The sequence below is a fragment of the Coregonus clupeaformis genome, chromosome 25 (assembly GCF_020615455.1).
Source record: "Coregonus clupeaformis isolate EN_2021a chromosome 25, ASM2061545v1, whole genome shotgun sequence".
NCBI classification, from domain to species: domain Eukaryota; kingdom Metazoa; phylum Chordata; class Actinopteri; order Salmoniformes; family Salmonidae; genus Coregonus; species Coregonus clupeaformis.
In genome coordinates this window covers 10,462,533-10,534,621 of record NC_059216.1, presented here as the reverse complement: position 1 = coordinate 10,534,621, position 72,089 = coordinate 10,462,533, and the positions used below count along the sequence as shown (strand labels likewise).

Here is a 72,089-nt window from a genome sequence, read left to right as displayed (position 1 = left end):
TTAAATAGAACTAGGAGGGAGTCAGTCCCTGAAAAGAGCAATCAGACCCCCCTACAAACAGATAATGTAAAAACAACTGAAAATGAATTCCTGCGAACACAAATGTATTGCTAAAATTGACCGTTGCCAAGAAAATAAATGGCTTGAAGTGGGATCGAGGGTGGGGTGATGGAGGGGAGAGTGGTAAGTTCATGGTGCTGTGCAGGGGAGAGATGAAACCGTTGGCCTCTTGATAGAATCAGACACGTGACAGGTCATTGTTATTGAGAAAATGTCCTGCTATCCTGAGCAGAGGACTGCCTAAACATGCAAGTACAGTACAGAAAGTCTATGGATGAATGTCTGGAAGATGAATATACACTCTTTAAAAAAAAGCAACCACTTGAAGTCATTCTCTGAAAGGGTACATCTAAACTTCTCTCTCTCCACAACAGTGACATGTTCCTTGGCTTCTGGCTTCACCATTGACCGTAATACCATGACGCACTTACAGAGGATTCAGATGATTGCCCTGTCTAACGCCAAGAACACTCCAGTAGACCGACCACTGGCAGCGACTCTGCCATGTTAGTCTGAAAATAAGTTGTTTTTTTAGGTGACTGGATGTGTGTGATGAGGCAATGTACAGTACCTCCCTTTGATATAGGTGTTAACTTCAACCTCACCGAGACAGATCAGAGACATTGAAAGGAGCCTAAATAAAATCTCTTACCTGTTGATGCTGCTTTTCTAATAAGAGCGTTACCTTTGATATGCTGCCATGTTCCGCACAGCTGTGAGGTGTGACAGAGTGTAAGTCATTGTTCCCTCTCTGGATGGGATGTGTACAGGATGACTAGCTGGGACTAACCCAGCTAACAAGAGAGAACGTTTTTGTAATGTTACCCATAATGTTCCCCTAATGTTTGAGTGTCCAGTTTTATGTTAGTTAGGGAACATTCTATCTATGTTAAAAAAAAGTCCTTCAAATAACCTTTTTAGCATGTTTTGGTGTTAAAGTTAGAAGAACATTCCCTTAATGTCAAACAGAACTTATCTAGAACGTGGTTACAATGTTCTCTGAATATACAACATTAATGTTCTAGATGCGTTTTATGGGACATTGCAAGAACATTCATGTGTGCAGTTTTCTGAGGGGTTAGGAAATGTTCCATCAAACATACAGAGGACAGACATGGTTACCATGTTCTCACAATATTAGATATGAATATTCTAGACATGTTTCATGTGAACGTTACAAGAACATTCCTGTGTCCAGTTTTATGATGGTTAGGAGAATATTCCATCAACGTCCCACTAAACATGTTCTCAGAATGTAATATATTAATGTTCTAGACACGTTTTATGGGAACGTTGCAAGAACATTTATTTGTATCAGTTGTCAGGACGTCACCTGCTGATCCCCCCCCCTTGTTACTGTTGCCAAGCCCATCAAGGCCCTGACCCTGAAGAAGGCACAGTGATGCCAGAACGTTGGAATGATTTACATTTTAGTCATTTAGCAGACGCTCTTATCCAGAGCGACTTACAGTTAGTGAATACATTTTTCATTCTGGCCCCCCGTGGGAATCAAACCCACAACCCTGGCATTGCAAACGCCATGCTCTATCAACTGAGCTACATCCCTGCCGGCCATTCCCTCCCCTACCCTGGACGACGCTGAGTCTCCCGGTCGCGGCCGGCTGCGACAGAGCCTGGGTTCGAACCAGGATCTCTAGTGGCACAGTTAGCACTGCGATGCAGTGCCTTAGACCACTGCGCCACTCAGGAGTACATAATGATCAATCTATAATTTTAATGGTAGGTTTATTTGAACAGTGAGAGACAGAATAACAACAACAAAAATCCAGAAAAAGGCATGTCAAAAATGTTATAAATTGATTTGCATTTTAATGAGGAAAATAAGTATTTGACCCCTCTGCAAAACATGACTTAGTACTTGGTGGCAAAACCCTTGTTGGCAATCACAGAGTTCAGACGTTTCTTGTAGTTGGCCACCAGGTTTGCACACATCTCAGGAGGGATTTTGTCCCACTCCTCTTTGCAGATCTTCTCCAAGTCATTAAGGTTTCGAGCCTGACGTTTGGCAACTCGAACCTTCAGCTCCCTCCACAGATTTTCTATGGGATTAAGGTCTGGAGACTGTCTAGGCCACTCCAGGACCTTAATGTGCTTCTTCTTGAGCCACTCCTTTGTTGCCTTGGCCGTGTGCTTTGGGTCATTGTCATGCTGGAATACCCATCCATGACCCATTTTCAATGCCCTGGCTGAGGGAAGGAGGTTCTCACCCAAGATTTGACGGTACATGGCCCCGTCCATCGTCCCTTTGATGCGGTAAAGTTGTCCTGTCCCCTTAGCAGAAAAACACCCCCAAAGCATAATGTTTCCACCTCCATGTTTGACGGTGGGGATGGTGTTCTTGGGGTCATAGGCAGCATTCCTCCTCCTCCAAACACGGCGAGTTGAGTTGATGCCAAAGAGCTCCATTTTGGTCTCATCTGACCACAACACTTTCACCCAGTTCTCCTCTGAATCATTCAGATGTTCATTGGCAAACTTCAGACGGGCATGTATATGTGCTTTCTTGAGCAGGGGGACCTTGCGGGCGCTGCAGGATTTCAGTCCTTCACGGCGTAGTGTGTTACCAATTGTTTTCTTGGTGACTATGGTCCCAGCTGCCTTGAGATCATTGACAAGATCCTCCCGTGTAGTTCTGGGCTGATTCCTCACCGTTCTCATGATCATTGCAACTCCACAAGGAGAGATCTTGCATGTAGCCCCAGGCCGAGGGAGATTGACAGTTATTTTGTGTTTCTTCCATTTGCGAATAATCGCACCAACTGTTGTCACCTCACCAAGCAGCTTGGCGATGGTCTTGTAGCCCATTCCAGCCTTGTGTAGGTCTACAATCTTGTCCCTGACATCCTTGGAGAGCTCTTTGGTCTTGGCCATGGTGGAGAGTTTGGAATCTGATTGATTGATTGCTTCTGTGGACAGGTGTCTTTTATACAGGTAACAAGCTGAGATTAGGAGCACTCCCTTTAAGAGCCAGAAATCTTTCTGATTGAGAGGGGGTCAAATACTTATTTCCCTCATTAAAATACAAAACAATTCATAACATTTTTGACATGCGTTTTTCTGGATTTATTTGTTGATATTCTGTCTCTCACTGTTCAAATAAACCTACCATTAAAATTATAGACTGATCATTTCTTACAGTTTATTCGCCGTTAGTCAGCACCTCTACACTAAATTAATTTATCTGGGTGTGCTACAGCTCACGGTTTTTATTAGGATAATCACACACAATGCTTTTAACATACAGTGTTTCCAACGTACATATTTGACATGCTGTTCATTTATACAGTAATTATTATTCAACATGTCTTCACCTGGGATTTGAACTCACAACCTCTTGATACACAGCATTCAGATCTTCCTGCTACGCCACCATGTCTGTGTCAGTTATCAACTCATTTGACTATTCTCTCATTATTGATTTTATTTACTTATTTCAACAATTTAAGGGCTTTCTGTATAGTTGTCTAATGTTGGTGGGGCATATTAACCTCTTTTAAGTATACTCCTGAATCACTATGATCAATAAAAGTTTTTTCTTGAGTGTACTTTTAACAGAGCTGAGATGTACTTCAATGTGTATTCACCCTATTGCTTACGCCTATCAAGTTTTTTCAGATCTACACAAATGCCTAAGGAGGAGGGGTTAGGGTTTATTCTGGACAGGGCCTAACTATACTGGCCCAATAAGCACATGCCCTAGAGATATCCCTTATTGGGAAAGTTGTTAGGGTGATTGGTGCTGGTGACCTGAGTTTGAGACCCGCTAGGGGAGTCACCCTACTCTCATATTCTTAGCAATATATGTTAATGTCATTATTTGGCAACAGTTACAACACACTTATCTGATTTAATTGAAATTAGTTTCTCATTGAAAGATGGGAATCAGTAGAATTCTAGATAGCTGAGCATCTCAGAGAGAACTCTATCGTCTTTTTGTTATCCACACAACATATACCATGTAGAACAAACATGTCTCTGATAAGGAATCACGTCAGCTCTTGTCATTGCATTTCTATCTGTAACATTCCTAATTTATTGCTGAAACATGGCTTAGATGGTAGTGTTGCAAAAAGTAATCAACTTAAGCTCATTTCGTGCTTTTTTCTCCCAACTTTTTATCCAATGACATTATGACATTTTTTGTTGATTTCACATTGAATTCACGTTAGTTGAAAACTCAAGCAAATGTAAATTAAAACTAGACGTGCTGTAGGTTAACTCATTTCCAATAGGCCATCGTAAAGCTAAACCCGAAAATCAAAGAAAGATGGCAGCTGTGTCATGCTCATATAGGGTACAGGTGCACGTGTCGCCTCAGATCTGTCCTGTAAAAACAAAAGTATGTTTTTGTATTTTTTAGTTTTTAGTTTAGTTTCTTAATAAAAAGAACCACCAGTCAGGAGGATACAAACAGCTCAACAGGTTAGAGCTTAGATCAGACTGGTCTCATAGAATAGATGTAAAAGAGTAAATGTAAACCTGGGACACTCAAATTAGTATATGTTACATTTGGTATGGTTACATAAGACAGAAGGTCACCAGTTAAATGTAACTAAATGTAATACAAAAATGTAATCTACGTAATCCCCCAAAATATGTATTTATCATGAGAGGGCCATAAACAATAACTAGTAATGCTGCATTCTCAAAGAAATGTTAAAATCTCAACTTTCTGGTACAAAAAGTTATACATTGCTGAGGTGTAGTCACATTTGAGGACACAAGCTCAATTACACAATAAAAATGATAAAAATATGAAAAAGTTAGATATTTTATATGATGTTTTTCCTATTCAACAAAACTGTATGAATAAAGCTTGAAATTACTTACACTACTGGTCAAAAGTTTTTGAACACCTACTCATTCAAGGAGTTTTCTTTATTTTTTACTATTTTCTACATTGTAGAATAATAGTGAAGACATCAAAACTATGAAATAACACATTGAATCATGTAGTAACCAAAAAAGTGTTAAGTAAACAAATCAAATTATATTTTATATTTGAGATTCTTCAAATAGCCACCCTTTGCCTTGATGACAGCTTTGCACACTCTTGGCATTCTCTCAACCAGCTTCATGAGATAGTCACCTGGAATTCATTTCAATTAACAGGTGTGCCTTCATAAAAGTTAATTTGTGGAATTTCTTTCATTCTTAATGCGTTTGAGCCAATCAGTTGTGTTGTGACAAGGTAGGGGGTGTAAAAGACCAAGTCCATATTATGGCAAGAACAGCTCAAATAAGCAAAGAGAAACGACAGTCCATCATTACTTTAAGACATGAATGTCAGTCAACTTTGAAAGTTTCTTCAAGTGCAGTCGCAAAAACCATCAAGCGCTATGATGAAACTGGCTCTCATTAGGACCGCCACGGGAATGGAAAACCCAGAGTTACCTCTGCTGTAGAGGATAAGTTCATTAAAGTTACCAGCCTCAGAAATTGCAGCCCAAATAAATGCTTCACAGAGTTCAAGTAACAGACACATCTCAACATCAACTGTTCAGAGGAGTCTGTGTGAATCAGGCCTTCATGGTCGAATTGCTGCAAAGAAAACATTACTAAAGGACAACAATAATAAGAAGAGACATGCTTGTGCCAAGAAACACGAGCAATGGACATTAGACCGGTGGAAATCTGTCCTTTTGGTCTGGTGTCCAAATTGGAGATTTTTGGTTCCAACTGCTGTGTCTTTGTGAGACGCAGTATGGGTGAACGGATGATCTCCGCATGTGTATTTCCCACCGTAAAGCATGGAGGAGTAGGTGTTATGGTGTGGGGGTGCTTTGCTGGTGACACTGTCTGTGATCTTTTAGAATTCAAGGCACACTTAACCAGCATGGCTACAACAGCATTCTGCAGCGATACGCCATCCCATCTGGTTTGGGCTTAGTGGGACTATCATTTGTTTTTCAACAGGACAATGACCCAACACACCTCCAGGCTGTGTAAGGGCTATTTTACCAAGAAGGAGAGTGATGGAGTGCTGCATCAGATGACTTGGCCTCCACAATCCCCGACGTCAACCAAATTGAGATGGTTTGGGATGAGTCGGACCGCAGAGTGAAGGAAAAGAAGTGCTCAGCATATGTGGAAACTCCTTCAAGACTGTTGGAAAAGCATTCCAGGTGAAGGTGGTTGAGAGAATGCCAAGATTGTGCAAAGTGTGGCTATTTGAAGAATCTCAAATATAAAATATATTTTGATTTGTTTAACACTTTTTTGGTTACTACATGATTCCATATGTGTTATTTCATAGTTTTGATGTCTTCACTATTATTCTACAACATAGAAAATAGTAAAAATAAAGAAAAACCCTGCAATGAGTAGGTGTTCTAAAACGTTTGACCGGTAATGCATATGTTTTCTAAATATAGCATAATGAAATTATAAAACGACTAACTATAAGATTTCACCTTCCTTATAATTGTAAAATACATATTTGTATGTTTATTGTTAGAGAAAATGTGGATCTTTTCTAAAGGTCTCTCTTGATCAAAGCGTCGGCCCCCATCGCTGTGAACATCTCACAGAGCTATAGCTTTGCTTCCTGAACTTGTTAGGAACTCGCCTTTCATCTCACATTAATCTTGTCCGTCTATGAGTAACAGAACAGGTTTGCTGTTTAAAATCTACACTACATTACCAAAAGTATGTGGACACCTGCTCGTCAAACATCTCATTCAAAAATCATGGGCATTAATATGGAGTTGGTCCCTCCTTTGCTGCTATAACAGCCTCCACTCTTCTGGGAAGGCTTTCCTCTAGATGTTGGAACATTGCTGCAGGCACTTGCTTCCATTCAGCTACTAGAGCATTAGTGAGGTCAGGCACTGATGTTGGGCGATTAGGCCTGTTTCGCAGTCTGCGTTCCAATTCATCCCAAAGGTGCTCGATGGGGTTGACGTCAGGGCTCTGTGCAGGCCAGTCAAGTTCTTCCACACCGATCTTGACAAACAATTTCTGTATGGACCTCACTTTGTGCATGGGGGCATTGTCATGCTGAAACAGGAAAGGGCCTTCCCCAAACTGTTGCCACAAAGCTGGAAGCACAGAATCGTCTAGAATGTCACTGTATGCTGTAGCGTTAAGATTTCCCTTCACTGGAAATAAGGGGCCTAGCCCGAACCATGAAAAACAGCCCCAGACCATTATTCCTCCTCCACCAAACTTTACAGTTCGCACTATGCATTCGGGCAGGTAGCATTTTCCTGGCATCCAACAAACCCAGATTCATCCATCGGACTGCCAGATGGTGAAGCATGATTCATCACTCCAGAGAACGCGTTTCCACTGCTACAGAATCCAATGGCGGTGAGCTTTACACCACTCCAGCCGACTCTTGGCATTGTGCAAAGTGATCTTAGGGTTGTTTGCGGCTGCTCGGCCATGGAAACCCATTTCATGTAGCTCCCGACGAACAGTTATTGTCCTGACGTTGCTTCCAGAGGCAGTTTGGAATGTGGCAGTGAGTGTTGCAACCGGGGACAGGCGATTTTTACACGCTACGCGGTTCAGCACTCGGCGGTACCGTTCTGTGAACTTGTGTGGCCTACCACTTCGCGGGTGAGCCATTGTTGCTCCTAGATGATTCCACTTCCAAATAACAGCACTTACAGTTGACCGGGGCAGCTCTAGCAGGGCAGAAGTTAGACGAACTGACTTGTTGGAAAGGTGGCATCCTATAACGGTGCCACATTGAAAGTCACTGAGCTCTTCAATAAGGCCATTTACTGCAAATGTTTGTCTATGGAGATTGCATGGCTGTGTGCTCGATTTGTGCACCTGTCAGCAACGGGTGTGGCTGAAATAGCCGAATCCACTAATTTGAATGACTATAAATTGATCTCTGAATGTGCTATCATGATGAAACCACTCTCTCTGGCTGCTTCATCACGATGTAACGATAGCACACCTGATTCTAATAATTAGCTGGTTGATAAGCTGAACCAGGTTAGTTACAACTGGGGTTGGAACGATAACCTACAAGAGGGTAGCTCTCCAGGAACAGGGTAGGAGACCCCTGTTCTACGTGGTCAGATGTAAAACCACCATACAATAAATATGGATATTTTCTATCAATCTTCTAAATTTGTCTGCCTTTATGGATTCACAGAATATATTTATTTAAGCTGTACAGGACACTGTAGCATCAAACAGATGCTAGACATTCAGATATCTGACATTCAAAATCTAAAATTACAGGGGAGTGTACACTATTTATTGCTCATGTAGTATATGAAGAATTATGAGTTTGCTAATGTTTTCAAGTGGAACCTGAGAGGATGTTTATTTAGTGTCAGAGGGAATTGTTTTAGGGTGACGCCCCATAGAAGACAGGGGATTGGACAGTAGAGGGAGCCACCCATATTTTTGTATATCTTATAAGTATAGGCTAGAGACAAAGAACGTTAGAGCAGACATTGTAATTTGGAGGACACTGCTCTCCGGGTGATCATGACATCCGTAAACTTATGCTGAAATCTTGTGATATGAATAAAACTTATGATCAAAGTTCAGTATAAGCGGACTCCTTTGTTTAACAGCAATAATTAGCAACATTGACTCGACACTACACTCACACAAGAGAACTGGGTATTCAACACGAATATTATATGGTAAAAGTAACATACAAAAAAAACATTTTATGAACATTGTAGGACAGTTCAGTGTGTCCGAGTGTGTCTCAGGTGTAGAGACACACAAGTACAGAGAACTGTAGCAACAGATTGTTACACCAGATAATGTGATTTACCCAAAGATTTTTGCCAACATCTTGTCTATTTCAAGTCTTCTCTCATTCATTGAGACCGGTGGATGTCCATCCCAAAGTGCTGTTTGTCAATGAGAGAAGACTTAGACAATATGGCAGCGTACACATTGTTGGATTACTTCATGGAGCGAATAAGTATTTATTTTAATAACGTAGCATTTTCAACTGGACTCAGACATTTTATGAGACTCCTGTTTCCCCGAATCGAGGACAAAGATGGCATCGCTAAGGTTGGCCAAATATGATCTGTGCTAGACCAAACAGTACCTATCCTGTAACTCCCAGTAATGGATACCAAAGATCTTCGGTTAAATCACATTATCTGGTGTAATAATCTGTAGCTAAGAGAACTGGTGGTAATGAAATGTCCATTCACAAAGAAACATACAGTAAGAAAATACAATATGATTAGTGTAGTTAAGTTCAGGGAATACTTGTAAAGCTGTGGAAGGAGTGATGTCATGATTGATCAAACTGCCATTCAGCTCCTCATGAGTCATCTGCCTGAAATCTAACATAATGTCTAATGCGAGAGAGATACAGTTCACGGGATACAGTTCTGCTACAATGACACACACACAGGCAAAGGAATCCACTCCAGGAAGAAGCCCAAGCACCACGGTATTGTCTGTAAGACAAACACATTTAATAAATTATACTCTATTGTAGTTTGAACGACAGTTGAACTGTGCCAGCATAACATCAACATTTGGGTAGACTAGTTGAACATGCATACATGTGCACAGGCACAGAGATTACATTTACAACAATATCTAGCCTTATAGAAACCAATATGGCATAACCCTCAACATTTGCACAGTGACCAGACTGTACAAATGTACCTAGGTAGGTAGGCAGACAGTACATACCTACGGACATGTCTATCAGGCATGCTTAGGCAAATATTTTTTATAGTAAAACCAGCTTAAGTTTTAGAGATTTAGAGACAGTAAATTGTTGTATTATTGTTTCTCCTCACTGTTTGCTAGTAAACATAGCTAGCTAGCCTGCTGGATATACAATACTTGTTATTTACCTCTGTTTGGAATACTATCTTGCGTCTTGCCTATAATTTTGTGAAATTGAAATGCATCCACGGTCATATTCATACCCAATGTCAACCCTAGCTAGCTAGTCAAATTATTTACAGTTGTTGATGTTAAACATGTTTGCTAACAAGTTACAAACGCGAGACATGGTGCATAACAAGTTAGCAGGCGCCAAGCTAACTAGCTAGCCAACTCCAATCATGTGTTAAAGTTTGCTGGTAAACCTAGCTTTAGTTGGCTGGTTGTAATGTTGAAGCTTGCTGTTTAGTAGCCATATCTACGACTAAAAACAGAAGAGGTTTTACAATCGAGATAAAAAAGATCTCAGATTGTAAAACCTCTTCTATTTTTAGTCATAGATATGGCTACCAGTAGTTGTTTAGCTAACATATCTACTTAGCTAGCTACCTAGCTAAGTTAACAAACAGAAAAATGCTTTTATTTCCCCCCACTGTAACACAGTAATATGTTAGCCGGCAATACACAATATGGTTTTCAGTAGATAAACTAATGTTTGCTAGCTAGCTAGGTGGCTTGCAGGAAAAACAACTTACTTAGCTAGGCACCATATTTGTTATCTGCCCTCTTGGTGCTGGCATCGGCTGTAGCTGAGCTTCTAACGTTAGCTAAATCCAAACTCTTTGTTTTGAATCCTCTTCACTTTATTCCGGTTAAAACAAGTACAGTGCATTCGGAAAGTACTCAGACCCCATGACTTTTTCCACATTTTGTTACGTTACAGCCTTATTCTAAAATTGACTAAATTACATTTTTTCCCATCAATCTACACATAATACCCCATAATGCTTCAGAGAAAAATATTGATGCATATACTGATATGGTGACTGAGTTTATCAGGAAGTGTATAGGAGATGTTGTACCCACTGTGACTATTAAAACCTACCCTAACCAGAAACCGTGGATAGATTGCAGCATTCGCGCAAAACTGAAAGCGCGAACCACCGCATTTAACCATGGCAAGGTGACTGGGAATATGGCAGAATACAAACAGTGTAGTTATTCCTTCCGCAAGGCAATCAATCAGGCAAACCGTCAGTAAAGGAAAAAAGTGGAGTCGCAATTCAACGGCTCAGACATGAGACGTATGTGGCAGGGTCTACAGACAATCACAGACTACAAAAGAAAAACCAGCCACGTCGTGGACACTGACGTCTTGCTTCCGGACAAGCTAAACACCTTCTTCTCCCGCTTTGAGGATAATACAGTGCCACCTACGAGGCCCGCTACCAAGGACTGTGGGCTCTCCTTCTCCATGGCCGACGTGAGTAAGACATTTAAGCGTGTTAACCCTCGCAAAGGCTGCCGGCCAAGATGGCATGCCTAGCCGCGTCCTCAGAACATGTGCAGACCAGCTGGCAGGTGTGTTTACGGACATATTCCATTTCTCCCTATCCCAGTCTGCTGTCCCCACATGCTTCAAGATGGCCACCATTGCCCCTGTACCCAAGAAAGCAAAGGTAACTGAACTAAATGACTATCGCCCCGTAGCACTCACTTCTGTCATCATTAAGTGCTTTGAGAGACTAGTCAAGGATCATATCACCTCTACCTTACCTGCCACCCTAGACCCACTTCAATTTGCTTACCGCCCCAATAGATCCACAGACGATGCAATCGCCATCACACTGCACACTGCCCTATACCATCTGGACAAGAGGAATACCTATGTAAGAATGCTGTTCATTGACTATAGCTCAGCATTCAACACCGTTGTACCCTCCAAGCTCATCATTAAGCTCGAGGCCCTGGGTCTGAACCCCGCCCTGTGCAACTGGGTCCTGGACTTCCTGACGGGCCGCCCCCAGGTGGTGAAGGTAGGAAACAACACCTCCACTTCATTGATCCTCAACACTGGGGCCCCACAAGGGTGCGTGCTCAGCCCCCTCCTGTACTCCCTGTTCACCTCTGTTCACCCATGAGTGCGTGGCCGTCAGCAAGCACGCCTCCAACTCAATCATCAAGTTTGCAGACGACACAGCAATAGTAGGCTTGATTACCAACAATGACGAGACAGCCTACAGGGAGGAGGTGAGGGTTCTGGGAGTGTGGTGGCAGGAAAATAACCTCTCACTCAATGTCAACAAAACAAAGAAAATGATTGTGTACTTTAGGAAACAGCAGAGGGAACACCCTCTTATCCACTTCGATGGGACCGCAGTGGAGAAGGTGGAAAACTTCAAATTCCTCGGCGTACACATCACTGACAAACTGAAATGGTCCACCCACACAGAAAGTGTGATGAAGAAGGCGCAACAGAGCCTCTTGAGCCTCAGGAGGCTGAATAAATTTGGCTTAGCACCTAAAACCCTCACAAACTGTTACAGATCCACAATTGAGAGCATCTTGTCGGGGTGCACAGGTCCTAATCCAGGCACTTGTCATCTCCTGTCTGGATTACTGCAACTCGTTGTTGGCTGGGCTCCCTGCCTGTGCCATTAAACCCCTACAACCTATCCAGAACGCTGCAGCCCGTCTGGTGTTCAACCTTCCCAAGTTCTCTCATGTCACCCCGGTCCTCCGCACCCTCCACTGGCTTCCAGTTGAAGCTCGCATCTACTACAAAACCATGGTGCTTGCCTACGGACCTGTGAGGGGAACGGCACCTCCTTACCTTCAGGCTCTGATCAGACCCTACGCCCAAACGAGGGCACTACGTTCATCCAACTCTGCCCTGCTAGCTCCCCTACCTCTACGGAAGCACAGTTTCCGCTCAGCCCAGTCAAAGCTATTTGCTGCTCTGGCACCCCAATGGTGGAACAAGCTCCCCCACGACGCCAGGATAGCGGAGTCACTGATCACCTTACGGAGACACTTGAAACCCTACCTCTTTAAGGAATACCTAGAATAGTATAACAGTAATCCTTCTACCCTCCCCCCACCGCCTGGTACGGCAATTGAACCGCCCGCAACCGCAGGGCTCTCCAGAGGGTGGTGAGGTCTGCCCAACGCATCAACGGGGGCAAATTACCAGCCCTCCAGGACACCTATAGCACCCGATGTCACAGGAAGGTCAAAAAGATAATCAAGGACAACAACCACCCGAGCCACTGCCTGTTCATCCCGTTATCAACCAGAAAGTGAGGTCAGTACAGTTGCATCATTGCTGGGACCGAGAGACTGAAAAACAGCTTCTAGCTCAAGGCCATCAGACTGTTAAATAGCCTTCACTAGCACATTAGAGGCTGCTGTCTATATACATATATTAGAAATCACTGGCCACTTTAATAAATGGAATACTAGTCACTTTAATAATTTTTACATATTTTGCATTACTCATCTCATATGTATTCTATACTATTCTGCTGTATCTTAGTCTATGCCGCTCTGACATTGCTCGTCCATATATTTATTTATATATTCTTAATTAGATTTGTGTGTATTGGGTATATGTTGTGAAATTGTTAGATATTACTTGTTAGATATTACTGCACTGTTGGAGCTAGAAACACAAGCATTTCACTACACACGTGTATGTGACCAATAAAATTTGATTTGATTTTAATGACCAAGCGAAAACAGGTTTTTAGACATTTTTGCTAATGTATATAAAAAAATAACTGAAATACCTTATTTACACAAGTATTCAGACCCTTTGCTATGAGACTCGAAATTGAGCTCAGGTGCATCCTGTTTCCATTTATCATCCTTGAGATGTTTCTACAACTTGATTGGAGTCCACCTGTGGTAAATTCAATTGATTGGACATGACTTGGAAAGGCACACACCTGTCTATATAAGGTCCCACAGTTGACAGTGCAGATGAGATCGAAGGAATTGTCTGTAGCGCTCTGAGGCAGGATTGTTTCGAAGCACAGATCTGGGGAAGGGTACCAAAACATTTCTGCAGCATTGAAGGTCCCCAAGAACACAATGGCCTCCATCATTCTTAAATGGAAGAAGTTTGGAACCACCAAGACTCTTCCTAATGCTGGCCGCCCGGCCAAACTGAGCAATCGGGGGAGAAGGGCCTTGGTCTGGGGGGTGACCAAGAACCCAATGGTCACTCTGACAGAGCTCCAGAGTTCCTCTGTGGAGATGGGAGAACCTTCCAGAAGGACAACCATCTCTACAGCACTCCACCAATCAGGCCTTTATGTTAGAGTGGCCAGACGTGTCACGCCCTGGCTCTGGGGACTCTTTAATGTTGAGCCAGGGTGTGTAGGTTTATTGTTTAGTTTTCTATGTGTTTCATTCTAGATCGTTCATTTGTATGTTGGCCAGGGTGGTTCCCAATCAGAGACAGCTGTAGCTCGTTGTCTCTGATTGGGGACCATACTTAGGCAGCCTTTTGGCATGTATGTTTTGTGGGATCTTGTTCCGTAAGGTTTGTTTTAGTGTATTAACCTAGGACTTCACGTATCGTTTGGTTTGTTGTTTTGTTCGTGTGGTGTACTTAAATAAAGATGTACGCTTACCACGCTGCGCCTTGGTCCGCTTCTATCGACGATCGTGACAGAAGATCCCACCATAAAAGGACCAAGCAGCGTACCCAGGAGGAGAAGCTGGCGATGGCTCAGGTGGGCGAATGGTGGTCATGGGAGGACATATTCGCGGGCAGAGGGCCCTGGGCAAAGGTACAGGCCCTGGCAAGAGAGGAGAAACGTCACCAACCGTGCCGACGACGGACATGCGAGAGGCAACCCCAATAAAAACAATTTGGGGGGCACACGGCATGGACGATGGGGCTGCTGGAGGCAGCTACAGGGCGTATCGGCGATTTAGGAGAGGAGGCCACCAGGTTTGGGGGGCTGGAAGGGTGCTTGGCGGAGCCTAGAGGTAGAGCAGAGCCAACTCCCCATACTCAGGCTAGGCAGCGTGAGACTGGGCAGGTTCCGAGTTATGCGGAGCTACTTACTGTGCCGCGAGTGTTCCGGCACAGTCCTGTACGTCCTGTGCTAGCACCACGCACGTGTCGTGCTAAGGTGGGCATGCAGCCAGGACGGAGTGTGCCGGCTCAACGCTCGTGGCCTCCAGTACCCCTCCTCGGTCCCGGATATCCTGCGCCAGTGCCACGTGCTGTAGTGTCAGTACGAGTGCACAGCCCTGTACGTCCTGTGCTGATGCCTCACACAGAGTTTGTGGAAATAGGCATTCAGCCAGGACGGGTTGTGTCAGCTCTCCGTTCCAGACCTCCAGTCCGTCTCCACAGTCCAGCCCGGCCTGTTCCTGTCCCTCACACCAAGCCTGTGGTGCGCGTCACCAGCCCGTTCCAGCCCGTTCCTGCTCCCCGCACCAAGCCAGTGGTGCGCGTCACCGGCCCGTGCCTGTTCCACCGGTGCCTCGTCCGGCACCGGTCAGCTGCTCCACTCCGGAGCCAGAGCATTCCGCTCCACCGGTGTCCAGTCCAGCTCCGGCCAGCGGGGCCAGACCAGACCAGGGGCGCTACGGGGGGGTGGAAAGAGAGTGGTGGTCACGCCCGGAACCGGAACCGCCGCCGAGGCGGAATGCCCACCCGGCCCCTCCCCTGTTGTATTTGGTTGGCGCGGTTGCAGTCCACGCCTTTGGGGGGGGGGGGGGGTACTGTCACGCCCTGGCTCTGGGGACTCTTTAATGTTGAGCCAGGGTGTGTAGATTTATTGTTTAGTTTTCTATGTGTTTCATTCTAGATCGTTTATTTCTATGTTGGCCAGGGTGGTTCCCAATCAGAGACAGCTGTAGCTCGTTGTCTCTGATTGGGGACCATACTTAGGCAGCCTTTTGGCATGTATGTTTTGTGGGATCTTGTTCCGTAAGGTTTGTTTTGGTGTATTAACCTAGGACTTCACGTATCGTTTGGTTTGTTGTTTTGTTCGTGTGGTGTACTTAAATAAAGATGTACGCTTACCACGCTGCGCCTTGGTCCGCTTCTATCGACGATCGTGACAAGACGGAAGCCACTCCTTAGGGCACATGACAGTCCGCTTGGAGTTTGCAAAAAGGCACCTAAAGGACTCTGACCATGAGAAACAAGATTATCTGGTCTGATGAAACCAAGATTGAAGTCTTTGGCCTGAATACCAAGCGTCACGTCTGGAGGAAACCTGGCACCCGCCATACAGTGAAGCATGGTGGTGGTGGCATCATGTTGTGGGGATGTTTTCAGGGGCAGGGACTGGGAGACTAGTCAGGATCGAGGGAAAGATGAACGGATCAAAGTATAGAAGGATCCTTGATGAAAACCTGCTCCAGAGCGCTCAGGACCTCAGACTGGGGCGAAGGTTCACCTTCCAACAGGACAACAACCCTAAGCACACAGCCAAGACAACGCAGGAGTGGCTTCGGGACAAGTCTCTGAATATCCTTGAGTGGCCCAGCCAGAGCCCGGACTTGAACCCGATCCAACATCTCTGGAGAGACATGAAAATAGCTGTGCAGCGACACTCTCCATCCAACCTGACAGAGCTTGAGAGGATCTGCAGAGAAGAATGGGAGAAACTCCCCAAAAACAGGTGCCAAGCTCGTAGTGTCATACCCAAGAAGACTCAAGGCTGTAATCGCTGCCAAAGGTGCTTCAACTGCACTGTCGGAGCTAGAAGCACAAGCATTTCGCTACACCCATAATAACATCCGCAATAACATCTGCTAAACACGTGTATGTGACAAATACAATTTGATTTGATTTGAACAAAGTACTGAGGAAAGGGTCTGGATAGTTAAGTAAATGTGATATTTCAGTTTTTTTTATTTTTATAAATATGCAATAATTTCTAAAAACCTGTTTTTGCTTTGTCATTATGGGGTATTGTGTGTAGATTGATAAGGGAAAAAAAACAATTTAATCAATTTTAGAATAAGGCTGTAACGTAACAAAATGTGGAAAAAGTCTGTATACTTTCCGAATGCACTGTATGGTTGAACGTCACAATGTAGCCAATAGAACATCAATAAATGCTCCATGGTCGAATTTGTGTTGATTATAGGAATCACTTGAAGCCATTTAATCCGTTCAGTTCTTTCAGTTTTGCCCAAAGGATTGTGTTGTTAGTGTCCGTCTCCTTTTTTTTTTTAAACCCTCCTTGGGGGAGGGATGGGTGCCAGTGCACGAAGCACCGCCCAACACAAGTTGTAGTCTTTCAGAGACTGGAAAAAATGTGTCTGCTTGTATAGCAATGAAAAAATGTGTCTGCTTGGTTAGCAATGACTCTGCCGATAGGAACATCGCTGAAAGACGTCCAATGGCTCTATCGAACAAGGACAACCATATCTAAACCCACAAAAACATACAGTGTGATCAGTATAACATAGAGCCTTCGCAAAATGCCACAAAGCAGGAATACATTTATTTAAAGATTTTGTCCTCCCCATCAATACACCGGAAGCCGTCATAGGGTGTATCTTTCAGCGCACGAAGCCCAGACCTGCCTTCCTCCTGGGCAATTATGTGTGAAACACATTTCACTGTCCTAGAAATGACTCGGACATAATGAAAAGAAACCCGGATTCCCCCAGGGTGAAATTCCCCTTTAAGACAAAAACAAAAGTAGGGTGGTTAGTCAGGGTGGATGGTAGACGTATAACACGAACGTCTAGCAACCCAAAGATTGCGTGTTCGAATCTCATCATGGACAACTTTAGCATTTTAGCTAATTAGCAACTTTGCATTTACTTAGCATCTTAGCTAACGCTTCCCCTAACCCTAACCTTAACCCTTTAACATGACTCCTAACCCTAGCCTTAACCGTAACCTTAACCCCTAACCCTAACCCCTAGCCTAGATAACGTTAGCATTAGCCACCTAGTCACCTAGCTAATGTTAGCCACAACAAATTGGAATTCGTAACATATCATATGTTTAGCAAATGTGGAATATATTGTAAAAATTGCAAAATCGTAACATATTATACGAATTGTAATTTGTAACATGTCATATGAAATAGATGGTGGACATCCACAAATTAATACATACCATACGAAATGTAACATATCACACTAATTGGAGTGTCATTTACATTTACTATGTTACGTCTACCCCTGAGTCCAGGTTGCTTCGATATACAGAAAAATATAAATATTTTTTTTACATAGAATTAAGCATAATGATAATGGCTCTAGATTGCATTATTTCAGGTAATAAAAATGCTAAATTCTCCAACTTCCGGACCACCCCCTAACCATCCTCACGTACTTTGTGCCCCCTCAGATTTTGGGGTGCATGATGCCCCTGGCTGTGTTGTTACCCCGCTTAACCTTTTCCTTGTGGAAATGCTCCCATTATTTTGAGTTAATCGAGGAGAAAGAGAACAACAATTCAGTCAAATCGAGAGCTTGGGACTGACTATAAGGTTCTATATGCATTTTTATCCACATTTTGTTATTGACATAGCCTTATTCTGTTCAATGTTCTCTACCTATATTGTACTCTAAATATCCCAATTCATGTTGTTAAATTCAAAAGAATACCAGATAAAATTACACCATTCAACCCAATGAGGGTTCGGAACTTTAAAGTCAATTATCTCATAATCATCTTTTTCCAGACAGAACCGTATAGTCCCCAAGCTCTCGAAGTGCAAACTCTGCAAAGGCAGTATTGTTCTCTTTGCCCAGAAGCACCACATCAAACATGAAAAAGCATCTAGAACACAAATATCTTATGTTCTGAGAACATGGCAACCATGTTCTTTGTATGTTTGGTGGGACCTTGATGGAATATTCTCCTAACCCACAGAACTGGACACTTGAATGTTCTTATTTAACGTGTCAAGAACATTAATATTGTATATTATAAGAACATGGCAACCATGTTCTGTGTATGTTTGGTGCAGAGGAGGTTGGTGGCACCTTAATTAGGGAGGACAGGCTCTTGGTAATGGCTGGAGCAGAATGGTATCAAATACATTACATTTACATTTTAGTCATTTAGCAGACACTCTTCTCCAGAGCGACTTACAATTAGTGAGCGCATACATTTTTTTTTTCATATTGGCCCCCCGTGGGCAACGAACCCATAACCCTGGCGTTGCAAGCGCCATGCTCTACCAACTGAGCTACACGGGGCACATATTTTCAATGTGTTTGATGCCATTCCATTTGCTCCGTTCTGGCCATTATTATGAGCCGTCCTCCCCTCAGCAACTTCATGTGGTTTGGTGGAACGTTGACGAAATATTATCCTAACCCACAGAAAACTGGACACAAATGCTTTTGCCATGTTCCCATGAAATGTGTCTAGAACACTAACATCTTATGTTCTGAGAACACGGCAACCATGTTCTGTGTATGTTTGGTGGGACGTTGATGGAATATTCTCCTAACCCACAGAAAACTGGACACTAATGTTCTTGCAACATTCTCATTTAATGTGTATAGTACATTCATATCTTAAGTTCTGAGAACATGGCAACCATGTTGTTTGTATGTTTGGTGGGACAATTAGGGAATATTATCCTAACCCATAGAAAACTAGACATATGAATGTTTTTGCAATGTTCCCATGAAACGTGTCAAGGACATTAATAACTTAAGTTGGTAACCATGTTCTGGGTAAGTTCTATTTGACATTAAGGGAATTGGTTCTTTGTCCTTGCACATCACAGGAGCATTCCTATGAAATGTTAGTTAATGACCTAATGAGAGTCTTAAGGGAACGTTCTCTAAAGTCTTGGGAACGTTTGTTGTTAGCTGGGAAGCACCTCTCAATGCTCCTCAGTTGTAGGCCACAATCAATAAGCAGAGCTGTGGATCAGGGCTTTGCGGCCTGGTTTATTAGGACACGCTCAGTTGGGAAAAGTGCATAATGTTAACAAGCTAATGATGTTTTTCCCTTTAATTCCAGGAACATCCTTAATCTGCCTGTATTTATATTGTTGTTATGATTTTCCATGTAAGCCAAGGAGTTCAGCCCATGCTTCTCCCAGACGCAGAGGCTTTACATCACCATAGTAACAGGCTAGTTTGCTCAGTGGGCCTAATTATATGATTAGCTGCCATGCGTGCATCCACGCTAAACAGAGTGTGGCTCTTGCCAAGACCGCATGGCTGGGCAAGGTCTGCCACAGCATGTGCCATCTCCTTTTTTCTCTCTTCCCATAGCACCAAGGGCCGGGCTGGAGGTTTAGGGAGGGTTCAATGTTATGGAGTAGGCTGAGGATAGTTATTTCCAATCCACACATACGGGGTACATTAGGGTACAGTATGTCACATGTTACATAATATTATTCCCAAGCAGCTGTGCTGATGATGAATCTCTTCCTCCATGTGCGACTGTCAGTGTCAAGGGCATCGCAGTATCAGCTATGGACAGATTCAGCTACAGCTCCTAAAAACTAAGCAATAGGCTTCTGTATTCCTTTTAGTTGTGCTTTTGCAGTAAAAGACAACCCTTTCATTCAGTTTGAAGATCTGTGCGGTTGATATCTGAGAAGCTATTGTTTTTTCCCTCTGATATCTTACCCATTCGTGGGATAGCGCACTCTCTTGCGCTTCCAACCTTCTCTTGTTACTTGAAAAAATATACACAGCAATAATACAATTTATTTCCCCATTTCAAAACATAACAGCTCTGTCTGCTTCTCAAAGACAGTTCCATTTCGGGTGCTTAAGAGTGGTGCCAGAGGAGTGTTTTTGTCTGAGCAGTTACGTCCTGAGTCTGCTTGACGCTTCTATATCTGACACTACAGAAGTTTTATAGGCTCCTGGGGCTGCCTGACTGACAGCATGAATTAGCCAGCTCTCCCTCTCCCTGAGAAGTTACATGGGGACACATATCCATCATGACACAACACAGTCTGAAAAACAACAGTCAAAATACTCTGTTCTAAACTTGGCAATACCCTCTTTATTTCCTTCAGTTTACTGAGGTTCATCCCTACTGTACAACCTTTTGAAACTACCATTTATTTCTCAGTAGAGTTCATTTGCACAAGACCATGACAACAGCATGGTCATGCCCATAAAAGAGTCAGTGGTTGGCCATTTGGGTAGTGAGGATCTCGTGTGAATGGTCCCTATGTGGTGTGCTGGCCTAACCTTCACAGCCGCCCACGCCACACGCCACTGTCTGCCTACAGGGAAAATGCACTGGGGAGGGTCTAAGTAGTAAATCCTGACAGAACTTCTGCCTTTTGTATTGACAGACCTCTATGATGTAAAGAATCTCTGCAATAGTCTTGAGGAAGTATTAGAAACCCCAAAGAACTGCAGGACTGAAGGTCCAATGGTTCTGGGGGAAACATTTGAGATACGCACACAGGAGAAGTCTGGATTTCTTTGGCAAATCAGAGACTAGACTGTTACCTCAGCTCTCACTGCTTCACCTAGAAACCCCTGTATGTGTGTATGTGTGTGTGTGTGTGTTACAGGACCGCTACCCTCTCCCCCTGATGAGAACGGCATTCGAGTTGTTGCAGGGAGCCCGGGTCTTCACCAAGCTGGACTTGCCTACAACCTGGTGAGGATTCGGGAGGGGGACGAGTGGAAGACAGCTTTTAACACACCCAGTGGGCATTACGAGTACCAAGTCATGCCGTTCGGTCTAGCCAATGAGCCTGCGGTGTTCCAGGCGGTAAATTACGTGCTCCGGGACCTCCTCGACTACAGTGTCTTCGTGTATTTGGATGACATCCTAATATTTTCAAAGGACATGAGTGAACACCAGCAGCACGTTCGGCAGGTCCTCCAACGCCTTCTCTGTCACCAGCTCTACGTCAAGGCGGAGAAGTGCGTGTTCCACACAGAGACAGTCTCCTTCCTGGCCTTCCCAGCCAAGGTCAGCGTGGTAGAGGATCAACCCAGTGGCCTACCGCCTGCAACTTCCCCCCACCATGCGGGTGCATCCCACGTTCCATGTGTCCCTCCTCAAGCCCGTCGCCACCTGTCCCCTGGCTCCCCCTCCTCGTCCTGTTTCCCGGCTGTGCCACGTTGGAGGGCAGCCGGCTTTTACTGTGGACCGGATCCTAGACTGCCGGCTGGTAGATAGGGGTCTCCAATTTCTGGTGGACTGGGAGGGTTATGGGCCAGAGGAGCGGTCCTGGGTGCCCAGGAGGGACATTCTGGACCCAGGGCTGATGACAACATTCTGTCGCCTCCACCCGGAGGCGCCGAGGTGAACGGCTGGGGCCGTTCGTCGGTGGGGGGGGCACTGTTACAGGAGGGGGTCGTAGTTCCGGAGCGACCCACTAGGTGTCATCCTCCGACAACCTTAGGCAACCCTTCACTCACAGTCTGGACTAATCATTATCTTATTGGTGTCACCTGTGTCTACCTGTTCACCTGTGTATTTATGCCCTCACTTCCCTGTGTTCCCTTGCTCTGTTTTCTCTGCTAGTTCTCGATGCCAAACAGTACTAGTCAGTGTCTGATCGCGAGACGTATGTACAGGTACTTGAGAAGTGTTCTCCCTGTTTCATTGTTGTTTTCAGTCATAGTTAGTATGACTGAAAGTCCGTTATTTTGTATCCTGGTTTTGGGACCACCAGTAAAGATCCTTGTTTCACCATCTCTGCCTACAGCCTACTGTCTATCCTGCACCGCACCTGGGTCACACCTCACACCAACCCTTACGTGTGTGTGTGTTATGTGAAGGAAATGTGGAAATTGGAATTGTCCCCAAAACTACTTATAATTACACAGCAATGACCTAACACATACACATTCACAACATAGGCATAACTGAAGTTATAAACTCCCCTCCCTATTTTAATGGATTAGGTCACTGTTTAATGACAAAGGTCAGGTCACACATAATATGGAATTAATATGTATTTATTTGTATTATTATTGTAGCCCTTTCCACTCACAGCCCCTGTCATCCCATATACTGGTTGAAAATTGTAGGTTTTGTCACTGATAAGTGCCTAAATTGGAACGCAGTGGCTGGTCAGTAACCATATAAGTAGAATGATTTCTATGACAGTAACATGCTATACATGACATCAGAGCTCAGGTTTTACGCTTCACAGCGTTGAATCGGTTTGACTGACAGACGTTATAAACTTGAGCACCGGGTGCGACAAGAAGATGCCACGGTCCCTCCCTCTAATTGGGCTACTTTTGCGCATTTGTTGTTGTCTGAGTGAGGGAAATGCTGTAAATAGAGAGGAGTGATGTGGTCTGAAAGATGAGATGGATTATAATAAATACCACTTTGATGTCATACAAGCAAACCACACACCCGAGTCCAAATGTGTACTTTACATTTCCATATTTGAAAACTCATGTCATTTAAAGTATCAACATTTATAATAGCTATGTTTAATCCACAGTTACAAGGATGACATGCGTCATACCCTGGGTTGTCCTGAATAGAGTGAGAATATGTTAATTGTATTGTGAAGAAAATTTGTCGCGGAACACGTACTTCAACGCAAGCTACTGACTCCATCATGACTCCATCTCATGACTCCATCATCTTACAATCTGTTAGGCTTTCAAAAGGCACTTCAGACAAAAACTGTAAGATCGTATTTTATAATTTAGCTAGCCATGTTGGCAATAGAATAAGCTTTCAAATGATGCCCACCTGACCCAGATTGCGATTTTTATTTTGGATTGCGTAAACAAGAGCAGTAATTGTGTGATGGTGGAGATGCAGGGCTGTGTTCCAAAGAAAAAACCACAAGTGTGCTTGCTTCAGTTCATCAATGGCAAAGCTAGGAGAGCTCAAAAGAGCACTTTATAGTTGAAGGCTCTTTCCTTGAGTCATAAAAGTGCATTGAAATGACTTAGGAACTGTGCACAGTTTGGAGAGGTGTGTGGTCACTTGGAGAGACCAGTTAGACCTCTTACTCACACCCTTGTAATATTTTATTATTATCTTGCACCTATTCCAAAATGCCAATGAATATTCTTATTATGTTACTAAATGTATCCGGAGTATTTTCAGATTTCATTGTTGACAAATGCTCTGAAAAGTACAGTAAATGTAAAATGCACATACAATCAACAGTGTAATGTTTGGATTCAGTCTTGAGTAAGGTGAACTGTTGTGTTCTCACTTTTGGCCTGATAATTTCCCCATAATCTCCAAATTGTTCTCTTTCATTATTGCTACCATGGTCATGCATATGGTTTTTATATTTCTTCTGTTAGAAACATTTCAATTAGCCAATTTCCACGAGTGTAAGAGGTTAACCTTTATTTTAACAGGGAAATCCCACTGAGACCAAGGCCTCTTTTGCAAGGGAGCCCTGCATGTACACAATGTTTAAAAAATCTAGTTGTTTCAACTAAATATTATTCAGTAACTGGTTCCACAGCATTTTTTTTGTTTAACATAACATTTTTAGTTGGATCAAAATTTGCTCCAACGTGAGAAAAACTAGGCAAAAATTCAGTCAACTTAAAATCATGTGTTCGCTCAAATTGACTCATACAGTTCATTCAATACAAATTATTATTTGGGCATCTTACCTTTAAAAAAAAGGCTGTGGACATAGATACACACACACACACACACACACACACAGTGCTTTTAACATACAGCATTTCAATTTGCTGTACATATTTGACACACGTTGACATACATGATTACATTGTGCATGTTCATTTATACAGTTATATACACTGCTCAAAAAAATAAAGGGAACACTAAAATAACACATCCTAGTTCTGAATGAATGAAATAATCTTATTAAATACTTTTTTCTTTACATAGTTGAATGTGCTGACAACAAAATCACACAAAAATTATCAATGGAAATCAAATGTATCAACCCATGGAGGTCTGGATTTGGAGTCACCCTCAATATTAAAGTGGAAAACCACACTACAGGCTGATCCAACTTTGATGTAATGTCCTTAAAACAAGTCAAAATGAGGCTCAGTAGTGTGTGTGGCCTCCACGTGCCTGTATGACCTCCCTACAACGTCTGGGCATGCTCCTGATGAGGTGGCGGATGGGATCTCCTCCTAGACCTGGACTAAAGCATCCGCCAACTCCTGGACAGTCTGTGGTGCAACGTGGCGTTGGTGGATGGAGCGAGACATGATGTCCCAGATGTGCTCAATTGGATTCAGGTCTGGGGAACGGGCGGACCAGTCCATAGCATCAATGCCTTCCTCTTGCAGGAACTGCTGACACACTCCAGCCACATGAGGTCTAGCATTGTCTTGCATTAGAAGGAACCCAGGGCCAACCGCACCAGCATATGGTCTCACAAGGGGTCTGAGGATCTCATCTCGGTACCTAATGGCAGTCAGGCTACCTCTGGCGAGCACATGGAGGGCTGTGCGGCCCCCCAAAGAAATGCCACCCCACACCATGACTGACCCACCGCCAAACCGGTCATGCTGGAGGATGTTGCAGGCAGCAGAACGTTCTCCACGGCGTCTCCAGACTCTGTCACGTCTGTCACATGTGCTCAGTGTGAACCTGCTTTCATCTGTGAAGAGCACAGGGCGCCAGTGGCGAATTTGCCAATCTTGGTGTTCTCTGGCAAATGCCAAACGTCCTGCACGGTGTTGGGCTGTAAGCACAGCCCTCATACCACCCTCATGGAGTCTGTTTCTGACCGTTTGAGCAGACACATGCACATTTGTGGCCTGCTGGAGGTCATTTTGCAGGGCTCTGGCAGTGCTCCTCCTGCTCCTCCTTGCACAAAGGTGGACGTAGCAGTCCTGCTGCTGGGTTGTTGCCCTCCTACGGCCTCCTCAACGTCTCCTGATGTACTGGCCTGTCTCCTGGTAGCGCCTCCATGATCTGGACACTACGCTGACAGACACAGCAAACCTTCTTGCCACAGCTCGCATTGATGTGCCATCCTGGATGAGCTGCACTACCTGAGCCACTTGTGTGGGTTGTAGACTCGGTGAAAGCACCGCCAGCATTCAAAAGTGACCAAAACATCAGCCAGGAAGCATAGGAACTGAGAATTGGTCTGTGGTCACCACCTGCAAAACCAGTCCTTTATTGGGGGTGTCTTCTAATTGCCTATAATTTCCACCTGTTGTCTATTCCATTTGCACAACAGCATGTGACATGTATTGTCAATCAGTGTTGCTTCCTAAGTGGACAGTTTGATTTCACAGAAGTGTGATTGACTTGGATTTACATTGTGTTGTTTAAGTGTTCCCTTTATTTTTTTGAGCAGTGTATATTCAGTGCACAAATTATACAACATTTACATTTACAAATACAACGTAATAAAAACATACAATATTTAGAAGCAATTTAAGAAAAGCAATCACATTCCTCAACAAGGAGGTCCTCCATCAACAACCTGAACTGCCCTAGATGTAACAGAACATCAATGTGCAGAGAGCTCCCCACTTGGCACAAACTGGTTAAATCAACGTTGTTTCAACGTTGTTTCAATGTTATTTGTCTTGTGATGTGAAATCTACGTGGAAAAAAACATTGGATTTGAAAAAAAGGCATCTATTGTTTTGAGGGTGAAATTTCAACCACAGGATTAGGTCATCATGGTAACCAATTTTCAACATAGACAAACCTTGTATAAAATATGTTTAATATGCACCTTTGAAACAACGTCAGATCTTCAACGTAAAAAAAACAATGGGCTGTGCAGCACCTCCTATTGGAGAGTTGATCTATCCCCTTGGTCTCCCACCCAGGGTTTTAACCAAGCACAGCCCTGATTAGCTTTGATATTTGTCACTGACTACTACCAATGTGCTATCATGAAAATGATTGTTAAGAAATCTCCCATTAATAGATAGACTGTTGCTATTAAAGTCATTCCAAATGATAGGTTTAACAGAGCAAATAAAATGTAGCCTAACAATACTTTATCAACCATACAGTGGGGAAAAAAAGTATTTAGTCAATCAATCAATCAATTTTATTTTATATAGCCCTTCTTACATCAGCTAATATCTCGAAGTGCTGTACAGAAACCCAGCCTAAAACCCCAAACAGCTAGTAATGCAGGTGTAGAAGCACGGTGGCTAGGAAAAACTCCCTAGAAAGGCGAAAGCCTAGGAAGAAACCTAGAGAGGAACCAGGCTATGAGGGGTGGCCAGTCCTCTTCTGGCTGTGCCGGGTGGAGATTATAACAGAACCATGCCAAGATGTTCAAAAATGTTCATAAGTGACAAGCATGGTCAAATAATAATCAGGAATAAATCTCAGTTGGCTTTTCATAGCCGATCATTAAGAGTTGAAAACAGCAGGTCTGGGACAGGTAGGGGGTTCCATAACCGCAGGCAGAACAGTTGAAACTGGAATAGCAGCAAGGCCAGGCGGACTGGGGACAGCAAGGAGTCACCACGGCCGGTAGTCCCGACGTATGGTCCTAGGGCTCAGGTCTCTCAGTTGGCTTTTCATAGCCGATCATTAAAGAGTTGAAAACAGCAGGTCTGGGACAGGTAGGGGTTTCGTAGCCACCAATTGTGCAAGTTCTCCCACTTAAAAAGATGAGAGAGGCCTGTAATTTTCATCATAGGTACACGTCAACGATGACAGACAAAATTTAAAAAAAAATCCCAGAAAATCACATTGTAGGATTTTTTCATGAATTTATTTGCATATTATGGTGGAAAATAAGTATTTGGTCAATAACAAAAGTTTCTCAATACTTTGTTATATACCCTTTGTTGGCAATGACACAGGTCAAACGTTTTCTGTAAGTCTTCACAAGGTTTTCACACACTGTTGCTGGTATTTTGGCCCATTCCTCCATGCAGATCTCCTCTAGAGCAGTGATATTTTGGGGCTGTCGCTGGGCAACACGGACTTTCAACTCCCCTCCAAAGATTTTCTATGGGGTTGAGATCTGGAGACTGGCTAGGCCACTCCAGGACCTTGAAATGCTTCTTACGAAGCCACTCCTTCGTTGCCCGGGCGGTGTGTTTGGGATCATTGTCATGCTGAAAGACCCAGCCACGTTTCATCTTCAATGCCCTTGCTGATGGAAGGAGGTTTTCACTCAAAATCTCACGATACATGGCCCCATTCATTCTTTCCTTTACACGGATCAGTCGTCCTGGTCCCTTTGCAGAAAAAACAGCCCCAAAGCATGATGTTTCCACCCCCATGCTTCACAGTAGGTATGGTGTTCTTTGGATGCAACTCGGCATTCTTTGTCCTCCAAACACGACGAGTTGAGTTTTTACCAAAAAGTTATATTTTGGTTTCATCTGACCATATGACATTCTCCCAATCCTCTTCTGGATCATCCAAATGCACTCTAGCAAACTTCAGACGGGCCTGGACATGTACTGGCTTAAGCAGGGGGACACGTCTTGCACTGCAGGATTTGAGTCCCTGGCGGCGTAGTGTGTTACTGATGGTAGGCTTTGTTACTTTGGTCCAAGCTCTCTGCAGGTCATTCACTAGGTCCCCCCGTGTGGTTCTGGGATTTTTGCTCACCGTTCTTGTGATCATTTTGACCCCACGGGGTGAGATCTTGCGTGGAGCCCCAGATCGAGGGAGATTATCAGTGGTCTTGTATGTCTTCCATTTCCTAATAATTGCTCCCACAGTTGATTTCTTCAAACCAAGCTGCTTACCTATTGCAGATTCAGTCTTCCCAGCCTGGTGCAGGTCTACAATTTTGTTTCTGGTGTCCTTTGACAGCTCTTTGGTCTTGGCCATAGTGGAGTTTGGAGTGTGACTGTTTGAGGTTGTGGACAGGTGTCTTTTATACTGATAACAAGTTCAAACAGGTGCCATTAATACAGGTAACGAGTGGAGGACAGAGGAGCCTCTTAAAGAAGAAGTTACAGGTCTGTGAGAGCCAGAAATCTTGCTTGTTTGTAGGTGACCAAATACTTATTTTCCACCATAATTTGCAAATAAATTCATTAAAAATCCTACAATGTGATTTTCTGGATTTCTTTTCTCAATTTGTCTGTCATAGTTGACGTGTACCTATGATGAAGATTACAGGCCTCTCTCATCTTTTTAAGTGGGAGAACTTGCACAATTGGTGGCTGACTAAATACTTTTTTTCCCCACTGTATGTCATCAATAATGCTATTTAGGCCTATATAGCATTTGGGAAGCTATTGTTTAAATTCAGCCCAGGATTCAACTAAAACTAGACAATACATACAGGCCTAGAGTTTCAAGCTTTGGTTGATTTCAAATGGAATCTAAAAGTTAATAATAAATATGTTGGATTCATGTCTCCATCTTAACTAAAAGGTTTTTTTTTTAAGTCGAAGAATTGGACTAAATCAAATCAAACTGTATTTATAGTGCATTTAAAGATTGATTTGATTTAGTCCTATTCTTTAACTTCGATTTCTGGTTGAGATGGAGACGTGAATCCAACATATCAATGATTAATCTGTAGACAAACTGTAATTAAAGCTAGACTAAGTCAGTGGAATAGATGGAACTATCCATCTCCTTCAAAGGTTGATATTTGTTTCCGTTGACAACCAAACACAATTCAGTATAACTTTTGCAATACAGTAAATAGCCTATTAACTTGCCAACAAGTTAACAAATGATATGTTGGATACACGTCTCCATCTCAACAAAAAATAAAAGTTAAAGAATAGGATTAAGCCAGTGGCTCAGATGGAACTATCCAAACAGTAGATACATCTCCTTTAAACACAATTCAATATTACTTTTGTAAGACAGTAAATAGCCTAATGTTAAGGCTATCTTACAAACTAACGTAACATTATTTATTCAACCTTAAAATGAGTAACACATCCATGGCCACATTTTGAGGTTATTGTAACAATAAATGTCTACTTATGTAATCATTGAAAGCGTGCAAGTTCAGGGTCGCAGGTCTGTGAAAATCTTCACAATTGCTATAATAATCTGCATAGAATCTCGAACGGCAATGATCACTCACACCTTGCACTTGTACTATAATGTAATCTCAACTGCAATCCAGGTCATTTGGTTGTGCTATTAGACGAAGCACAGTGATAGCACATTAAGTTGTTGTATAAGAAAACAAAATATCTGACATTGTTTTGACAACACATGGGAATTCAACAAACTTTTAGCTCTCTTTTTGAGTGGGTGAAAATAGGTTGGAATCTCATTGAGCAATGTCTCCCAAATATTACCCAATTCTCCATGTTGAAATGATGTGGTATGCCCAGTGGGTCTGCAGATTATTCCATACACGGGGCGCAAAAGAACTGAATACAGATTTAACTAATTCCATAGAGATCAACGGGACCTCTAGAGTAAGCCATCCATGTGATCAGGTCTGAGGTGGTATCCAGGACCGTAAAGCTACGTTTCACTGATTGTTGGGATTTACTTCATTAATTTGTTTTATTATATCCTGTACATAGCAAGGCATTAAACGTAGACTCATTGTGCACTCATTATAATGTCTGTTACAGGAGTGGGTCGCAGTTCCGGAGCGACCCACTAGGTGTCATCCTCCGACAACCATAGGCACCTCCTCACTCACAGTAGGGACTAATTATCTGCCTATTGGTGTCACCTGTGTCTATCTGATTCACCTGTGTATTTATGCCCTCACTTCCCTGTGTTCCCTTGCTCAGTTTTATCAGCTAGTTCCTTAATGTCAAGCAGTACGTATCAGTGTCGGATCACGTGACGGAATTACAGGTACCCGAGAAGTGTTCGCCCTGTTTTCTTTCCAGTCCGAGTTAGTATTTCGCATTGTTTGCTGTCAGCCTGTTTTTTGGAGACCTATGTGCTCCTCATTTATTTTCGTGTATAGTCTGTTGTTTTGTATCCTGGCTTTTGGACCACCAGTAAAGATCCTTGTTTCACCATCCTTGCCTACTGTCTACTGTCTATCCTGCACTGCACCTGGGTCACACCTCACACCAACCCTTACAAATGTCAACTGGAACAATATCCTGACTCCTGGACAATGCTTATGGGTATGTCATAATTCCAGAGGGGGTTTTCAAAAGAGGGGAAACATATTTTTGGGTTAAACAGAGAAACCAATGGAACATCAAAGACCATCTCTGGAATACATTAGATTGAATTTGACTGTAAATTAGGACTCTTTCCATTTTGGATTGAACACAACTAAATTATTTGTGTGCTGCGCAGTGTTCTGATGACAGACTGACATTCTCTAATAAATGGATAAGTTAAAGGAAGGATCATGCTTATTAAACTGACAGGCAGAAGCTGATGATTTCCGCTCTGGGTCCAAAATTGACAGCCAGATAATCTTGGGGAAAGAAAGTCCCTGTTTATCTGAATGGGACCAATACTTCCAGCAATATTCTAAGACCATGGCACACTGTTGTGGAGACTTGGAGTGCATGCTTGGTATTTTCAACCTCATAAAAACACTTTTTTTTTTTTGATCAGCTTAATATTGCAGATATATTGTAACTTCCATCAATGTAATTGTCTGCATCACTTCCAATCCCCCATGTTATATATATATATACATACATACATATCCATTTTTAAAAATATATTCCCCTTTATTACTTTCCAACCCCACCACCCTTTCCCTAATTGGAGTAAACTAGTGAACAACAATGCTTAGGCCTCTACTTCCAGCTTATACTTACTATATACATTTTATGGACACAGTCAATTTTACAATAATTATATTTTGTTTGTTTTTTCTCCTGAACTTCTTCTACTCTCAACCTCTCCGATCATTTTCATGATGTCCATCCGGTTTGTTTCTATATGCCATATCTTTCTAACTGTGCTCTTTCACAAAAGCTCCCAACCTACAACCTATATACTTATTATGGACAAAGTATTACATTACACGCCTTGGTCTTACATTATTAGTTATCTTGTTATTAGTTGTTGTTAGTTGTTATTAGTCCCATCCTTCAACTCCATTCAACACAACCCATCTATCTCTTTACACCATCCATATAGGATTTCTATTTGCCATATATCTTTCAACTGTACTGTGATATTTTACAAACGTTCTGAACCTTTCTATTCTCATTGTTTCTACAGATTGTAAATTGAAAATAATTGTTTTTGCTAAAAAAAACACTTGTTACATTTATATGCATTTTTCAAATGTCGCCTTTAATTCAATGATTCAGACAGACTTTGATGTCTTTACTTCATGGGAAAGTCATTGTCCACTTTAGATGTGTATTTTCCTTCCATTTAATATTTGTCTCTTGTCTTTCTGACGCTTACTTGTCTTTTTGTCTAGTAAAACTTTTAGTTGAAAGCACTAACGCGATGCGGCGGTGCTCCGCTTTCTGACGGAGTGCAACTTCGGTTGACTCTGGTATGCAGGAGTGTCTCAAATGGAAAGACTGAACCTCTAGGGCTTCTGAAGCCAAAGCTCAGGCACAATGTTACACTGTATTTCCAGGGATGGTACTTGACAGTAGAACAGATACTTTATGAATTACATCTGTCTGCTCAATCTCTCCGACGGCTTCTGTCTATAGTCACTATGGTTACTACTTCCTCTAATAAACAGTCTTTTTAACATGCCTTTCAGGACCCTGGCAGGGGGAGTGAGATTATTTACAGCACAGAGCTGTAGCTGGTAGCAGAGTAGAGGGAGGGCCGATGTGGGAGGTTATGGCCGGCAGTGTGTACATGCAAAATACGAAGAACCCAAGCTGAAAAAAGGTTGGTTGGTACAAGTTTAGTTTTCCTGTCAGAAATACAATTCAGCAGGTCTGGGGCCTTGGGCTAGGGGGAAGTGCAAGTGAATGGGGGGGGGGGGTCAGGCAGCTAGCTTTGCTGAACCGGAGGCACGTACTGCGGCTACTCTGTCTCCTCGCATGCGCCCCACACCCCACACCCCATCCAAGCTCCCCATGGTGTCAGATTAGAGAAAGACTAAAGCGGTACAGAACGTCTCCAGCCTGCTCTGAATTAACCCATGTGAAAACAAGCCTCCCTCAGAGTTCACCCACAGTGCTCATTTCTGCAGGCTCCAGACCGAAGCACAGCCGAGCACAGCTCGGGGAGGCTACACACACCACTGGCTGTGGGAAAGGTATATAAAGGGGAAAGGAGGAATAGTGGAGAGGGACAACACAACTGTCTATACAGATACTATGCATTTGGAAAGTATTCAGACCCCTTGACTTTTTTTTGGCACGTTACAGCCTTATTCTAAAATGTATTAAATAGTTTTTTCCCCCCCTCATCAATCTACACACAATGCCCCATAATAACAAAGCAAATCCAGGTTTTTAGATTTTTTTGCAAATGTATTACAAATTAAAAACGGAAATATCACATTTACATAAGTATTCAGACCCTTTACTCAGTACTTTGTTGAAGCACCTTTGGCTGCGATTACAGCCTTGAGTCTTCTTCGGTATGATGCTACAAGTTTGGCACACCTGTATTTGGGGTGTTTTTCCCATTCTTCTCTGCAGATCCTCTCAAGCTCTGTCAGGTTGGATGGGGAGCTTCGCTGCACAGCTATTTTCAGGACTCTCCAGAGATGTTGGATTGGGTTTAAGTCCGAGCTCTGGCTGGGCCACTCAAGGATATTCAGAGACTTGTCCCGAAGCCACTCCTGCGTTGTCTTGGCAGTGTGCTTAGGGTCATTGTCCTGTTGGAAGGTGAACCTTCGCCTCAGTCTGATCGCTCTGGAGCAGGTTTTCATCAAGGATCTCTCTGTACTCTGTGCTCCATTAATTTTTCCGTAGAACCTGACTCGTCTCCCAGTCCCCACAGCATGATGCTGCCTCCACCATGCTTCACTGTAGGGATGGTGCCAGCTTTCCTCCAGATGTGACGCTTGGCATTCAGGCCAAAGCGTTCAATCTTTGTTTCATCAGACCAGAGAATCTTGTTTCTCATGGTCTGAGAGTCTTTACGTACCTTTTGGCAAACTCCAAGCAGGCTGTCATGTGCCTTTTACTGAGGAGTGGCTTCCGTCTGGCCATTCTACCATAAAGGCCTGATTGGTGGAGTGATGCAGAGATGGTTGTCCTTCTGGAAGGTTCTCCCATCTCCACAGAGTAACTCTGGAGCTCTGTCAGAGTGACCATAGGGTTCTTGGACACCTCACTGACCAAGGCCCTTCTTCCCCGATTGCTAAATTTGGCCGGGTGGCCAGCTCAAGGAAGAGTCTTTGTCACGGACGTTGAAGGACGGGTCAGACCAAGGCGCAGCGTGAAATGCGTACATGTTTATTTCACCGATAAACACACTAACAAAACAACAAACCAACGAAACGTGAAGTCCTAAGGCTAAACACAAAACAAGCCTACTCATGGAACAAGATCCCACAACTAATGATACCAAACAAGCTACTTAAGTATGATCCCCAATCAGAGACAACGAGCGACAGCTGCCTCTGATTGGGAATCACACCCGGCCAAACATAGAAACACAAACCTAGAATGTGAACATAGAAATAATGACATAGATCTCCAAACCCTGACTCAACATACTAGAGTCCCATAAGTCAGGGCGTGACAGTACCCCCCCCCCCAAAGGTGCAGACTCCGACCGCACAAACCTGACATAACCGGGTAGGGTCCGGGTGGGCATTCCGCCTCGGAGGCGGATCCGGCTCCGGGCGTGACGACCACATTCTTTCAGCCTCCCCGTTGCGCCCCTGGTCTGGTCTGGACCTCGGCGCGCTGCTTCCCCTCTCCTTCCTCCCACGATGTACCAAGTCCTGTCTGGACCCTGGTGTGGGAGACCCCGAACCTGGAGAGGGGCTGACGTCTGGGTCTGGACTGGAGCCGCTGACCGGTGCCGGACCAGGCACCGGTGGAACGGGCACGGACCGTGCCGGACTGGACACACGCACCACTGGTCTGGTGCGAGGAGCAGGCACAGGCCGGACCGGACTAGGAACACGCACCACTGGCTTGGTGCGAGGAGCAAGAACGGGCCGGGCCGGACTGGGAGCAGGCACCACTGGTCTGGTGCGAGCGGTGGAGGAGCAGGCACGGGAACATCTGGAGCAGAAACGGGCCGGGCCGGACTGGTAAGGTGCACTGGTGACACAGTGCGTAGAACCGGAGCAGGATATACTGTACTGGACCTTGGAGGCGCACTGGAGACCAGGAGCGTTGAGCCGGCACAACCCGTCCTGGCTGGCTTCCCACTTTCGCACGGCACGTGCGGGGCGCTGGCACAGAACGCACTGGGCTGTGCATGCGCACTGGCGATACAGTGCGTATCTCCGCATACATGGGTTCCTCTATTAACCCACGCTCCTTATGTTGCCTAACCAGCTCCTCTCTCCGTGCATCTACTTCCTCCTTTTCCCTACGAGCCTCCTGCAGTGCCTCCTCTTGAATGGAGCTCTCCCGCTCTATTCTTGCTATCAGCCCCCGTAATATGGTGGCCTTCTCTCTTACCCTGCAGATCCGATCCTTCTCTCTCTCTCGGCACTCCTTCTCCAGTGAGGACTCCTCCGGGAGCCCCCACGAGATAGGGAACAGAAACTCATCGTCGTCGTCATCCTCCGACTCCTCAGTATAAAACTGTTCCCACTCTTCTTCCCATGGTCGTAGGGACTCAATCTGGAAACCCACTGGGTGCAGTGGTCGGGGATCTTCTCTCTCGCTCCCCGACCACTCCTTTAGCCCCCCCAAAAAACATTATTGGGGCTGCCTCTCGGGCTTCCTCCTCGGCCGGCGCCTTCTGTGTTGCCGTTGCTCCTCTCTTGCCTGGGCTTCCTTCTTCGCCCAGGGTCCTTTCCCCGCAAATATCTCCTCCCAAGACCAAATCTTCCCCACCTGTGTCCCGGGTGTTTGCTCCTGGGCACGCTGCTTGGTCCATGTTTGGTGGGATCTTCTGTCACGGACGTTGAAGGACGGATCAGACCAAGGCGCAGCGTGAAATGCGTACATGTTTATTTCACCGATAAACACACTAACAAAACAACAAACCAACGAAACGTAAAGTCCTAAGGCTAAACACAAAACAAGCCTACTCATGGAACAAGATCCCACAACTAATGATACCAAACAAGCTACTTAAGTATGATCCCCAATCAGAGACAACGAGCGACAGCTGCCTCTGATTGGGAATCACACCTGGCCAAACATAGAAACACAAACCTAGAATGTGAACATAGAAATAATGACATAGATCTCCACACCCTGACTCAACATACTAGAGTCCCATAAGTCAGGGCGTGACAGTCTTGGTGGTTCCAAACTTCTTACGTTTAAAAATAATGGAGACCACTGTTTCTTGGGGACCTTTAATGCTGCAGACATTTTTTGGTACCCTTCCAGATCCGATCCTCAACACAATCCTGTCTTGGAGCTCTACGGACAATTCCTTCGATCTCATGGTTTGTTTTTTGCTCTGACATGCACTGTCAACTGTGGGACATTATATAGACAGGTGTGTGCCTTTCCAAATCATGTCCAATCAATTTAATTTACCATAGGTGGACTCCAATCAAGTTGTAGAAACATCTCAAGGATGATCAATGGAAACAGGATGCACCGGAGCTCAATTTCGAGTCTCATAGCAAAGGGTCTGAATACTTATGTAAATAATTCAATTTTTTTTTTAAATACATTTGCAAATATTTCTAAAACCCTGTTTTTGCTTTGTCATTATGGGGTATTGTGTGTAGATTGATGAGGATTTTTATTTATTTAATCCATTTTAGAATTGGGCTGTAACGTAACAATGTGGAAAATGTCAAGGGGCCAGTATAAAAAAATGCATGCACTCACTGACTGTAAGTCGCTCTGGATAAGAGCGTCTGCTAAATGACCAAAATGTAAATGTAAATGAATACTTTCCGAATGCACTGTATAGGATCTTAATTTGAGCCAGTTTGCTACACCTGGAAAATAATCCTGAAGCAACAGGACATTTTAATTATTATGTGGATTATAATTTGTCCTTTTTTTGTAGGGGTTGATACATTTTTCATCAAGTCTGACATTTTAAAGTGGAAATTACAACTTTAGAAGCCTTTTTAAACCTTGAATACACTACAAGTTTGCATTTCCTGCGGTGCAGGAAACCTCTCAGCAACAAAAGTGATCAAATTAAGATCCTACATCTGTAACAACTTGTACGTGAAATGTAGATAGTCACCTGTAGCTCAGTCGGTAGAGCATGGCGCTTGCAATGCCAGGGTTGTGGGTTCGTTTCCCACGGGATGCCAGTATGAAAATGTATGCGCTCACTAACTGTAAGTCGCTCTGGATAAGAGCGTCTGCTAAATGACTAAGATGTATATTTATGTCTATCAGTATTTTGTAGCTGTAAGGAGGTGAGAAGAATCACTATGGCCTACAGAGTTACAGTAGTAGTTACGGAGAAGAAATAGAAGACGTCCAAGAGTTTTCTAATTCTCATACATACTCTAAACATTTTCCTAGAGTAATTTCCTGTCTGTCTCTTATATAAGAGCAAATATACTGCGTTTCTATCCTAGTCTTTCAAGAAATGTTCTATATTTTACATCCACATGTATATATACAGTACATTTGAGGTTGCACAGCAACATATACAGTATAGCTACATTCAAAGTTATCTTTAGGATGGCAGTGAGATGGATGGCAGATGCAGTAGATGGCACTCTCTTGAACTACCAGCTCTCACAGTCTCACGTCAGAATTAGACGTTCATCCATGTTTCTCAAATGTCAAATTTCGAAGTTGTTCCAAACGTCAAATTTCCATGTCATCTCTCAACGTCCTCAGACAGGGATGGACGTCGAATACTGACCTGTATCACGGGTGACCTGGCTACTCCTGAATCAGAGTGTGTGGGTTAAATAGGGATTACAGCCCAAGTACAGAGTGCCCTGGGTGAAATATTGATGAGTGGGGCCTGTGGCTGGGGCTGTGACTGCATGTGCCCTACCAGACCCAGGGTGTTGGGGTCTGGAGGCAGAGCATGTGTGCTGCTTACACCCGAGGTCTGCATCAATCTTTCATGGCAACACACAGACTCGACATCGTGATCTATTATTACCTCTTTGACCTCCCTGCATTGTCTTGTTCCTAGCAGTTGTGCTCTCCTAAGACTGACATATGGCACAGACAAGGCTGAGAAGGAGTATAGGATTTATTGCATGGAGCTCAGGCACTATGGATTTCATACAGTACATGTATCATAATCATAATACAATGGAATTATGCAAGTGTACCGAAACTTCTGAAAATGTATAATTGTTATTACAGTATGTACTTATGCAGATACAAACACCATGAATACATATCTGAATGGGTCAGAGGATGTATAATTATTCAGATATCTCAACATGGGCAACACAACACATGATTTCTCCACATCACTGCAACAACAAAGCACTTACAGTAAAATGGATTCATGACCACCAGTTTGTATGCCAATTTGGGGTGGCCAAACTAAATACCATCCTATATAACAATAGATACTTAAGATGTATTCTAAACTGTGGCTTTGGCCTGCCACATCATAGTCATTTTAATTATTACATAACACTTGTGTAGCAATCTGCACACATCTCTAGGTTATTTTCGTATTAATTTATCTGGTAGATTAAATTATACTGCAACACAATAATTTGATGGAGTGAAATTGTCCATAAAATTCAAATATCATGTGTTTCCAATTTCTATGAGAATTTAGGAGGGATATTTTGTAACATGAATTGCTACATTCCAAAATTTAAGAAATGTCCTATAGATAGCCTGTACAATAAAATTATAGAAATACAAATATGATTCAGTTATCTGTCACAAAAAGTGATTTATACAATCAACAATCAGATTAGCTAATGATAATAATAGTAAAGTATTAATATAAATCTTAGGTTGGTACCTATTAAAGCATAAACATTCACTGGTGTGTACCTACCTTTTATATTACATTGGATTACTGCACTCCATTAGTGGGTGCTCTGTTTGAAAACACAAAGAACAAGATTTTATGGCCCAGTAAGTAATTCTCCTCTGAGTTTGGCAGAGATGTTGTAGTTCAGGGGCTTCAGTGTTAACCCATAGGAGCAGTCTAAGGAGAGGTCCTGATTTGGATTATTTTCAAAGGTGCACTGGTGAATCAAAATAGCAGAAAATAAAAAGACCTCCACTTTGGCGATCTGGTCACCGATACATCGCCTCTTTCCTGCTGAGAATATCATCACACTGTTGGTCAGATCCTTGTCAAGGGCACTGTTTTCATCTAGGAACCGTGAAGGGTCAAAGAGATGTGGGTCCTTCCACTTTAAAGGGTCGTGGTTGACAGACCACTGGTTGATGAAGACCACTGTGTCTTTGGGGATGTGGAAGCCTTCGATGGTGACATCTGAGGTGGTGGAGTGGGGGATGGTGAGGGGTACAAAGCTGGTGTAGCGCATGGTCTCATAGATAACAGCATCTAGGTAAGCCAGGCTGGCTTTGTCCTCAATACAGGGCAGCCTGTCACGGCCTACCACTTTGTCAATCTGCTCCTGCAGTTTGGTTTGGATGTTGGGGTATTTCACCAATAAAAGGAGCATCCAATGAAGGCAGGTGGACACAGTATCCAGTCCTGCACCAATCAGATCAGACACTGTCCCTTCTGTGTGAGCCTCCGTCAACCCGGTATCACTGTCTGCCTTGTCAATGACTCCAATAATGGCATCACTCATGTCCCGGGTCACTTCAGGGTCAAATGTCTCCCTGTGCTCCACAACCTTGTCTCTCACAAAGGTGAAAAACTCTTTATTGAGGTCTTTGAAGCTCTGGTAGACACTGCGGACAGGATTTGGGAAATACTGAAGCCAGGGCATGACATCCACCAAGCTGCCAGCCCCCACCGTCTCTCCAAACTTGTCCACGCTGCCCAGAAGGGTTCTAAACTCAATGTCATCATGTCCATAACGTTTTCCAAAGCACAGGGCACAGATTACATTTGCAGCAGCTACTGTCAGTTCATGAGCAGGGTTGAAAAACTCTCCCTCAGCACTGAGTTTGAGAAAAGCTTCAATGAGCTCAGTGGCCTCTGCCACAACGTGCTCCTCAAATGCTTTTTTGGTTTGGCTGTTGGCAGAAGAGAAAGCTCTAATGGTGGTCTGAGCGATCTTCCGGTGCGTCCTCCACTGTTTGCTGTAGTTAGTGAATGTCATGCTGTTACCACCAGACACTGACTGAAAAGACACAAAGTTGGGTCTGCCTGCAAACTCTGTGCTGTGTTGAACCAAGGCTTCTCGTATTGCTGTGTCTCCATTGAGCACCACTATGTTGTTGCAGCCCAGTCTTATCTGATACACGTTGCCGTACTTCTTTGCCAGCTTGAAGAAGGTGATATGAGGCATCTGCCCCAGCTGCATGGCATTGCCCACCACTGGCCAGGCAAAAGGTCCTGGCAACCTTCTCTTGAGTCTGAGATTCCTGACCCACAGACAGGCTTCCAGACAGAAGAGGAAAACCAAGGAGATGACCAGCGCTGGCTGGACCTGTCCACTCCACTCCCTGATGATGCTGCTGCCCTTCACCTCAAACTCTGTGTCCAGCAGTGCCATGATTCTAAGACGTTCTATTTCTGTTGCCCAATTCTTCAAATTCTGAGAGAGATTACACTTTTTCTTTGTTGAACACTATTCCTGGTAACTGGATAATTTAAATGGGTCCTCCTCTCACCTCAATTCCAAAAAAATAAAAAATAAAATTGAGTCTGTTTTTAAGTATGGTCAGTCCTACATTATGATCCGAAAATGTAAAAAATGAATCGAGACAACAAAGGTTTTCAGCACCACTTACACACTACAGTCTCTGTCTCCTCCTCTTCCGTGCTGGCTTGTGAATGGGCTCGATCAGGTTGAGTGGGTAGCAGTGGTGCAGTTGGTGTCCGTCTTCAGATGACCATATTAAAGGAATGAAGATTTCAGCCTTGACACTCCCTTATATATCTCCTTAGTGGGAGGGGTCACAGACTCAGGTTTTGTATTATCTCTCCCCTCCCATTGTGACCACAGAGCAGGCATTAAAACTCCTATTCATTTCTTTTAGCACCGAGGCACTCGGTCCAGCCTACTGTCAGTTCTTTCTTATACCTAACACTCAACACCACGGTAAGACAAGGAGGAAAGCAGCAACCAGTCAGGCCTGCCAGCCAAGGGCTAAAACAGAAGGAGTTTAGATTTAACAGGCCAGAGGACCTGAAAGATTGGGCTGCACTGCCTTTAAACACAATACAGGTACCACAGGGGAGAATTTTATATGGTTTCTAGAAATGGTGTAGTAGTTAAGTTTCAAGATTTCAGTCACAAAGACCACCTTAGCTAAAATCACCATAACTAAACTCAGGGGACACTGATTGGTCCGGTTATATTCTGGATTGTGGAAATCGCTTGATTACCTCTCTAAGGCGGCAGGTAGGTTAGCGGTTACGTTGGCCAGTAACCAAAAGGTCGCTGGTTTGAATCCCTGAGTTGATTATGTGAAAAATCTATTGATGTGCCATTGAGCAAGGCACTTAACCCTAATTTATCTGGATAAGAGCGTCTGCTAAATGACTATTATGTATGTGTAGGAGTGATTCTAGACTGAAATACAGCAAAGCAAAAGTCTCAGTGAAGCACTCAGGCTAAGGAAGGACTGCTTGTAACTTTAAAATATTCAGTTGAGCTTTCTTCTGTGGATTGTAAACTAATGTACGCATTTTTAATAACATTATTTAATTTTTTTAATCTGTTATTTTCAGCCAATGTTCTGTTAACTCTAAACACCACTAGGAATAGAATCCAAGATATGACTATGAAAGCTCTGGGTTTTGCATCCGGACACAGAACAGAAACAAACAATACACTTTTATATGTTTTATAAAAGTATACATTTACCAGAGCTTTTGTTAGCGTAATGGTCCTTTTATACATAGTAAATGAGATAATATAGCTCTTAGGCTTGTCACAATATTAAGTTTATTGTATTATACAATGTACCTTAGAGTGTGGATTCCCATAATAATCTTTACTTTGTCATGTGTTAAGCACCACCTCATATTCATTGCACTGTACATGGAGTGTGTTACTACAAAGAACAACACATGGACAGGAGAATGCAATCCTTCCGATGATGTGCTTAATGAGTTAATCAATGACAAACGAGAGAGAAGCAGAATGTCACTATCAGCCCCTGATTGTTTTAAACATTGCTTTATTAATTCCAGATGTAGCTTATTTTTCAATCATATAAAACAAACAAACAAACAAAACAACATATTTTCAATCATGAATCCTTGCCTGGACATTCAACACATGCTGTAGTTGAGTTTCTTGGTTTGAGAGAGGCAGAGATTCTGAACAATATTTAATAAATTCCTGAACACATGTTCTTTGACAAAGGGGAAATTACATCCATAGCTTTCAGAGCCTTGAGATGTAAACAGACATGCATTTTTGAAAATACATCAAAACTTTAAAACTCCATTAATTTGTGTAGTAATATTGTATTTAATGACAGTTGGTTTGGATATGAAGGGATGGGTTGTGTAGCTGGAGTGCCTGTTCAGTAAAGTAGATTTCTGAGAAGATCAATGTGGTCAGTGTTTGGAATTGATCCTCTCCCACGAGTTCATCAGCATTATCAGTACCACACTTCTAGACTCCAGTAGAAACCCACCTCTCCATTGAAACACCTCTAAACATTGTTGGAGACACTGAGCTTGAAGTTGCACAGAGGCAACAGTGCTGTTAACGCTGAATTGTTTTCACGCGGTAGGCTATGGCAAAGACATTACTTGATTTTCCTTTAGCAGTTTGTCAGCATCTGTCATCTTTCAACAGTATTCAATGTGCTCATATGCATGGTGTACAGTGGATAGTGGATTTGATTATAATACTTAACAAATATTGTTCATACCTGAAATACATATATTTGTAAAAATTTGTGACAGCTTTATGTGAAAAGGATAAATACATTGATACATCACCATACATTGATACATCCCCTGTAACTCAGTTGGTAGAGCATGGCGCTTGCAACGCCAGGGTTGTGGGTTCGTTTCCCACGGGGGGCCAGTATGAAAAATGTATGCACTCACTAAACTGTAAGTCGCTCTGGATAAGAGCGTCTGCTAAATGACTAAAATGTAAATGTAATGTTGATGAGAGAAATCCAAAAAGTCCTCAAGGCAACAAACTGTGGTCCTTCAGGTTTGACTACAACATTCACGAACACTCACAAGCATATTATATTGTGATATAACCTTCCATTGACTGTTGAGGAATATTCTAGTTTCCTGCACATATTTTCATACGTAACATGCTGAATACTATATATGAAGTACACTCAAAACTCAAAATGTATGTAAAACTTCCTTAAAGAATATGATCAAGTACATAGTTTGAGAACCTGTTCATCTTCATTGACCGCATGACCTGTCCCCTGGCCCCCAACAGGAAATATAGCTATACCTAGCAAACTTCTATCACTGTAATCATACTTTCAATCCTGTATCAACAACAATGCAAACATATTAAATTGTGTTCAGATATTAATTAAATATGAAATATGAAATATTACACTCAACAACAGCATTCAGTGCATGTTTACTAATACTCACTGTAAAATATAATTGCTTGGCAAACTTTTAGTTTTTGCTGGCCTTGAGTCACAATATTGGGATGAGATTTTTAGGCAGGTGATACCAGACCGAGCAGCTTCCCCCTGAGTTTGGTTGTGATGGTGTAGTGCAGGGGCTTCAGTGCGAGCCCATAGGAACAGTCAAGGGTCAGGGCCTCTGAGGGGTTGCTCTCAAAGGTACACTGATGAAGCAAGATGGCTGTAAATAAAAAGATTTCCACCTTGGCGATCTGGTCGCCAATACATCGCCTCTTACCAGTGGAGAAGATCATGACGCTGTTAGTTAGGTCCTTGTCAAGGGCACCATTTTCATCTAGGAACCGTGAAGGGTCAAAGAGATGTGGGTCCTTCCACTTTAAAGGGTCGTGGTTGACAGACCACTGGTTGATGAAGACCACTGTGTCTTTGGGGATGTGGAAGCCTTCGATGGTGACATCTGAGGTGGTGGAGTGGGGGATGGTGAGGGGTACAAAGCTGGTGTAGCGCATGGTCTCATAGATAACAGCATCTAGGTAAGCCAGGCTGGCTTTGTCCTCAATACAGGGCAGCCTGTCACGGCCTACCACTTTGTCAATCTGCTCCTGCAGTTTGGTTTGGATGTTGGGGTATTTGATCAAAAGCAGCAGAATCCATTGTAAAACGGTTGACATTGTGTCTTGGCCGGCACCAATAAGGTCTGTGACTGTTCCTTCTGTGAAGTCTTTGGTCAGTCCACTGTCCTTTCCGTGCTCGATCACGTTAATGATAGCATCACTCATGTCACGCGTCACATCAGGGTTGAAGGTTTCTCTGTGCTGCACCACTTTGTCTTTCACAAAGGCAAAAAACTCCTCATTTATGCGTTTGAAATTCTGGTAGACGCTGCGGACAGGATTTGGGAAATTCTGAAGCCAGGGCATGACATCCACCAAGCTGCCAGCCCCCACCGTCTCTCCAAACTTGTCCATTCTGCCTAGGAGAGTTCTAAACTCAATGTCATCATGGCCATAACGTTTTCCAAAGCACAGGGCACAGATTACATTTGCAGCAGCTACTGTAAATTCATGAGCGGGATTAAAATATCGTGCTTCTGCACTCATTCTCAGAAATACCTGCACAAGATCCATAGATTCTCCTAAAACATGCTGCTCAAATGCTTTCTTGGTCTGGCTGTTTGCTGAGGAGAAAGCTCTAATGGTAGATTGTGCAATTCTCCGGTGCATTTTCCACTGTTTGCTGTAGTTCGTGAATGTCATGCTCCTGCCTCCTGAAATCATCCGAAAAGACACAAAGTCGGGTCTGCCTGCAAACTCTGTGCTGTGTTGAACCAAGGCTTCTCGTATTGCTGTGTCTCCATTGAGCACCACTATGTTGTTGCAGCCCAGTCTTATCTGATACACGTTGCCGTACTTCTTTGCCAGCTTGGAGAAGGTGATATGAGGCATCTGCCCCAGCTGCATGGCATTGCCCACCACTGGCCAGGCAAAAGGTCCTGGCAACCTTCTCTTGAGTCTGAGATTCCTGACCCACAGACAGGCTTCTAGACAGAAGAGGAAAACCAAGGAGACGACCAGCGCTGGCTGGACCTGTCCACTCCACTCCCTGATGATGCTGCTGCCCTTCACCTCAAACTCTGTGTCCAGCAGTGCCATGGTTCTAGATGATTTATTACCTACCCCTGGAGACAGATATTGTGAATAGAAGAAAACACTACAAAAAAGTTCCACTTTAGTCCAGCTCACTTTTTAAAGTGATTTTGTGATGTTCAATTTTAATGAATCCATGTAAAATAAAACTAGTTCAGTTAGATTAAAGTTCAAAGTATCCTGCTGAGACCATGGTGACAGTCTCAGTACTTCTTGGGAAATGATCTCAGATGAAGCTTTGGGAGTTATGGTGAAGTTGTTCTCTAGTCACTCTTTTCAGCAAGATGTAAGACTTTAACTAGTTTTGCTTCAGCAGGGTGTCTTATATGTTTGCAGTCGGTGGGCAGGGCTCAGCATTATTTTCATACTCCTCCCATTGTGGTAGCCCTGGAGACCCCACTATATATTATCTTTCTGCTGTTGGACCTCGACGCGCGCCGCGCACTGGGAACAAGAGCTCGCAAGAGCAACCACTGTCCCAGGAGGTGAGCTCCAGTAACTAGTGACAAGTTTAGGAGGATAGTGACGATTATTCTACTAACTCTAATAGTGACAGAACGATCACATTTTAAATTGTTATACTTTCTTATACTTTGAAGATTCAACGGCGCATTTTGATACAGAAAAGCGTATAGCATACGATTTGTTTCTCGTATTGTCGATGACGTATATGGATGCTTTTGTGCGCGTCTGCATGGACATTCTATTCTCTCCATAAATAGCCTAACTTAAACTCTGTTTAGTCTCTCTCATAAAAATATGAATGTTATCATGGTGCCATGTAGCCTAATAAATGTGTTTAAAAAGCATGGGTTTTCAGTACATTTTACTACTTTTCAGGTACTGTGCAAAGCATTGTTGTATCTTGCATTCTTTTAGTGCGCGCACTGCATATAGCCAGTTGTATATCTTTGTGATAGTATTTTCAATCGCTCAACTATGTCGCGCTTCAAATCGAACTCTGAAGTTCAATGAAATTTGCTTACGAGCCTACCCGAGTCAGAGGGCTTTCTATAATATTGTGCAGAAGATGAACCAAATAATATTTGTAATAATACAATTATGTTAGATCTTCATCATTGTCTGAATTTCCTTTCTTGAATAGCCTAAATTACCTTAGCTTATTGAACTAGGGATAGACACCCATCAAAAGTGTTTAAGTTAAATTAACCCACAGAATTAACTCCCATCGTGACAAGGTATTGGGTTGCTCTTACACACCTGTCTAGTGATATCATTTGAAAATGACCCATGGTTTACATGGATGCAACTAAAATATGTGTGGATTGAAATATTATTTATAGACTGTTTATAGACTTTATTGTGCCATTATGAAGAACTACCACTCTGCCTGTGTAAAACTCTCAGGTTATTTAAAAATGATAAATGCAACGTTACATTTGCAATACAGGTAAATAGACTAACTTGCCTTACATTAGTGTGCTTATACAACACACCTCTTAACCTAAATGACAATATCTTAGCATAGAAAAATGCATGAAAAATTCATATTCACATTTTCAGCAGGTCTCATGCTACAGCATTTCTTCAAGCATTTACATTTGGAGCCATTCAATGGCAGCTTACTTTACATAATATCACATTACACCTCAGGTGCCCTCTGAAGTGGCTCTTGAGCTCCAAAGAGTTAGGAGGAAACTTTTCAGGAGATCAAAAGGGTAGATTTACATTCTGGTCCCTCAAAAGGTGCAGGCAAAATTGTGACACTCTAAAGATGAAGGTTTTGTTACCTGAGATACAGTATATCATGCTTTCATGCCTGGTAGCATGCATCATGGTCAACCTGAGCCATATCCTTGGCATGCGTTTCAAAGTACAGTTGATTCTTTATTGAAATCAAAGTCTAATTTTAGTTCCAGAGGCAAATCTTTTTCCTCCCTCAGTGTCAAAGAAGACATTTGGGTTTCTAGTTTTCTCACCAACTGTGAAGTTTATATTTGCAGGGAGGTAATGACCCTAATTGAAGGCACTAACATTTACCGAAATGTGAGTCAGGGGGACAGAGACTTCAGTAAAACTCCAGCACAGTCACTCATTATTTGGAAATGAGGAAATGGGAAAGTGGGGAGGGGGAATTCGCGCTATGGGTGTTAAAGATTTTTTTTTTTATGTGATAAACTTTTTCTATGTTTTGGTCTAGGTTATTTAAATCATTGCATACCCTATTTTCACAGCTAAGGTTATATGATAATAATTAAAGACATGCTCCGGTACTTTGGTGACTACTAAGTATTTTTAAACCTCCCACTTTGGGCTGGATGTGTCAATGTGTAGTTCATACATGCATAATCTATTACCTCAATTAGCCAGTTTGAAAGCGATTGTTTTCTGGAAGGTGTGTGGTGGCATTTTCCATACATTTACCGTCACGTGGGTCAGCCCCCTAGCAATTAGAATTTCAGCCAATGAGCTTCAGCCCCTCGCCATTTGAGTGACAACTAGCAAGACGCACACACAGTAGAACGAGAGCGACAGCAATGACGTGGTGCACATATCTGCACATTTGTGACGTAGTACGCGCTATTCAGGGACCCCTTTTGGCTCCTGAGCGCTACTTTCAGAACTACTGGCTAAAAAGTATACAAAGGTACCGGAGAATATCTTTAAGAGATCAATCTGGCCAAGCCTTACTTAAGTTGATTAAAGTATGATTTTAGCTGAGTTTTTATTAAAAACGAGACCTGCAAAGAAAAGGCGGTAGAAAGTCTAGCAATCCCTGTGGTCCCTGTTGAGTCCACATTACATCCAGGGTTGGGAAGGTTACTTTCTAAATGTAATCCGTTACTAGTTACCTGTCCAGAATTGTAATCAGTAAAGTAACTTTTGGATTACCCAAGTTCAGAAACATAATCTGATTAATTTCAGTTACTTTCCCCTTAAGAGGCATTAGAAGAAGACAAAAAGGATCCATCAAATGCATTTGGTGTGTCATCATACTGGTCTCTGACTTGTGGTCAGACTTGCTCAGGTGGAACAAACTTGCACCTTTTTTCAATGGTGAATTGAATGTCATTGAGAAAACATGGTGAAAGGTATTTTTTTTCCGCAAACATCCTTTCTGAATTGAAAAGTAATCCAATAAGTAATCATCTAGTTTTTCAAAAGTATCTGTAAACTGATTACAATATTCTTGCTGGTAACATAACTGATTACAGTTACATGCAATCAGTTACACCCCAACCCTGAATACATGTCACATACTGTGGAATAATTAGCAATGTTAAGCTAATGTTCCTTTTGACATGTATTTGACATAAGCCAAAATATGTATTATTATTCTAAGGTATGACTGAAGTACAGTAATGTTGAAGGTGAAAAGAAAGGAACAAGGAACATTAAACATGCTCTGTATGTGTATGTTTTACTACTAGGTTTAATTGGTTGTTTCTTCTAATTGGTTGAGAGAAATACATCTAGGCTCTTAGAGCAAATGTGAAAAGACATCTCTATTCCATAGTTTGGCTACAATTGAAGTCACAATCTGTAATTTTGCATATTGCACCTTCAAGAAGTAAAGTTTTGTCTGACCCTCTGTACTTGAAAATGAAATTGGTCTCTCTTTTCTGTTATTGGTAGTTATCCAACTTCATAACTATGTCTAGAAGCTGTTCACTTCCCTCTCCCTATGTTGTCTGCAGAAATGTGGTGTTCCTGAAAACACGAAAGCATCCAGCATGATTCCTCGGTTAACCAGACACAGCAATGTCTCAGAACAGAAGACACTGCTTCACTTGGAATACTATATCTCGCTCGTCTCGTTGTTCTCTCGCTATAGGGGAATTATTCTGTGTGTGTAACACTACACCCTAACTGCCCTCCTCCTCCTCCTGCTCTCCTTCATAAACATGTGGCCACTCGCATCCCCATCACCTTTAATTAGAGCCAGGTTTACGGCAGGTGGGGGCTCATGTGTGTGCTTTTTGCGTGTGGCTGCCGTGTTTGCCTGTGATTATCTCCTGTAACCTGGCTGTGAAAGTTTGGCCCTGACCCCAAGCTGACTCTGCTGGGGTGGGGAGAAGAGGGGTTGGAAGGGGCTTGGAGGGCTTCATGTTGTTTTGCTCTGGCAGCAGGCGCGTGGAGACAAGACCCACGGTAGACCAGGCTGCCCCAGCTCTGGAGCTAATCATTGTTTACTAGTCTAATTTCCACTTCTCAGTGAGCTACTGTCACGCACAGCACCGACAGGGAGGAAGGAGGGGGGGCGGAGAGGAGAGGAAAGCCAGGGGTCCAACAGGCAGTTGCAGAGCCGGTGGGACTTGGGAAAGGGGAATAGCAGAGGGGAATGCAGGAGTTTCAGTGTAGATTAGGCTTTAGAAAGAACAGGGGTGAGCCAATATCGAAAATGAGACTGCCAAAAACAACCCAGACAAACCAGTAAACAGACCAACCAAAACATCCCCTGGGCCTTGGCCATCCCAGCCAGCCAAGGAGGTAACCACCGGACGTTGCTAGTTTCAGATGCTGAAGTTTGAGATGACTGCATTCTCTCAGGGCTGGCCATGTACGGTATGAGGACACAAAGACAGACACACCTCACTGGGAACACACTGGTTGAATCAATGTTGTTTCCACATAATTTCAATGAAATTACGTTGAACCAATGTGGAATAGACATTGAATTGGTGTCTGTGCCCAGTGGTTCACAGTTCAAAAATGGCCACCGTCTTGATTGCAGTATAAAAGATGGACTTCAAAAGGAGCAAGGAACATTTGGGCAACATTCATTTCAGTGGAATTATAACATCCTGACACAGTAGTTGGGTAAAAGTTGTCACATAATGTGCGCAAAGATAAACACCACTCGTTGTAAATCTTGAAGTGTATAAATAGCCTAGCTCTTGGCCTCTGCAATGACGCCACCTTTTCACACGAGAGCCATGATGGCCAATGTGGGGCCAAACTCTGTTGAACATTTTTGTTAGTATGAAAATGCTGTTAAACTAAGTGTCATGGAATTACTGAAACCTTTTCACATGTTGAGGACATTTTCCCTGCATCCAAGGCCTGTATATCCTCATAGCACGCATGCCATAAAAGAGTGTTGCAATCTATTCGCAATTCAAGACAAAATGTGACATATATTAATAATGATTAACACAGAGAATTATATACATAAAAATGTGTGTGGCCATGAATATGGTATGAGTTTACAATTCAATTGCTTGTCATGCAGAATGTTCTCCCCGTACACTTCTCTCAGTGATCTGAGTGACATGACCATAACAGCCTGGTTGTGTTTAAAAATATATATTTTTAATTTTTTAGGTGGTAGATCAGCTTTAATATTGCAGATAGATTGTGGCTTCTATCAATGTAATTGTCTGCATCATTTCCAATCCTCCATATATATATTTTTGACTACAAGTAGGCAGTTTGGACACACCTACTCATTCAGGGGGTTTTCTTAATTTTTACTATTTTTTACATTGTAGAATAATAGTGAAGACAACAAACCTATAAAATAGCACATATGGAATCATGTAGTACAAGTTCATTAGAGTTACCAGCCTCAGAAATTGCAGCCCAAATAAATGCTTCACAGAGTTAAAGTCACAGACACATCTCAACATCAACTGTTCAGAGGGGATTGTGTGAATCAGGCCTTCATGGTCGAATTGCTGCAAAGAAACCACTAATAAAGGACACCAATAAGAAGAAGAGACCTGCTTGGGCCAAGAAACACGAGCAATGGACATTAGACCGGTGTAAATGTGTCCTTTGGTCTGGAGTCCAAATTGGAGATTTTTGGATCCAACCGCCGTGTCTTTGTGAGACGCGGTGTGGGTGAATGGATGATCTCCGCACGTGTAGTTCCCACCGTGAAGCATGGAGGAGGAGGTGTTATGGTGTGGGGGTGCTTTGCTGGTGACACTGTCTGTGATTTATTTAGAATTCAAGGCACACTTCACCAGTATGGCTACCAGAGCATTCTGCAGCGATACGCCATCCCATCTGGTTTGCGCTTATTGGGACTATCATATGTTTTTCAACAGGATAATGACCCAAAACACACCTCCAGGCTGTGTAAGGGGTATTTTACTAAGAAGGAGAGTGATATTTTGCAATCTGTATGGCACAGCTGTCAATTTGTTGGTCCTTAAATGAAACTTGTATACTTTTTTATTTATCACAATTTTATTTTAACCAATTTTGGTCTTTAATGCAGGTTCCTTACTTTCTCCCCCTTCCACTTGCCTCTTCCATTTTTGCGGTAATGCTGCAATTAGTTGGTTGTAATTTTGGATAGAGCAGACATTTCCATATACAGTGGGAAGAACAAGTATTTGATACACTGCCGATTTTGCAGGTTTTCCTACTTACAAAGCATGTAGAGGTCTGTAATTTTTTATCATAGGTACACTTCAACTGTGAGAGACGGAATCTAAAACAAAAATCCAGAAAATCACATTGTATGATTTTTAAGTGATTAATTTGCATTTTATTGCATGACATAAGTATTTGATACATCAGAAAAGCAGAACTTAATATTTGGTACAGAAACCTTTGTTTGCAGTTACAGAGATCATACGTTTCCTGTAGGTCTTGACCAGGTTTGCACACACTGCAGCAGGGATTTTGGCCCACTCCTCCATACAGACCTTCTTCAGATCCTTCAGGTTTCGGGGCTGTCGCTGGGCAATACAGACTTTCAGCTCCCTCCAAAGATTTTCTATTGGGTTCAGGTCTGGAGACTGGCTAGGCCACTCCAGGACCTTGAGATGCTTCTTACGGAGCCACTCCTTAGTTGCCCTGGCTGTGTGTTTCGGGTCATTGTCATGCTGGAAGACCCAGCCACGACCCATCTTCAATGCTCTTACTGAGGGAAGGAGGTTGTTGGCCAAGATCTCGCGATACATGGCCCCATCCATCCTCCCCTCAATACAGTGCAGTCGTCCTGTCCCCTTTGCAGAAAAGCATCCCCAAAGACTGATGTTTCCACCTCCATGCTTCATGGTTGGGATGGTGTTCTTGGGGTTGTACTCATCCTTCTTCTTCCTCCAAACACGGCAAAATCGAGTTTAGACCAAAAAGCTCTATTTTTGTCTCTTCAGACCACATGACCTTCTCCCATTCCTCCTCTGGATCATCCAGATGGTCATTGGCAAACTTCAGACGGGCCTGGACATGCGCTGGCTTGAGCAGGGGGACCTTGCGTGCGCTGCAGGATTTTAATCCATGACGGCGTAGTGTGTTTCTAATGGTTTTCTTTGAGACTGTGGTCCCAGCTCTCTTCAGGTCATTGACCAGGTCCTGCCGTGTAGTTCTGGGCTGATCCCTCACCTTCCTCATGATCATTGATGCCCCACGAGGTGAGATCTTGCATGGAGCCCCAGACCGAAGGTGATTGACCGTCATCTTGAACTTCTTCCATTTTCTAATAATTGCGCCAACAGTTGTTGCCTTCTCACCAAGCTGCTTGCCTATTGTCCTGTAGCCCATCCCAGCCTTGTGCAGGTCTACAATTTTATCCCTGATGTCCTTACACAGCTCTCTGGTCTTCGCCATTGTGGAGAGGTTGGAGTCTGTTTGATTGAGTGTGTGGACAGGTGTCTTTTATACAGGTAACGAGTTCAAACAGATGCAGTTAATACAGGTAATGAGTGGAGAACAGGAGGGCTTCTTAAAGAAAAACGAACAGGTCTGTGAGTGCCGGAATTCTTACTGGTTGGTAGGTGATCAAATACTTATGTCATGCAATAAAATGCAAATTAATCACTTAAAAATCATACAATGTGATTTTCTGGATTTTTGTTTTTGTTGAAGTGTACATATGATAAAAATTACAGACCTCTACATGCTTTGTAAGTAGGAAAACCTGCAAAATCGGCAGTGTATCAAATACTTGTTCTCTCCACTGTATTTTTGTTAGCTGCATGTGTGACATAACTCCATCAGTCCTATTTATGATATAATTTACAAAGATGTTATTTTCTGAAAAAATAATGTTTTTTTATCAGTTAGTATATTTGAGTTTAACCATAATATTTGTTGTAATATTTGTTCTTTCTTTTCTGGTGGATTAAACTGAAATTGCAACCAACTTTCTATGTTTTTTTTTAAAAATAGCAACATTTTGGAGATTATTTCATTTTCAAATAACCGAAAATGAGAGGTTGTAATCTGAATAAAGGGTAAAAGGCCATTGTTGAACACGGGGTGAGACATTCTTACTAATATGCTAGAGAACCAGTTCAGATTTAAGTATAGTTTTTGTATTACTGAAGCCTTTAGTGAGAAGTCTAATGATTTAATATTTAATCATTTCTGCCCTCCGAATTCATATTCATTATATAAATAGGCCAGTTTAATTTTGTCTGGATTGCTGTTCTAAATAAAATGGAATATGTTTTGCTCATATAATTTTAAAAACAAGTCATTAGGTGTAGGCAGTACCATAAGCAAATAGGTAAACTGGGATATGACTAAAGAGTTAATCAGGGTGAGTTTTCTACAAATAGACATGTATTTTCCTTTCCATGCTAGCAAGAGCTTATCTATTTTTGCTAACTTTCTATTAAAATGTATTGTAGTGAGATCATTTCTTTCTTTCGGGATATGAATACTGAGTATGTTCACTTCACCGTCAGACCATTTTATTGGTAAACTACACAGTAATGTAAAAGTTGTATATTTTAGTGAACGTAATATAGTACACTTATCATAATTTGGTTGTAATCCAGAGAGGTTAGAAAAAAACCTGTCTGATTAGAATGAATAATGTCCGACAATATCTTTTTAATTCTATGCGCTATGCATGTTGCTAGAATTTTTGCATCACAACACTGAAGTGTAAGGGACCTCCAATTTAAATGGACTGGATCTTTATACACTGCTCAAAAACATAAAGGGAACACTTAAACAACACAATGTAACTCCAAGTCAATCACACTTCTGTGTGTAATGAATAATCGGACAGAGTGGTAAGATCCAATCGCAGAATAGCGATGCTTTATTAGAGTACAGACAAGGTTATAGCTTAATCGTGGTCGGGCGGGCTGTGGTCAAAACCGGGCAAGGCATAGACAGGCAGAGGTACCAAAGGAGCGGCTTAGTCGTAGTCGAGGGCACAGGCACAGGATCAGAGCACGGTAATCACTGGGGTAGACAAGCAGAGGATTAAGCAATTCGGGGAGTCAAACAAGGCACAGGTCGGATACACGGGTAATCAAAACAACAAACTCTTTCTCTCTCTCGGAACAAAACGCTTAGCAAGTCACAAAGGAACAATACCTCGCACCGACTGAACCTCTGAGCACACCTTATATCCTACCCTAATTACGGACAGGTGTGCTCAGAACTCAGGTGAACCAGATCGAGTCTGATGACTCCCCCTCTCTGTAGATCGGGGAAGTGTCAGACTCTGTCTAGACCCAGCCAACCCCCGATCCTTTACAGTATCCCCCTCCCCAGGGCCGGCTCCTGACGGCCTTCTACCTCTACCGGGTGGTCTTCCTCTGGGTCGGGGTCCGGGATGATCTGGGTGTTCAGCGTGGAAAGTGGCCTTGAGAGCGGGGTCTAGTATGTCCTTAGCAGGAACCCAGGACCGTTCCTCCGGTCCATATCCCTCCCAGTCCACGAGATATTCGATGCCCCCTCGTCTCCGTCTTGACTCCAGTATCTCGTGGACTGTATAGGTGGTGTCCTGTTCATCCTCCAAAGGTGGTGTAGTAGGTTGTTGAGCAATTGGTGGATACATCGGGCTATAATGAACAGGTTTCAGCAGGGAGACGTGGAACGTAGGGGTTTATCCTGTAGTGTCGAGGGAGTAACAGACGGTAGGTGACAGGGTTAATACGTCTCTGTACTTTGAAGGGACCAATGTACCTGGGTTGGAGCTTCTTGCAGCTCCGTCGGAACCGCAGGTCTCGGGTAGACAGCCACACTCGTTGCCCGGGTTGATAAGTGGGAGTAGGTCTCCGGCGTCGGTCGGCATAGGTCTTTTGCTGCTGTGAGGCTTGACTGAGATGTTGATGGGCCGTCTCTCAGACCTGCGCACTCCGACGGAACCACTCGTCCACCGCCGGTACCATCCCGGGTGCGGTATCCCACGGAAACAGGGGTGGTTGATACCCTAGAACACACTGAAAAGGCGTTAGACGTAGGGAGGTGTGAACGAGTGAGTTCTGAGCATACTCTACCCAAGGAAGGAATCGGCTCCACTCTTGCGGCTGCCGCGAACATTGTTGCCGTAGATACTTCCCAATTTCCTGGTTGAGCCGTTCTGTCTGCCCATTGGCCTGGGGATGATACCCGGAGGTGAGGCTCACCGAGATGCCCAAGCGTTCGCAGAAGGCCTTCCAAACCCGGGATACGAACTGGGGTCCCCGGTCGGAAACAATATCCTCTGGAACACCAAACTGCCGGAACACCTGGTTAAACATAGTCTCCGCCATCTGAGTGGCGTTAAGTAAACGGGTCATGGGTACTAACCGACACATCTTTGAGAATCGATCGATGACCACGAGAATTACAGTATGGCCCTCTGATTCTGGTAGGTCGGTAACAAAGTCCATTGCAATGTGCGACCAGGGTCGTTGAGGAGTTGGCAATGGCATCAGCTTACCCTCCGGTAGTGCTCGAGGCGCCTTGGACTGAGCACATACCGGGCAGGATAATACGTAGTCTCTGACGTCATCTGTGAGGGAAATCCCACCAGTATTTTCGACTGATGAGTCGTGTAGTTCGAGTGATTCCGGGATGACCAGATCCTAGCGACGTGTGGCACCATTCCATCAGTTGAGGTCGAAGCGGAGCTGGTACAAACACCTTCGACACCGGGGTTTCTGGAGGTGCTGGTTCCGCTTGTAGGCTCTCCTGAATTGTGTCATCGATAGCCCACCTCACAGGACCAGCACGGCAACTCATGGGGAGGATAGGTTCTGGTTCAATCGGTCTGTCAGCGCGCTCGAACCGTCGGGAAAGCGCGTCCGCCTTACAATTCTTGGACCCGGGAATATAAGAAACAGTGAAGTGGAAACGGTTGAAGAACAAAGACCACCTTGCCTGTCGGGAGTTCAGCCGTTTAGCACTGTGAAGATACTCCAGATTGCGGTGGTCCGTGAGCACTTGGAACGGATGAGCTGCTCCCTCCAGCCAATGTCTCCACTCCTCCAGGGCTAACTTCACCGCCAGTAATTCACGATTTCCCACATCGTAGTTCTGCTCGGCCGGATTCAGCTTCTTAGAAAAAAAAAGCACAGGGTCGTGATTTGGGCGGCTCACCTTGGCGCTGGGATAGCACGGCTCCCACTCCAACCTCCGAGGCGTCCACCTCCACGATGAACGGCAAGGTAGGATCCGGCTGACATAAAATGGGAGCGGTGGTAAATCGTTGTTTCAATGTCTCGAAAGCCCGCACTGCCTCCTCCCTCCATTTCAGCCCACGACCCTTGTGGCTGGTCATCGCCGACAGGGGGAGCTGCGGTTGTGCTGAAATTACGCACGAACCGTCTATAGTAATTGGCAAACCCCAAGAATCTCTGAAGCTCTTTCACCGTCTGGGGTTGAGGCCAGTCTCGTACAGCTTGTACCTTGGATTCATCCAGTCTTACCCCGTCGGGAGTGAGTATGGCCCCAAGGAAGGAAATCGTTGTGACATGGAATTCACTCTTCTCGGCCTTCACGAACAGAGAGTGTTGGCGGAGTCGGTCCAGAACCTGTCGCACATGGGACACATGTTCTCTCAGAGAGTTAGAGTAGATTAGGATGTCATCAATGTACACTATGACGAAGCGATCAATCAAGTCCCTAAAAATGTCATTCATGAACGCCTGGAACACAGAGGGCGCGTTCGTAAGTCCAAAGGGCATGACACAATATTCATAATGTCCTCGATGGGTGATGAAGGCGGTCTTCCATTCATCCCCCTCTCTAATGCGCACCAGATTGTACGCACTCCTGAGGTCCAGTTTACTGTAGATGGAGGCCTGCCCCACCTGCTCGAGGGCTGCTGGAATCAAAGGAAGGGGGTAACGATTTTTAATGGTGATATCGTTCAAACCTCGATAGTCTATACAAGGCCGCAGTCCGCCATCCTTTTTCTTAACAAAGAAAAAACTGGATGCCGCGGGAGACGTAGATGGGCGAATGGCCCCTTGCTGAAGTGCCTCATCAATATACTTGCTCATTGATTCCCGGTCCGGCTGTGACAAAGGGTAGATTCGTCCCGCGAGGAGGTGTAGCCCCGGATAGCAGATCAATTGCACAATCCCAGGCCCGATGCGGTGGTAACACGGTAGCCCTCTCCTTGGAGAACACCTGCGCGTAATCCTGGTACTCTGTAGGAACAACAGTAGACACCGCACCCTTTGCATCCTCCACAGTAGACGTTTTGCAAGGTAAAATGAGGCACTCAGCCCTACATACAGTGGGGAAAAAAAGTATTTAGTCAGCCACCAATTGTGCAAGTTCTCCCACTTAAAAAAATGAGAGAGGCCTGTAATTTTCATCATAGGTACACGTCAACTATGACAGACAAAATGAGAAATAAAATTCCAGAAAATCACATAGTAGGATTTTTAATGAATTTATTTGCAAATTATGGTGGAAAATAAGTATTTGGTCAATAACAAAAGTTTCTCAATACTTTGTTATATACCCTTTGTTGGCAATGACACAGGTCAAACGTTTTCTGTAAGTCTTCACAAGGTTTTCACACACTGTTGCTGGTATTTTGGCCCATTCCTCCATGCAGATCTCCTCTAGAGCAGTGATGTTTTGGGGCTGTCGCTGGGCAACACGGACTTTCAACTCCCTCCAAAGATTTTCTATGGGGTTGAGATCTGGAGACTGGCTAGGCCACTCCAGGACCTTGAAATGCTTCTTACGAAGCCACTCCTTCGTTGCCCGGGCGGTGTGTTTGGGAACATTGTCATGCTGAAAGACCCAGCCACGTTTCATCTTCAATGCCCTTGCTGATGGAAGGAGGTTTTCACTCAAAATCTCACGATACATGGCCCCATTCATTCTTTCCTTTACACGGATCAGTCGTCCTGGTCCCTTTGCAGAAAAACAGCCCCAAAGCATGATGTTTCCACCCCCATGCTTCACAGTAGGTATGGTGCAACTCAGCATTCTTTGTCCTCCAAACACGACAAGTTGAGTTTTTACCAAAAAGTTATATTTTGGTTTCATCTGACCATATGACATTCTCCCAATCCTCTTCTGGATCATCCAAATGCACTCTAGCAAACTTCAGACGGGCCTGGACATGTACTGGCTTAAGCAGGGGGACACGTCTGGCACTGCAGGATTTGAGTCCCTGGCGGCGTAGTGTGTTACTGATGGTAGGCTTTGTTACTTTGGTCCCAGCTCTCTGCAGGTCATTCACTAGGTCCCCCCGTGTGGTTCTGGGATTTTTGCTCACCGTTCTTGTGATCATTTTGACCCCATGGGGTGAGAACTTGCGTGGAGCCCCAGATCGAGGGGAGATTATCAGTGGTCTTGTATGTCTTCCATTTCCTAATAATTGCTCCCACAGTTGATTTCTTCAAACCAAGCTGTTTACCTATTGCAGATTCAGTCTTCCCAGCCTGGTGCAGGTCTACAATTTTGTTTTTGGTGTCCTTTGACAGCTCTTTGGTCTTGGCCATAGTGGAGTTTGGAGTGTGACTGTTTGAGGTTGTGGACAGGTGTCTTTTATACTGATAACAAGTTCAAACAGGTGCCATTAATACAGGTAATGAGTGGAGGACAGAGGAGCCTCTTAAAGAAGAAGTTACAGGTCTGTGAGAGCCAGAAATCTTGCTTGTTTGTAGGTGACCAAATACTTATTTTCCACCATCATTTGCAAATAAATTCATTAAAATCCTACAATGTGATTTTCTGGAATTTTTTTCCTCAATTTGTCTGTCATAGTTGACGTGTACCTATGATGAAAATTACAGGCCTCTCTCATCTTTTTAAGTGGGAGAACTTGCACAATTGGTGGCTGACTAAATACTTTTTTTCCCCACTGTACCTCACTCCAAGCCGTGATATCGCCAGACTTCCAGGAGATGACCGGATCATGGGTAACGAGCCAGGGGTGGCCGAGGACTAGCGGCTCCCGTGGAGCGGAGATGACGAACAGAATGATGTTCTCATGGTGCAGGGAGCCCACTTGTAACTTGATCTCCCCGGTACGGTGCGTAATGAACCCAGTGCCCATGGGCTCACCGTCTAGCGCGTTGACTCGCAGGGGAGGTTGAATTGGGATAAGTTGCACTCCCAACTCCTCAGCAAGACCCATATCCAGAAAGCTGGCCGCCGCTCCGGAATCAATAAGTCCTTCCAACCTGCGCACTTTCTCTCCGACAGATAAGGTAACAGGTACATACATTTGTTTAGATGTAATGTTCAAAACGGGAGTCTCACTCACCGGTTTGGCAGTTCCGAGGCGATACCCTGGGATACGGTTAGGTCGTACCGGACATTGACGAACGAAATGACCCGACTGACCACAATACAGGCATAGTCCGTCTTGCCGACGTTGTTGTCTCACCGACCCTTGTAGAGGTGACCGTCCCAGTTGCATAGGTTCCTCCTCAGATTCTCTCCTCCGCTCTGTCGATTGCATAGGACCAGTGCTCGAGGGCTCCCGAACAGTGGATGCCTTGTGTTGCACTATAAGATTATCAATAGCGATGGCTATTTTGATAAACTCATGTAGCGCAGTGATATCTCCTCGACAAGCCAACTCAGTCTGTACGTCTTTGCGCTGCCCTCTTCGGAAAACTGTGAGCAAAGCAGTCTCGCTCCATCCGCTACCGGCTGCTATAGTACGGAACTCTAAAGCGTAGTCGGCTACTGTGCGACGGCCCTGCTGAAGTTCGCACAGTTGGTCTCCCACACTACGCCCAGATACTGGGTGGTCGAACACCTCTTGAAACAGTCTCTTGAACTGAACTTCCGCATTCAGCTCGGGGACCTCAGCTGCCCAAAGCGCAGTAGCCCAATCCAGTGCTCTTCCCGTTAGCAGAGAAATCATGAAATCCACCCTGCTACGGTCATCGGAAAACATAGTACGATTATATGACAGATACAGGGACATCTGGAGTAGAAACCCCTGACATTTGCCAGGTTCCCCGTTGTACCTTGTAGGTAGCGAAATCGGAGGTGCATGACGAGGACTGACCGTGCTCGGTGTGGTGCCTTCAGCCGCACCAGCGTGGAGTAGCTGTAGGAGTTCATCCATCCGTTTCTCCTGTATCTCCCATCGCCTCTGTAATTCCGCTGGATCCATGGTAATGGCGAGGTATTCTGTAATGAATACTCGGACAGAGTGGTAAGATCCAATCGCAGAATAGCGATGCTTTATTAGAGTACAGACAAGGGTATAGCTTAATCGTGGTCGGGCGGGCTGTGGTCAAAACCGGGCAAGGCATAGACAGGCAGAGGTACCAAAGGAGCGGCTTAGTCGTAGTCGAGGGCACAGGCACAGGATCAGTGCACGGTAATCACTGGGGTAGACAAGCAGAGGATTAAGCAATTCGGGGAGTCAAACAAGGCACAGGTCGGATACACGGGTAATCAAAACAACAAACTCTCTCTCTCTCTCGGAACGAAACGCTTAGCAAGTCACAAAGGAACAATACCTCGCACCGACTGAACCTCTGAGCACACCTTATATCCTACCCTAATTACGGACAGGTGTGCTCAGAACTCAGGTGAACCAGATCGAGTCTGATGACTCCCCCTCTCTGTAGATCGGGGAAGTGTCAGACTCTGTCTAGACCCAGCCAACCCCCGATCCCTTACACTGTGAAATCAAACTGTCCACTTAGGAAGCAACACTGATTGACAACAAATTTCACATGCTGTTGTGCAAATGGAATAGACAACAGGTGGAAATTATAGGCAATTAGCAAGACACCCCCAATAAAGAAGTGGTTCTGCAGGTGGTGACCACAGACCACTTCTCAGTTCCTATGCTTCCTGGCTGATGTTTTGGTCACTTTTGAATGCTGGCGGTGCTTTCACTCTAGTGGTAGCATGAGACACACAAGTGGCTCAGGTAGTGCAGCTCATCCAGGATGGCACATCAATGCGAGCTGTGGCAAGAAGGTTTGCTGTGTCTGTCAGCGTAGTGTCCAGAGCATGGAGGCGCTACCAGGAGACAGGCCAGTACATCAGGAGACGTGGAGGAGGCCGTAGGAGGGCAGCACCCCAGCAGCAGGACCGCTACCTCCGCCTTTGTGCAAGGAGGAGCAGGAGGAGCACTGCCAGAGCCCTGCAAAATGACCTCCAGCAGGCCACAAATGTGCATGTGTCTGCTCAAACGGTCAGAAACAGACTCCATGAGGGTGGTATGAGGGCCCGACGTCCACAGGTGGGGGTTGTGCTTACAGCCCAACACCGTGCAGGACGTTTGGCATTTGCCAGAGAACACCAAGATTGGCAAATTCGCCCTGTGCTCTTCACAGATGAAAGCAGGTTCACACTGAGCACATGTGACAGACGTGACAGAGTCTGGAGACGCCGTGGAGAACGTTCTGCTGCCTGCAACATCCTCCAGCATGACCGGTTTGGCGGTGGGTCAGTCATGGTGTGGGGTGGCATTTCTTTGGGGGGCCGCACAGCCCTCCAGAGGTAGCCTGACTGCCATTAGGTACCGAGATGAGATCCTCAGACCCCTTGTGAGACCATATGCTGGTGCGGTTGGCCCTGGGTTCCTCCTAATGCAAGACAATGCTAGACCTCATGTGACTGGAGTGTGTCAGCAGTTCCTGCAAGAGGAAGGCATTGATGCTATGGACTGGCCCGCCCGTTCCCCAGACCTGAATCCAATTGAGCACATCTGGGACATCATGTCTCGCTCCATCCACCAACGCCACGTTGCACCACAGACTGTCCAGGAGTTGGTGGATGCTTTAGTCCAGGTCTGGGAGGAGATCCCTCAGGAGACCATCCGCCACCTCATCAGGAGCATGCCCAGCCGTTGTAGGGAGGTCATACAGGCACGTGGAGGCCACACACACTACTGAGCCTCATTTTGACTTGTTTTAAGGACATTACATCAGTTGGATCAGCCTGTAGTGTGGTTTTCCACTTTAATTTTGAGGGTGACTCCAAATCCAAACCTCCATGGGTTGATAAATTTGAATTCCATTGATAATTTTTGTGTGATTTTGTTGTCAGCACATTCAACTATGTAAAGAAATAAGTATTTAATAAGATTATTTCATTCATTCAGATCTAGGATGTGTTGTTTAAGTGTTCCCTTTATTTTTTTGAGCAGTGTATTTACCACCTGGGTCCTGTTTCGGTAATAGTGAAATCAGACCTTCTTGTTGAGTAGCTGATAATCTACCATTTTTATAGGAGTGGTTAAAACATGCTAATGCACTGTATGTCCAATGTTGACCTCTTGAACTGTGTGTTTTAGGACCATGTGGATGCTTCCTGTCACGATCGTCAGGGAGAGACCAATGCGCAGCGTGTTGAACGAACATACTTTAATTAGTTAAAGTGTAACCATAATACAAAACAATAAACGACTCGTGAAGTCCACGGTGACAATGACCGAACACGGAACAAAAACCCACAAACACAAAGGGAAAACATACAGTTTAAATATGGCTCCCAATCAGAGACAACCAGCCAACAGCTGACACTCGTTGCCTCTGATTGGGAGTCACTTAGGCAAAACATAGAAATCAACAAACTAGAACCCCCAACATAGATATAAACCACATAGAATGAACACACCCTGGCTCAACATATGGAGTCCCAGAACCAGGGTGTGACAGTACCCCCCCCCTAAAGGCGCGGACTGCGACCGCGCCTCAAAAAGAGCAAAACAGGGGAGGGCTGGGTGGGCAAACCTCCTCGGCGGCGGTTCTGGCTCCGGCCTTGCCCACCACCCTCCAACAAACCCCCCATAGCGCCCCTGGTCCGGTCTGGCCCCGCTGGCTGGAGCTGGACTGGACGTAGCAGGAGCGGTTAGCTTCAGCTCCGTAGTGGAGCCGTTGACCGGTACCTGGTTAGGCACCGGTGACCCAGGCACGGGTTGTGCCGAACAGACGACGCGCACCCCTGGCTTGGTGCGGGAGGCAGGAAAGGACCGGACCTGGCTGACGATGCGCACCCCAGGCTTGGTGCGTGGAGCAGCAACGGGCCGGACCGGGCTGACGATGCGCACCCCTGGCCTGGTGCGTGGAGCCGGAACGGGCCTCACCGGACTGACGACTCGCACCCCTGGCTTGGTGCGTGGAGCAGCGACGGGCCTTGCCAGGCTGACGACTCGCACCCCTGGCTTGGTGCGAGTAGCAGGAACGGGCTGGACCAGGCTGACGACTCGCACCCCTGGCTTGGTGCGAGTGGCAGGAACGGGCTGGACCAGGCTGACGACTCGCACCCCTGGCTTGGTGCGAGTGGCAGGAAAAGGCCGGGCCGGGCTGGCGACGCGCACCGTATACTTGGTGCGAGTGGCAGGAACAGGCCGGGCCGGGCTGGCGACGCGCACCGTATACTTGGTGCGAGTGGCAGGAACAGGCCGAGCCGGGCTGGCGACGCGCACCGTAGACTTGGTGCGAGTGGCAGGAACAGGCCGGGCCGGGCTGGCGACGCGCACCGTATACTTGGTGCGAGTGGCAGGAACAGGCCGGGCCGGGCTGGCGACGCGCACCGTATACTTGGTGCGAGTGGCAGGAACAGGCCGGGCCGGGCTGGCGACGCGCACCGTAGACTTGGTGCGAGTGGCAGGAACAGGCCGGGCCGGGCTGGCGACGCGCACCGTATACTTGGTGCGAGTGGCAGGAACAGGCCGGGCCGGGCTGGCGACGCGCACCGTAGACTTGGTGCGTGGAGCAGGGACAGGCCGGGCTGAGCTGTCGACGCACACCGTAGACTTGGTGCGTGGAGCAGTGACAGGCCGGACCAGGCTGGCGACGCAAACCGTAGGCTTGGTGCGTGGAGCAGGGACTGGCCGGACTGGGCTGGTGACGCACACCGTAGGCTTGGTGCGTGGAGCAGGGACAGGCCGAACCGGGCTGTGGAGACGGATAGGAGCCCTGGAGTGAAGAGCGGCCACAACCCGTCCTGGCTGAATGCCTACCCTCACACACTCTGTGTGAGGCATCCGCACAGGACGTACAGGGTGGTGTATCCGTAACCTGGTGGCCTCCAGAATCCGCCCCTCTTTTGCCTCCGTCAGCCCCGTCGTCCATGCCGTGTGCCCCCCCCTAAAAATTTCCTGGGGTTGCCTCTCGACCGCCCGACGACGACCCTGATCACGCCGTTGCTCCTCTCTACGGCGCGCCTCCACCGTCTCTTCTCCCGGCGCTTCCTCCCATGTCCAGCCCAATAGCTTCCCATGGACACGCTGCTTGGTCGTTGCATGGTGGGTTTTTCTGTCACGATCGTCAGGGAGAGACCAATCCGCAGCGTGTTGAACGAACATACTTTAATTAGTTAAAGTGTAACCATAATACAAAACAATAAACGACTCGTGAAGTCCACGGTGACAATGACCGAACACGGAACAAAAACCCACAAACACAAAGGGAAAACATACAGTTGTCACGGTTTCGGCCGAGACAGGGGAGGAGGAGCGCTCAGGCGTTCGCTCTAGAGTACCGGACTCTAGCGGCGGATGCAGGGTGGAATGAACGGGCTCTCATCGACCATTTTCGATGTAGCCTACGAGAGGACGTTCAACGTGAGTTGGCCTGCAGGGATACCCATCTTACCTTCGACCAGTTGGTCGATATGTCCATCCATCTGGACACCCTGCTGGCCACCCGTGGACGTCCCGAGGGGAGTCCGTCCATTCCGCCCTCCGGCGCCTCCGAGCCGAGCCCTATGGAGCTCGGGGGTGCCGGCGCTAGAGAACGGAGTGGGAGGATCCCGAGGGGGCCTGTCTCCTGCACCAAGTGCGGTCGTGGAGGGCACACTGCGGCCAGGTGCTGGGGAGGGTTCTCCGGGGGAGAAGACAACAGGCCACACACTGGGGGGGCCTCCCAGGTGAGTAGACGTCCCACTTACCCAGAGCTTTCTGTTGCGCACTTTTGTATACCTGTTTGTTTTCCACAGGTTGCACCTCATTCCCAGCATAAGGCGCTCGTAGATTCAGGCGCAGCTGGGAATTTTGTTGATCGGAAGTTTTGTTTTGAGTTAGGGATCCCTCTCCTACCTGTTGACAAACCTTTTCCCGTTCATGCCTTAGATAGCCGCCCGTTGGGGTCGGGGTTGATCAGGGAGATCACAGCGCCACTTCGGATGTGTGCGCAGGGGGGTCATGAGGAGACTATACAGCTGTATCTGATCGACTCTCCTGCGTACCCAGTGGTGCTGGGGATTCCCTGGTTAAGCACCCACAACCCTGCTATTTCGTGGCAACAGAGGGCTCTCGATGGGTGGTCTGCTCAGTGCGAGGGGCGATGTCTGGGTGTTTCCGTGGGGGCGACCTCGGTGGAGAGTCCAAACCAAGTGCCCGCATTGCACATTCCGCCTGAATATGGGGATTTAGCTCTCGTGTTTAGCAAAACTAGGGAGACGCAGTTGCCTCCTCATAGACAGAGGGATTGTGCGATTGATCTCCAGGCAGGAGCAGCGCTCCCACGGAGCCATGTGTATCCTTTGTCTCAAGAGGAGAGAAAAGCTATGGAGACTTACATAGCCGAATCTTTGAGACAGGGATACATTCGGCCCTCCACTTCTCCCACCTCCTCTAGCTTCTTTTTTGTGAAAAAGAAAGATGGAGGGTTGCGCCCGTGCATTGATTACCGTGGTCTCAATCAGATTACTGTGAAATACAGTTATCCACTCCCTCTGATTGCGACCATGACGGAGTCATTGCATGGAGCGTGTTTTTCACAAAACTGGATCTCAGGAGCGCGTATAACTTGGTGCGCATTAGGGAGGGTGACGAATGGAAGACAGCGTTTAGTACCACGTCAGGTCATTTCGAATATCTCGTCATGGCATATGGGTTGATGAATGCTCCATCAGTCTTCCAATCCTTCGTAGATGACATTTTCCGGGATATGCAGGGACAAGGGGTGGTCGTGTACATTGATGACATTCTGGTGTACTCGTCTACCCGAGCCGAGCATATAACCCTGGTGCGTCGTGTATTGAGGAGGCTGTTGGAGCATGACCTATATGTCAAGGCAGAGAAATGTCTGTTTTTCCAGGAGTCTGTCTCCTTTTTGGGTTATCGGTTGTCCGCGTCAGGGGTGAGAATGGAGGTGGATCGTGTGTCCGCTGTGCGTAATTGGCAAACCCCAACTACTGTAAAAGAGGTGCAGCAGTTTTTGGGCTTTGCGAATTACTACCGGAGGTTTATCCGGGGTTTTGGACAGGTGGCAGCTCCCATCACGTCCCTTCTGAAGGGGGGTCCGGTGCGACTGCAGTGGTCAGCCGATGCGGACAGGGCCTTTAGGAGACTGAAGGACCTGTTCCCGCATTACCCTATCAGGTTGAGGTAGACGCGTCTGAGGCTGGTATAGGGGCCGTTCTCTCTCAACGGTCCGGCACGCCACCTAAACTCCGCCCCTGTGCTTTTTACTCAAAGAAGCTCAGCCCGGCGGAGCGTAACTATGACGTTGGGGACAGGGAGCTGCTAGCTGTAGTTCAAGCCCTTAAGGTGTGGAGGCATTGGCTTGAGGGGGCTCAACACCCTTTCCTCATTTTGACTGACCATCGGAACCTGGAGTACATTCGGGCAGCGAGGAGACTGAACCCTCGCCAGGCTCGATGGAGTATGTTTCTCACCAGGTTCGTATTTAAAATCACGTACATCCCTGGGTCCCAGAATGGTAAGGCAGATGCGCTGTCCCGCGGTATGACACGGAGGAGAGGTCCGTTGAGCCCACTCCCATACTACCGGAGTCTTTCCTTGTGGCACCGGTGGTGTGGGAGGTCGATGCCGAAATCGAGCGAGCGTTGCGTACCGACCCCAGCCCACCACAGTGTCCTGAGGGTCGGAAGTACGTTCCGCTCGAGATTCGGGAACGACTCATTTACTGGGCTCACACGTCACCCTCCTCTGGACATCCGGGTATCGGCCGGACAGTGCATTGCCTTAGCACTAAATACTGGTGGCCCACTTTGGCTAGGGATGTGAGGGTTTATGTCTCCTCCTGCTCGGTGTGCGCCCAGTGTAAGGCGCCCCGACATTTGCCCAGGGGTAAGTTACAGCCCCTACCCGTTCCACAACGACCATGGTCCCACCTCTCGGTGGATTTTGTAACAGACCTTCCCCTCTCTCAGGGGAATACCACCATCCTGGTCGTTGTGGACCGGTTCTCTAAGGCCTGTCGTCTTCTCCCTATGTCGGGTCTTCCTACTGCCCTACAGACCGCTGAGGCCCTATTTACCCACGTCTTCCGGCATTACGGGGTCCCCGAGGATATAGTGTCTGATCGAGGCCCCCAGTTTACCTCCCGGGTGTGGAGAGCGTTTATGGAGCGTTTGGGGGTCTCGGTTAGCCTTACCTCGGGGTACCACCCGGAGAGTAACGGGCAGGTAGAACGTGTCAACCAGGATGTGGGTAGGTTTCTGAGGTCGTATTGCCAGGACCGGCCTGAGGAGTGGGCGCGTTACATTCCCTGGGCCGAGATGGCCCAGAACTCTCTCCGCCACTCCTCTACCAACCTAACCCCTTTCCAATGTGTATTAGGTTACCAGCCGGTTCTGGCACCGTGGCAGCAGAGCCAGATCGAGGCCCCTGCGGTGGATGATTGGATGAGGCGCTCGGAAGAGACGTGGAACGCTGCCCACGTCCAGCTACAGCGGGCCGTCCGTCGTCACAAGGCGAGCGCCGATCTCCACCGCAGTGAGGGGCCGGTGTACGCACCCGGAGAGCGAGTCTGGCTCTCTACCAGAAACCTACCCCTCCGCCTGCCCTGCCGGAAGCTGGGTCGGCGGTTTGTGGGGCCCTTTAAAGTCCTGAGAAGATTGAACGAGGTGTGTTATAAGTTACATCTACCTGTTGAATATAAGAATATTAACCCCTCGTTCCATGTGTCTCTTCTCAGGCCGGTGGTAGCTGGTCCACTCCAGGACAATGAGATAGGAGAGACTCCTCCGCCCCCATTGGACATCGAGGGGGCTCCGGCGTACACCGTTCGGTCAATCTTGGACTCCAGACGCCGGATGGGGGGTCTCCAGTATCTCGTGGAGTGGGAGGGGTACGGCCCGGAGGAGCGGTGCAGGGTGCCGCGGAGGGACATCCTAGACCCATCTCTCCTGTCGGAGTTCCACCGGGACCATCCCGCGCACCCTGCTCCGCGTCCTCCTGGTCGTCCCCGAGGCCGGGGTCGGCGCACGGCTGGAGCCGCGCGTCAAGGGGGGGTACTGTCACGGTTTCGGCCGAGGCTGCTCCTCCTCCTGGTTCGGGCAGGCTTCGGCGGTCGTCGTCCCCGGAGTACTAGCTGCCACCGATCTATGTTTCATGTTCGTTTGGTTTGGTCTTGATGTTGTACACCTGTGTCTAGTTAGTCCTCGTTAGTGTTCTATTTAAGTCTCGTTGTGTGTGTCTGTGTTTGTGTGTGATTGCGCTTCTGTTACGTGTTGGAGCTACTATTTCCCTCCAGTGTTTTGGAGTGGTTACTTTGCACATGTTTGTGCGCCGTTTATTTTGTCGCCTGTGTGCGCCGTTATTTTCGCCTTCGGGCTTATTGTGCTTTTGTTTTTGTGTGTATATTGCACTAAAGCCTTTGGACTGAGCCTCTGCGTCCTGCGCCTGATTCACACACCACACCCACCTTCAGCACCCTATGACACAGTTTAAATATGGCTCCCAATCAGAGACAACCAGCCAACAGCTGACACTCGTTGCCTCTGATTGGGAGTCACTCAGGCAAAACATAGAAATCAACAAACTAGAACCCCCAACATAGATATAAACCACATAGAATGAACACACCCTGGCTCAACATATGGAGTCCCAGAACCAGGGTGTGACACTTCCGAGCAGTGTTTGGAGTGTTTATCCGACTGGATAAAAAATAAAAAAATATTATTATTATGTCCCCCCCCCACTTCTAAAACCAAAATTGCGCCCCTGCTGGTGAGTCTCATTTATGCTTTATAAAGAAATATTAAAACTAGCAAGCTTTAACTATTGGACACTCAGGATGTTTTCCACTGGACTCCTTGTTAAAAGACAGCCATTGAAAAGCATGACATTTCAAACTTATTTGAAATGTTTTTTCATGATACACATGCAACTCAGAATAAAAAGAGAATGTTCACAAGCTAAATGATTGTCTTTGTTTGGAATGGACAAAAAAATATAGGCTATATTTATAAAACGGCATCATGTATTTACTTTAACCTAAACACAATTGGGATAAGTAATTTTTTATGTTTCATGAACCTCAATTATTTGTTTTACTTATGCCTGATAGTATTTTTCTTGTCATCTTAAATGCTTTTCTTTCTGATGCAAAGGACTAAAATGTTTATTTTTCCTCATCAGAGTATGGCGAGGTTATTGTTATTTTTCTCTTGGCACTCTTTGTTATGTCTAGGCCCTGATTAGCAAGCATTCCCATCCTGTGCGCGTGGTTATTGTTAAAGGGCCAAATTACCTGTAGTTAGGCTACTTCGGCCGCGGAATTGCAGCTGATACTATTTTAGTGCGCTCTGTAGGCCTACGTGCCTCTCTCGGCCTCTGTTTGCATAACCTGTTGAACTAGAGACAAGTCAAGTATAAATGAGAAAATCAAAGCTGGAACAGAAAGCAATTACATCAAACTCTTCCTGAGGAAATGATATGGTTTGCTCACCTTGGATGCAGAATTTCTGTCACGGAATGCCCTTGCGTGTAGGCCTAATGTGTGCAGGCTTGATGGTTGTGAATCCACTGTTCAAGAGGCAGACAGTCGGGTTGCAGTCGATAACCTGCACGATGTCTAAAATATGTAAAAACGAGATTACGAGAAAAAATTGACTAGGCTTACTATTCTGTGTGAAAAGAGCATTATTTGACTTATTACACACGTTAAATATTTATTCGTTAATCATTTCCCTTATGAGTGCAAAAAAAAACATGTTATAAGGATGTATTAACACACTATTTAGTGATAATATGGCTGTTATATGCCTAGTTTGGTGGATAATAAACTTAGCTAAATATGCACAGAATTCATTTATATAGGCGACTGTCTTATCACGCAAAGCTTAAATCCAACTTTTAACAGGAAAAGTGTCTCATGTAGTCATGTCCTCACCCTTTAAGAGGGCCTGCGTGACATATTTTTACTGATTTGAAGCCATGTTTTATGTACAGTTATTGGTTTTTGTTCCCGTTGAGTTTTTGCGTGCTTAGGAACGGAGCAGAGATGAGCTTGCGTGCCATGCCGGCCTAGCGTGCGCGGAGCTTGGTCACTGAGCCCCAGCCTCCCCAGGGAGCAGGGGGTGGAGATTCTACTAAGAGATTAAAATGAGCCGGAAAAGGGAAAAAGTACAAGTAGAAATGCCTTCCAGATGACCCCGATTTTGTTAGCTCATCTGTGGCTGTCTGACAGACCCGTATTAGGGCACAGTTTAATTACGCATCCCTCACCCTGGGTGCCTGATGCGTAATGATGACTCCACTAATGCTCCAGATAACGAATGTTCATAGCCAGGTTTTCTTTGAATTACCCCGAATCCGCAACTCACTGGTCAGATCCCATTTTCATCTACCTGAAATAGATAATTGTGAGAATATTTGCATATCATAATTTAATTATTCAAATTGGTTCCTGTGCCTTAGTGACTAGTCATTCTCTTCTCAGGAACATGAGCTTAAATTTGCTTAAAGCAATAGAACATAGGGTACTTTTCTTCCCAAATGTTTGACATTTTCTGCTCTTTCCTCCCTAAACAATCAGTTTATAGCTTACTGGATTGCTAATTATCACTCATCAATTATTTGGGATGAGCAGCCAACAAAATCAATGTACTGTATGTTTCATTTTGACCTCATTCAGGATTGTCAGAGTTTATACTTGTCCACTCCATTTAATTTGTTTAATTACAAAATGTTTCCAAAAACTGGAGATGGAATGTGTTGTGGCTTTGCAGCAAATTGTCTATTGTGTAATTAAGGGGTCATTAGAAAAAATTAAGAGGAAATTAAGAGCCGGGGCCAAGGCCCAGTTCTTGTATTTACAAAGTCTGGCAAAGCAACAACACTCCCTTCATCATCCTGTATTATTATCTCTATCTTGTCATTCAGCAAGTCTTCAGCATTCTAGAAACCGTATCACTCTATAACTTTACATTTGTCAATTTTACAAGGAGCTGTATGGAAAAGTTTTAATGATTGATACCTTTATAAATTGTACGTTCCCCAGCAAGAAACCCAAAATTGTCGCTCAAACATAAGGGGGAACTAACAAAGAGTAACTGACAACAACCAAAACGAAACAGGTGGTGTTGTAGGAGGTGTTCTGAAAGACACTCATGGGGGTGTCCACTGAAAGTTGACTAGCAACTACAACTGGGACCTAAAAGATTGCATCTTAGAAATCAAATAGGGAGAGACAACTAAAGGTGTTAACCCTCCACATCTATTAAGCCCACTGGAGCACTGGGCCAGCCAATCTTAAATATCAGCACAGGTGAAACACATTCTGACTAACGAGATGACAAGCCAGCACAGGTGTAACACATACTGACTAACAGTGCCGTGTATTCATGGATGCCAAGGGAAGCCAGGCTTCCCCATATATACTACACGACCAAAAGTATGTGGACACCTGCACGTCGAACATCTCAAACCAGAATCCAAAAGCATTAATATGGAGTTGGAAGCATAGAATCATCTAGAATGTCATTGTATACTGTAGCGTTAAGATTTTCCTTCACTGGAACTAAGGAGCCTGAACCATGAAAAAATGCCCTAGACCATTATTTCTCCTCCACCAAACTTTACAGTTGGCACTATGCATTCAGGCAGGTAGCGTTCTCCTGGCTTCCGCCAAACCCAGATTCGCCTGTCGGACTGCCAGATGGTGAAGTGTGATTCATCACTCCAGAGAACGTGTTTCCACTGCTCCAGAGTCCAATGGTGGCGAGCTTTACACCACTCCAGCTGACGCTTGGCATTGCGCATGGTGATCTTAGGCTTGTGTGCGGCTGCTCGGCCATGGAAACCAATTTCATGAAGCTCCAAACGAACAGTTATTGTGCTGACGTTGCTTCCAGAGGCAGTTTGGAACTCGGCAGTGAGTGTTGCAACCGAGGACATATGATTTTTACACTCTACACGCTTCAGCACTCGGTGGTCCCGTTCTGTGAGCTTGTGTGGCCTACCAC

General features: G+C 45.0%; 2 protein-coding genes across 2 annotated transcripts; both read right to left on the bottom strand.

Moving 5' to 3' along the window:
• Positions 1-37,715: 37,715 nt before the first annotated feature.
• LOC121539241 (cytochrome P450 1B1-like) lies at positions 37,716-40,478 on the bottom strand. The gene has a single exon (XM_041847584.1). The coding sequence runs from the start codon at positions 40,146-40,148 to the stop codon at positions 38,574-38,576; it is 1,575 nt and encodes a 524-aa protein (XP_041703518.1). The 5' UTR covers positions 40,149-40,478; the 3' UTR covers positions 37,716-38,573.
• Positions 40,479-42,655: 2,177 nt separating this feature from the next.
• Positions 42,656-45,109, bottom strand: LOC121539240 (cytochrome P450 1B1-like). The gene has a single exon (XM_041847583.2). The coding sequence runs from the start codon at positions 44,838-44,840 to the stop codon at positions 43,260-43,262; it is 1,581 nt and encodes a 526-aa protein (XP_041703517.2). The 5' UTR covers positions 44,841-45,109; the 3' UTR covers positions 42,656-43,259.
• Positions 45,110-72,089: the final 26,980 nt, after the last annotated feature.

Bases quoted from the DNA above. Each gene is read 5' to 3' on its own strand.
- LOC121539241 (XM_041847584.1), bottom strand. From the start codon at position 40,148: ATGGCACTGCTGGACACAGAGTTTGAGGTGAAGGGCAGCAGCATCATC.
- LOC121539240 (XM_041847583.2), bottom strand. From the start codon at position 44,840: ATGGCACTGCTGGACACAGAGTTTGAGGTGAAGGGCAGCAGCATCATC.